Here is a 55110-nt window from a genome sequence, read left to right as displayed (position 1 = left end):
GAGACTATACTCCCTAGTTCTAGACTCTCCAGCCAGGGAAAACAACCTCTCAGCATTTACCCTGTCAAGCCCCCTCAGCATCTTTGTATGTTTCAATTAGATCACCTCTCATTCCTGTCTGATACGACTTAATTCAAACTTTAACCTTTGCTTAAGGGTATGTGAAGTAGCCCTAAATGCAATGTGTATGACATAAGAGTTGTCACTACCTGGCCACATGACTGTGGTTTGACCCTGTTTTTTTTTCCCAGTGGAATAATTGAAAGATTAAAAATCAACTATTTTGGATTCAAATTATTTAGTGATAAAAGTTTCAATTTTTTGTTGCAAACCTTGTGATTCAACTTTAATTTTGCAATTGCGATTGAAAAAATTGCTTTTTCCTGTGTTCCAATTGTGGTATCTGTGGTCAGGCACTATTTGATTTTTACACTGAAGATTAATATGTTTACTCAACGTAGAAATGTTTGATTGCTGTAAATTTCTGGATTATATACCATTTGCTTAGCAATTTTAAAAATGCCATTTAAACATTATTGTAATTTTGTTACAATTAGTTGATTTTTTAAAAAAATGCACCAGTTCAGAGGGAGACTAGTCTCTTTTAAAAATTTTTAAGTTTTAATTTTTTTTCTTCTTTACTTGAGCTCTCTATTCTGTTAATGTATTTTGTTCACCCTTGTTTTAATTTTTCTCGGCCATGCCATTGCTCCAGCTCATCAAGTCAGATGCAGAAAAGCTGCTGTCATTACTATGATGATCTGAAATACATAATGTTAAAGCCTATTTATTTTACAATGTTGATGCTCCAGTTTGCTGTGCCATGAAATGGCAAGCTGTGGTTTCAAGCTCATGAGTTCCCAAATTTGTCTGAACAGTTAGCAAGACGAGTCTGGAAGAGACAATTTGCTGCTTCACACAAGGGAAAAATTAATGAGTGAGTTATCATGGATTGCTTATTAAAAACCTCCACATAGGTTCTTATTACAGTGTACCCTCATCTTCATACTCTGATCAGACTGTGGAATCCTTGTGGATGAACAATACTACTTGAATTTCATGCTTCAACTAATGCAGTTTTCATGTTGCTGACTGCAGCATGCAAAAATACACTTGATCTGCCTCAGTAAGTTCCTCAATACATTGTTTAAGGAAAACATACATATGCTGACATTTCCTACATGCATGTTAGGTGTAAACATATCACAATTTAAAAAATTTTTGTAGTAATCAAATAATAAGCCTAGATTCACAGGTAGTCTGAATGCACAGAAACAATTCTGAAACTCTCAATGGAAACTAAACATTTATAATGCTGAAAATGATTCCATGGTGGGGGAAAACAGAAATCCCTCCTTTATTAATCTGAGAGAATTTTTTCTGCAGTAAATAACAAACTGCTAACAATATGCTATAAATCACCAGTTAGGACTTTACAATTTCCAAGATCAGACATTCATTAAAGTAACAACAAAAAAATGTTTGCTAAAACCTCTTGACACAGCTGCACAAATTAGGGGGGTGATTTTAACCCCCATGAACGGGTGGTTTGGGGACGGGTGGGAGTTGAAAATAGTTGTTTTTTTGGGTTGCAACTGCAAAATGTTTGGACTTGGCATTCCCAGTGGGAAGCCTGTACTTTTACGCACCCAAGTTAAACCCGGAAATAAAGCCGGGTTACAACCCCAAAAAACAACTATTTTCAACTCCCACCCGCCCCTTCTTGGGGTTTAAAATCACCCCCTAGGAGTCAAGCAGACCAGAAGAACATAAGAAATAGGAGCAGGATTAGGCCATGTGGCCTCTCGAGCCTGCTCCGCCATTCAATCTGATCATGGCTGATCTTCAACCTCAACCATGAGCCACTTAACTGGTAGGAATCTAACCCTATCCCCTGCCATGTGATGTGCAAATTGAACTCTCAACCTCTGGGTTACTTGTCCAGAACCACAGCAACTATATTGTGGTACCTGACATATAAAGATGTTAATTCTGGACACTGGCAGCTTTTTCTACATATTGGCCTGATTAAACTCTTTTGAGGTTTTAAAGTATATTTCTATCTATCTAGCTTTATATGGAAACATTCTCATTTGCTGTTCTATGTTAAATGGGTCACCCTAGCATTTTATCTGTAGTAAACTTCCGTCACTTATGTATATAGAGAAATAACTTGCATTTGTATAGTTCCTTATCACATCTCTCAGGCCATCCCAAAACATATGAATGCAATTCAAAAGTAATTAATTGAATATGCAGTCACTGTTTTAGGCAAATAGAGCAGCAATTTTGCCCTGGTTATTATAAACAGATGAAACATAATTGATCTCATTTGCCACCAAAGTAGTAGCAGGAGTCCACAAACAACAATGAGCCGAATAATCAATTAATCTATTTTGTGGTACTGATTAACATGATTTCCTGTAAATGCAATATGAAATATAAATTCATAGTGGTGAGGATTAGCTAGTCTGTTTTCAAGTGGACTCTATTTGCCAGACAACACATGTACTCATTGTCCTCCCAGTGTAAAATAAAATCAGTCAACACAGACCATTCAGGATAAGAGTTTCTCACTTTAATTCCAGATCAGCTAATTGTATAATGTCAGTGAGCTCACAAAATGATAAGTTAGGGTATTGTGTAATGAATATCATAATATTCAGTTTGAGACCAATCTTCTCTAAATCAATATAGTTACACATATAAAAATTGCTCTTGGTAACAATTTTGCAAATGTTTAACTTACTTTTTAAAAATGCCTACTAAGGTTGTCGGAAAATCGGTGTCTCTCATTTTTTTAAAAAAAGAGAAATCTCATTGCTTCTTGCTGGTTTTTCTGATTGATAACATGAGATCTCCATAAATTCAGGAATGGGTGGCTTATGAGCAGCTGCTTCAAACTTCCTTTGGCAGTTGACTCTGACCACAATATGTCTATTTAAACCAATTTCCCAGTGAGTGCCTAAGTAGTGATGTTAAACAAGTAGACCAGGTTGAACGCAGCTGTCTTAGCAGCTAAACTTCATAACTGTGTGTTGGGCCCCATGTTACATTGTCAATAGCATAGGAGATCAATTAGTAATATCTATTTTTCCTTTTGTCTTCATTATGTGGCCCTGGCTGATTGCATTAATTAGCAAACATATGGCTATTCTACTCCACTTCAAAAGCAATCAAATATTTGTTTATTTTTTTAAATCTTCCACTGCAGCGTGCCCATGTGCCATTTCTGGCTGAATAGAGTGAATTTATCAGCCACTTCTGTTGCTCTTATCTATTCTGCATTTTCAGTTTGTAAACTGGACAGTTCCAAGGTTTGAACCAGAGTTAATGGCCCAGGATTTGCTGTCAGAATAACGGTGAGACTAATGGCACTCACCGTTATTTATACGCAAATCGCTCAGCTACTTCAGGTGAGGGGCAGATCCGCAGTTAAACGCAAAAAGCCAGAAGTTAATGTCCAAGATGCACCGCTCAGCCGTTAGCTTTGCAAAAATGGCATCTCGCTGTCTGACCCACCATTCAAAATGCATTGAATGGCGTGAAATTCCTGGACTTGTGCAGTACATATGAACTAAACTCGCCACAAAGTTAGGGCTTGTCCATTTCAGCCTAAGTACCTTTTTTAATGGTGTGATAAGTGTTAATTACTGCCAGTCAACCTCTGGCACTGAAAATTAACTATTACAAGTGTAGAGTCTCATTCCTTCAGGTTTTAATTGTTGGGGGATTATTTAAAAAAATTTTTTTTTTCACTTTGTCTCTTTTTTCCCTCAATCCAAACTTCCTTTCCCTATCTTTATTTCTCTTTGTGTACCTGATTTGACATTGAATTCACTATTCTAACTCACACTTCCTGGTTCAGACTCTGCTGTTCGTTTAACAATCCTTCAATCTGATTGGTTAAAGAGATACACAGTTGCTTGCCCTGTTCGCACAGATCCCAGATGCCCTGTAGAATGTGCTGTGCAGTTTCCATCTTGCACTTCCTGCAACTTGCAGTGCAAACTCTAATGGAAACTAAACAGGTAAGGGCAACCCATTAACTGTTAACCAGCCTCCAGAGGTCAACAACTTTAGAAGTTTCCCTTTTAAGAGTGAAATTTTCTGAAACCTTGTGCCAACAGCAAGGCCTTGCTCCGTAGGAGAAATGCCCTAAGAATTGCCTTAAATGTGTCCTCAATATAGTTAGTGATCAGACTGAATACTAGGAAAGGAAAAGGCTAATGCTAATTAAACTATGTAGTCTTATATAAACAAAACACTCCTTACCAGGAATAGAAAACAAATCATGAAGACCAGAAGCCTGGAGATGGCCCCTTAAGAGGGACATAAAGATGTCCTGCCTTATATAGAATTGAGTGCAACTCTTGTTAGCAACGACCTGAGAAATTAAGGAGTAAATAAGTGACCTGGCATGTCTAGGTACTGGTGTTGCATGATTTGGAGGTCATCAACAGTACCAGCAGGTGAAGTGATTGACAGCAAAAAGCCTCAACTCTTCCATGTGCCACTTAAGATTGGTCAATAGAATTGAGGAGGTTCCTTTGGAAATTAAGGAGATATAAGATAGTGTTTTTGAGACTAAAATTCAGTCTTCAGTGCTGAGTCTCAGTTTTTAGTTTAGTTTTAGTTCTTTTAGTAGGCTTTGTAATATGTGTAAAAGGGTGTCTCTGTAAAATTAGAAAGCACATCTAACACAGAGGTTACAGAAATTAAGATTTTATGGCTATATCAGCTAGATACAGTCAGACACGAGTGTCACTTAGATGTACAAGCTTCCCTGAGATCAATGGAGGTGAGATTTAAGCCAGTTTGTCGAGATAGAGCTACCAGCACAGAAGATGAATTTACCCAAGAACAGAAGATCCAGGAGGAACAGAATGCACCTCTAGAGATGGAGATTTTGACATCTCAGAAGGCTAACACCAACCTCCCAGAGGAAGGCTAGACAACCAGTTCATCTACGCCAGCTCACAAGGTTGTATAAGTTCTGGGAACATTGTATAGTGATAAGCATATAAACTTTAATCTATTCAATAGACTGGCTATCTAATGCTGTTAACTTGCCAGCTATATAAGGAGACTAAACTTAAATTAATATCACCAATTTATATCAATCTCACATGCTGGTCTCAGCTGTAAATTTATAATCAAGCAGTTAATGCTGTGTTACGATGACATAACTGTATTTGTAACCTATTTTTTATCAATCGACCCTATCTACTAATTACTTGCACACTTAATGTTTAAGTGCTGCTAACTGATTGTGAGGTTAATAAACTATTGTTAGTTCATGACTTTGTTGTCTGACTACTTCTTTAATAATTGGGTGAAGTTATAACAGACGAGTGGGGGCAACCCCGCAGAAATTCACTCTCCACTATTTTATGTCATCTGCAAATTTGACCAGCGTAATATGGGATTCATATCCACGTCATTATTGTATATTAGAAACAGTAGAGGTCCAAACAATGTCCCTTGTGCGACTTCAATCAACAATCTCCTTCCCCCCCACCACCAAAGTCTCATATTACTCTGTTCCTTATTTTTAATCAGGATCTTATCAGTCCGAAGTTCCTCCCTGGGTTCCGGAGATGATTGGTTGAATTACAAATCTTTCAGGTGGAACTTTGTCAAAAGCTTTCTGAAAGTCCACATAAGCTATACCATTTGCATTGTCACTATTTACTTTTGCCCCAAAAATCCATGGCCCTTCTAATGTACTCCTGCTATAGTACATTAAAAATATATGCACTACATCTCATAATTACTTAGGACCAATAACTCAAACATATCTACAATGAAACCAAATCCAAAGGAGATTCATGATAAGTGTATTAACCCACCACATAGGAACCATAATACAGAACGGGATACTTGGAAAGCTAACTGAAAATCAGTCTGCACAGCTCAGTAAGAAATTGAGGACTCCATGGAGCTACTGAATAAAGCAGTAGAGTGAGGGTATTAAATTAGACCACTGAAGCTGAAATACCCAGGTATTAATAGAGACTGGATTTTACAGATACAACGATACTTGGCTAGATTTAATACATAGTGTTGAATGGGATTTTGGGCATCAATTTAGTTTTGGATGGCATTTACCAATTTACCATCTATTCTCATTTTACAGTTTGGCTTATTAACAGGTAGTAATTAGGTAAGAGCTAATTAATGGGCAATGCAAATTTAAATAAACCTTTTGCCAGTTTCTATGGGGTTGACTTTTATTTGTCAAAATTGGTGTTAATGGGGCGGTAACGTACTCAAAATGGGGCCAGTACACTTACTGTCCCATTAATGTCAACGCTTGTTAACGGGCTTACCGCTGGGCGGCTGAAATGCTTGCCTGTTTCAGGCAATAGGCCCCCTTTAATATGCAAATTAGGGTACATTTTAGGATGGAACTGATCAAAATGCGCGCCGTTGACTCTGACCAGTTTCACTGCGATACTGTGGAGGAGGCCCTGAAAGCGTACATTTTAAATTATTTTTGTGGGGCCAGGAGGAGCCCTCCTCCCTGCCCTATAAAAATAATGTGGGCCCCTGCCACCCCTGGCTCTGCCCAGCCCTACGATCATGACCGATTTCCACCACCGCACACCCCCACCCCCCCCAACTTGTTGTCGCCAACAGCTTCCCAATTCTACATAAATGAGGCAGCCACAGACCAAGGCCAGATTTAACGATGCCCCACTCCAGGTCCTATTGGATGGGGTGAGGAGGAGGAGGAGGGATATTTTCTATCCATCAGACAGGAGGAAGTGGCCTATCTCTGCCACCAAGAAGGCCTGGCTCGAGGTGGCAGAGGAGGTCACCAGCAGCAGCAACGTCTCTCGCACATGAATCCAGTGCAGGAGGCGTTTCAATGACCTAACTAGGTCAGCCAGAGTGAGTACACTTACTCATTCTCCTACACTCCGTCTTCCACATCACCACCTCCACCCCCCAACTCATTCTGCACTGCCAACACTACTCTATCACATCACTCCTCCCACTCACTCAAACCTCATCCTCAACTTACCTGCACTCACTCATCTCCCCATTACTCATCCCACCACTACCACTCAACACAATCCTCATACAATGTCATGGCTCTGTCTCATACTCACCCTCCGATGCATCTTTTTCACGGTCAGTCTCACCCAAACCAATGCATTCAACGGTTGGCCACGTCACCATCCCTCACTCACGCCTCTCTACTTTCTCCCTTCTCCCCTTATAGGAGAAGAGAACCCAGAATGCACGGGAGAGGGCGAAGACCGGAGGGGGACTGCAACATCAGGTTATCCTCTCTGAGATAGTGTCACGGGTAAGTGCGGGAATGTCTGCGATCGAGGGAAGGCTAGCCTCCATCGAGCTTCAAGCACAGCTCACCAATGAGTCCATTGAGGCCCTGACAATGGCCCTTCGGACTCAGGGTGAGCAACTTTCTGCTGCCTTCAACAGGCAGGCAGATACACTAGCACTGGCCTTACAAGGCTTCACACATGTCCTCCAAACTGTCGCCCATCAGGGTGGTAGGAGCGATGTGGGCCTGGCCCAGGAGAGGGATGATGACGAAAGGGGACATGGAAGTGGAGACACCACTCAAAGTGCTCCCACGTCTCACCCGTTGCCCCCCTCTCAACCAGTACCAGCAATGCTGCCTCCTCTCCAGGTAGTCAAGTCTGCCCCTGCACAGGTGCAGGTGGAGTAATCTTTGGAGGGGCCCTCACAGGCGCTGAAACCCAGAGGGAGTAGGCCCAAAGCATCTAATCGGTCAGGGCAAGAATAAAAGCAACCTGCCACTATCTCTGCTGCAGCCACAGGGGAAGCGTAAGGAAAGGTAAAGGTTTTGTGAGCACAAAGGGGATGCACAAGAGTGTTTGACGGTTTGTCATGTTTTTAAATTATATTTGATTTTTGTTATTGGCCCATTAAATATTATTATTGTCACCATGACTGCCACGTCTTGGCCATTCTTGACTGGTTTGTGCAATAAGTCCCTTTCATGAGGTTCACCATGAACACCCACACTTGATGCCACCCATTGGGTCACCCTACAGTGGGTGTATGTGCAGTTGCACGACTATTTTGTGCAGGTGCCTGTGGCGCAGCACTGTGTTGTGGAGCTCCATGTGGCGAAGGTGGACGGCGTGCCTGGCGAGGCTGGTGATGTTGCTCGTCCTCGGATGAAGTGATGAATGCAGCCATGGCGCCCCCCTATCCTGACAGTGTGAGTTTGAGGAGGTGCGCAAAGTAGGTAAATGTGTTTGCACAGCAGAGTTTAGGGTATAAATTAATAATTTTGAGTGGAGAGACAAAGGTGTTGTAGCCAAAACTTTGTCTGAAGTGACAGAGTGCCCTGCTGCAATAAATGAGGTATTCCCCCCACCTGTCAAATAATCCTTTGCATCTCCCACTGGCTGCTGGCTGAAACACGTCTGCTGCAACAGGGAGTGTTTCCCACAGCACGGGAAATACGCTGAGGATCCATGAAAATTGCACCCCTGCCAAAATCTCCACTCAATGAGGTCTCTCAAGTACCTCAACTAGGTAAGTAAGTATTTAAAGTGTCATCCCACTGGTTTTAATTGCCAGTGGGAGTCCCGCATGTGGGAGCTGCGCGCGCACCTGAACGTGTCATTGCGGAACCCGAAGCCATTTTAGGAGCCCCCCCCCGCCCCCAATGCACCTGCTCGGCCATTTGAGAATCGGCCCCCAAGAATTTCCTCATCCCTGACTTGGATTACTCCGAGTAGCCAGTTCAATGTGCTCACTCAGGCATACTGAAACTAAATCCAGGGAATACGCAGACCAATTGGGGGGCTAGGCTTGGGTACTACCCTGGACTCTAAAAGAAAATTTCTAGCAGCACTTTGAAATTGGAACCTTTAAAGTTTTGTTTTGTGCTAGTGGCACTAGCTGGCCCACTTGTTGCCTAGCACTGCACTTCCTGCCCTAGCAGGTGCCCAAGGTGCACCCAAGAGCGAAGCTCCGAAAGCTTGTGATTTCAAATAAAGCTGTTGGACTATAACCTGGTGTTGTGCGACTCCTTACATTTGTCCACCCCAGTCCATCACCGGCATCTCCACATCCCAGGTACTTTGGCAGGGTCAGGAGTAGAGGTCACCAGCGGGCACTCTCCAGCACTTATGCTAGTGGAGCATTCCTGTGAATTATCAAGATCAAGCCTGGAACAAAATTAAGACATAAAATAAATTGCAAAATTTCCAATAAAAAGAATAAACTTACCTAAACATTAGCATTTCCTGTTTAAAATGCCTGTGACATTTGCCCTCAAAAGTCCAGCTTGTAAAATGGAAGTCCATTTATTTTGCTTACTTTTGTGCCTGATGATGTGGATTCATTTTTAAAGTGTCATCATCACCAAACTTAAGCCATGATCCATCTCGCTACCTTGCTGCTTTATTGCCCGTTGCTACTTTTTGGACTTGGCAATAGATGGCGATCCTGACTATGTAAATCCTGATGATAATTTTCTCTTTCAGTTCAATTGTTGACAGATTGATACTGGTGACTCTACAGTCAATCAATATTAGCATTTTAATCTCTCCTTTGTTTGACATGAACACAAACTCAAATGAATATTAATTGAATTTAGCTTGCCAAGTGAAATGTGCATTCCTGTCTCTTACAGAAACATCTAACAGAAACCAACATTAATCCTACATGTGCACGTCATGTGTTCTTCATTAAGTGAATGTCCTCAATTTGGGATAATTTTTAAACCTGGGCCACACTAACCCATACGTGAGAAAGAATAAAGATGCAGGTTTCAGTTCATAGGAGACTTGTTCTGTTAATGAAAACTGCACTCTAGCAGTGATCATGAAAACAGGTTTGGGGAAAAAGTCAGTTAATCTGTTTTTTGTGGTATTATTTCAGGGAGGAATGTTGGCTCAGAAACCTCAATTTCTTCTTCAAATCATCAACATCCACCAGAACAGATAGATAGGACTCGGATTTAAGCACTGCACCTCAGAAAATGGAGCACACCCTCAGCTCTACACTTCTTATCAGCCTGGATTATGAGCTCAAACTCTGATTCCAAGTTCAAAACCTTCTGGCCCAGAAGCAAGAATGCTACCAATTGAGCCAAAACAACACATGCTTACCTTCTAATCATATCTTTTGGATGATTTTTAAAACTTACGTCAACACTTTTCATTGGAGAGGGAGAAAGTTTTGTAAGCATTGTTCACTTTTCTAGCTACGTTATTCATTAGCCTTTTGGATTGTTTTCATAATCTACAACAAATGCTTATGTATTCTAAAGGCCAAGATCACTTGCAGATACAGTAAAACTCTGAACAACTGTTTTACTTTTCGAAGTAAGATTGTTTGACTATTACCTCCTTTGCATACTGCCAGTGCTGCAGATTTAAATCACTGAAAATTTTATTGGGATGGTACAAGAATGCTGTAAAGCTAAATTTGCTGTTCAAAGTCCAGGAAATTTGCAAACTGAATTTATATGTGTCTGTATAACACAACATAGCTGATTCATTTGGTTCTACCTGCTCCAATCATGAGCTCCTCTGGATTGTTTTCCCTTTTTTTAACATTATTATTCACATACTGTAACACTTTAGTGGTAAGATATACTACTTGCATATTAAAAACATATTTGTTATTCTTGCACCATTTAAACAAATACCATCCTTCTTTTTCCAGATCAAAGAGGCTCCTTCTAGAAATGGTATACATTGAGATTGTTTGTATTTCATTTTTTGTCTGCTGTATATTTTTAAAAGTCTTTCACAACTTCTAGTATTGTAATAGTTAACATATTGATTCCTTGTTCTTCCTTAACCAGTTTATGAAGCAGATGCTGGGGATTTAAGAGATGACATTCCACAAATAAATTTAGGTAGGTTTAAAATTTAGAACAAAGAACACAGTCTCCATTATCTTTCAAGTTATATTTTTTCAAACTTAATAAATATCTCCTGCTAAATTAATGCAACTTGTATATTCTATTACTCGATGTGACTTTGACTGACAGGCAGGGTATTTTATGCTGCAGTACTTTTCTAATTATCTTTTTGTTAGAATCCCAAAGATTTCTGTTTCAAGGCGACATTGCAGGGACTGTAAGTATGATATACGATATGTTGATTTATAATAAACCCATTTATAACTTTAGAGGAACATTACGTTTTCATCTGTGAATTTATTATTGATTTCCTCACTTTGTTACAGCGGGAACGGAATGCTCTTAAAGATCCAACATCGAGATGGAAATTCCCTATTCCCTACATTCTGGCTGACAATCTTGGTAACTCTTTATACATAAATTTATCAATAATCAGAATGTGTTCAAATACTATTGGTTTACATCCTGATTTGAGTATCTATTGTTGAACGTGTAACATCATTATCTTCATGTTATTCATGTTTGAGCTATAATATTTCAAGTATCTTGTCATTCCTATCTTTATTCTGACTACTATAGTGATTTATTTATGATGATACTGGAATTCAAAGCTGAAGTCATGTTAAAGTAAATAAAAAATACACCATTTTATTTTAGATTCCATTAATATAATTATTCATTGTTGTGTTTTAATTTATGAACAAAAATATTTGTAGTAGAATAATTCTTTGCGCAGTAGTGGAAGGTTGTTATTAGATGTGTAAGAGCACAAATCTTGGTCTAATGGGCAATAATTTACGACTCACCCTTTGCCTGAAATTACACTATGGGATACTAGCAGACCAATACTTAATGTGTTTATTCAAACTTCCTCTCTGTTATTTTAGGGGAGGTGTTAACCCATTTATTTTAAACAGGTTAACACCTCCACTAAAATAGAGAGAGACATATCCCATAGTGTAATTTCAAAGCCTAAATTTAACAAATGGCAAACATTTTTTTAAACAAATTTTTACACATATGGCTATTTTATGCACAATTTTGCATAATTTCTTTGCACTAACTTTCCTCATCAAAAACACGGATAAGGTATTGTTTCTGTTTAGATTATAGAAAACATAAGATTTCTGAAGATTAACAGCTTGTCCTGTACGATTTACTGTATAAGAATAAATTTAATTCCAATGTGAGAATGATGTTCTGTCACCAGAATTTTTTTTGTTGCATTAAATGCAGTTATTTGTTTTAAACAATTTTACTTCATGGACTTCATGTTTTGATTCATTTTATCTTAGACTTAACAGCTGTTAGAGAGTACCACATAAAAGCTGGACTCAAACTTAGTTTCAAGAACTGACTAGCTCTTGATCCTGTATGATGTTTTAATGAGGTATTGGTATTTGGCCCAGTATTTATTCAGCTGAAGTATCATGGCTCAGAATAATTTACAAATATCCCGCCTGTTACAATCTGCCTAGTTGTACACAAAATCTCACATGCATAGTGTAGAGATTATATGGATATATTTTTCGATCAGTGCTCATTCTTCTTTGCACTTCTTAGGTAGGTTTTAATCTCTTTAAAATAAGAGTTTTATTCCTAAATTTTATCAATTTGAAAATATACCTTATTTTATAGTTTTATTCAAATGAATTGTTCAATTTTTAGTGTTTTGATTTTCAGAACTAAATGCAAAGGGCGTCATCTTGCATGCATTTGAGCAGTATCGCTTGAAATCGTGCATTGATTTCAAACCATACGAAGGAGAGAAAACATTCCTAATTTTTCAAAAATTTGACGGGTATGTACAAAATCATGCAATTGTATTAATATATGAGTAGAAATCATCGATGCTGTTCTTCTGCAAAAGATTAATGTCCTCTCACCAAATTGCTCTGTCTGTTATTTTATTTCAGATAGGAAATTTGTATGAGCGTGTGAAGTGTTTGTGCAATTATGTAAAGGTGTAAAAAATGTGGTGGACCAAAACTGCATCCTATTCTGTACTAAGTCCCCAACCACCTATCAACCCTGTTCTCACTGACCTTCACTGCTCCCCATTCCCCAACAAATTGACTTCAAATTCCTCAATCTTATTTATAAATCACCCCCACGGCCTCATTCCACCCTACCTCTGCAATGGCCTCCAACCATACTTCCCAGTTTACACCCTTCACTTTTCTGAGTCTAGACTACTGTGTGTTCCCTTCTCTCTGTTCTACCAGTGGCAGAGCCATCAACTACTATGGCTCTTCTCTCTGGAAGTCTCTTCTTAAGCCCTTTGCCTTGCTACCTTGTTTCCCACCTTCAAAAACTTGTTAAAAACCTATGTATTTCATCTCACTTTTGCGTCGCCTTCTTTAACTCTTCTCTTAATTCTTTGTTGGTGTCTGAACTGCTCCTACCCCCCCATTCTTTTGAAGTGCCTTGCTATGTTAAAAGTGGTACACAAGTGTAAATTGTTGTTGATGTTGTGTTGTTCAGAAGAGTAAGTGAGGGACTTTTAAAGGCAATGTCTACATCATAGAACTAGAGAGCTTTGGTCCAAGGGGAGAATTGGCACAAGGGGGATAAAGAAAATCTACACTAGGGTGAAAATGAAATAGGGGCACAGATTGGCTACTTATACTAGTAAGATAAGGCAGAAAGGAAGTCAACTTTATCAAGAAGCAGGAAAATAAAATCAGAAATGTAAACAAGCAAATAAATAATCAAAATCAATGAATCAATCGACAATTTTTGACAAATACGAGTGTAGTGTTAACATTCAACATATTTTTTTAAACTGTGTAGCTTATTTTATTATTGCAGGAAAATTCAGTTTTCTTTCTCTCAATTTTCAACTTGCTTCAAATCTGTAAACTTGCAAAACTGTGGGTCAGGTTTTCCCCTTGTTGCACTTGGTGTAAAGAATCACCTGGGTGCAACAGATACAGGGAAATTGAGTGGGGAGGATTGAACACCAGCCATTGAGTCCATTCAATTTTCAATCCATGCATTTAAATGAACGAAAAATCAGGCAGGCTCGGTTACATTCATAAAATCCACCCTGATTTTCCTCAATGTGCTGCATCCATGCGATCCTTTATACCAGTTCAACATAACTTCTCTGCTTTGCAATTCTATCCCTCTAGAAGTGAACCCCAGTTCTTGATTTACCTTTTTTTATGGCCTTATTAACTTGCATCGCTACTTTTAGTGCTTTGTGTATCTGTACCCCTAGATCCCTTTGCTTCTCTATTCCATTTAAACTCTTATTATTCAAGTAGTACGTGGCCTCCTTATTCTTCCTACCAAAATGCACCACCTCACACTTATCTATATTGAAATTCATTTGCCAATTACACACCCATTCTGCAAATTTATTAATGTCTTCTTGCATTTTGACGCAGTCTTCCTTTGTATTAACTGCATCCCCAATTTGTCATCTGCAAATTTTGAAATTGTACTTCCAAAAATCCAAATCGTTAATGTAAATTGTGAACAACAGTGGTCCCAGCACCGATCCCTGTGAAATGCCACTTCCCACCTTTTGCCAGTCTGACTAGCTACCCTTAACCCCGACTCTCTGTTTTCTGTTGTGTAGCCAACTTGCTATCCATTCTGATACCTGTCCCCTGACTTCACATGTTCTGACCTTAGTCATGAGTCTACAATGCTGTACCTTATCGAAGGCCTTTTGAAAATCCAAATATATTACATCAACTGCATTACTCTTGTCTACTCTTACTGTTACTTCTTCAAAGAATCCAATGAGGTTGGTCAAGCACGAATTTCCCTTCTGAAATCCGTGCCGACTCTTTATTATATTTTCTTTCTCTAGATATTTTTCTATTTTTTTTTATTCGTTCATGGGATGTGGGCATTGCTGGCGAGGCTGGCATTTATTGCCCATCCCTAATTGCCCTTGAGAAGGTGGTGATGAGCCGCCTTCTTGAACCACTGCAGTCCGTGTGGTGATGGTTCTCCCACAGTGCTGTTAGGAAGGGAGTTCCAGGATTTTAACCCAGTGACGATGAAGGAACGGCGATATATTTCCAAGTCGGGATGGTGTGTGACTTGAAGGGCAACGTGCAGGTGCTGTTGTTCCCATGTGCCTGCTGCTCGTCCTTCTAGGTGGCAGAGGTCGTGGGTTTGGGAGGTGTTGTCGAAGAAGCCTTGGCGAGTTGCTGCAGTGCATCCTGTGGATGGTACACACTGCAGCCACTGTACGCCAGTGGTGAAGGGAGTGAATGTTTAGGGTGGTGGATGGGGTGCCAATCAAGCAGGCTGCTTTATCTTGGATGGTGTCGAGCTTCTTGAGTGTTGTTGGACCTGCACTCATCCAAGCAAGTGGAGAGTATTCCATCACACGCCTGACTTGTGCCTTGTAGATGGTGGAAAGGCTTTGGGGAGTCAGGAGGTGAGTCACTCGCCGCAGAATACCCAGCCTCTGACCTGCTCTCATAGCCACAGTATTTATATGGCTGGTCCAGTTAAGTTTCTGGTCAATGGTGACCCTCAGGATGTTGATGGTGGGGGATTCGGCGATGGTAATGCCGTTGAATGTCAAGGGGAGGTGGTTAGACTCTCTCTTGTTGGAGATGGTCATTGCCAGGCACTTATTTGGCGCGAATGTTACTTGCCACTTATGAGCCCAAGCCTGGATGTTGTCCAGGTCTTGCTGCATGCGAGCTCGGACTGCTTCATTATTTGAGGGGTTGCGAATGGAACTGAACACTGTGCAATCATCAGCGAATATCCCCATTTCTGACTTTATGATGGAGGGAAGGTCATTGATGAAGCAGCTGAAGATGGTTGGGCCTAGGACACTGCCCTGAGGAACTCTTGCAGCAATGTCCTGGGGCTGAGATGATTGGCCTCCAACAACCAATACCATCTTCCCTTGAGCGAGGTATGACTCCAGCCACTGGAGAGTTTTCCCCCTGATTCCCATTGACTTCAATTTTACTAGGACTCCTTGGTGCCACACTCAGTCAAATGCTGCCTTGATATCAAGGGCAGTCACTCTCACCTCACCTCTGGAATTCAGCTCTTTTGTCCATGTTTGGACCAAGGCTGTAATGAGGACTGGAGCCGAGTGGTCCTGGCAGAACCCAAACTGAGCATCGGTGAGCAGGTTATTGGTGAGTAAGTGCTGCTTGATAGCACTGTCGACGACACCTTCCATCACTTTGCTGATGATTGAGAGTAGACTGATGGGGCGGTAATTGGCCGGATTGGATTTGTCCTGCTTTTTGTGGACAGGACATACCTGGGCAATTTTCCACATTGTCGGGTAGATGCCAGTGTTGTAGCTGTACTGGAACAGCTTGGCTAGAGGCGCAGCTAGTTCTGGAGCACAAGTCTTCAGCACTACAGCTGGGATGTTGTCGGGGGCCATAGACTTTGCTGTATCCAGTGCACTCAGCCGTTTCTTGATATCACGTGGAGTGAATCGAATTGGCTGAAGACTGGCTTCTGTGATGGTGGGGATATCGGGAGGAGGCCGAGATGGATCATCCACTCGGCACTTCTGGCTGAAGATGGTTGCAAACGCTTCAGTTTTGTCTTTTGCACTCATGTGCTGGACTCCGCCATCATTGAGGATGGGGATGTTTACAGCGCCTCCTCCTCCCGTTAGTTGTTTAATTGTCCTCCACCATTCACAACTGGACATGGCAGGACTGCAGAGCTTTGATCTGATCCGTTGATATCTTTGACTAAAGATTCCATTATCTCTCCTACTACTGACGTTAAGCTATCTGGTCTATAGTTCCCTGGACTTGTTCTATCTCCCTTTTTAAATATAGGAATAACATTAGCAGTCCGCTAGTTTTCTGGCACTATTTCCTTTCCTAATGAATTTTTATATATATGCTATCACTTTCCTAACTTCTTTTAATATTCGCCAATGCAATCCATCTGGACCAGTGGTCTTATCCTCTCTTAAGTTTAATTAGTTTATCAATTATCTCCACCCTTTCTATCTTAAATATTTCTAATCTTTTTTGATCTCTTCTTCTAATGTAATGCTCAACTTGTTAGTCTCCCTGGTAAATACTGCGGCAAAGTAACTATTCAATATTTCTGTCATTTCACTGTCATTGCCTATGAGTTTACTTTGTACATCCCTTAGTGGCTGCATCCCTATTCTAATTTTTCTTTTGATATTTATTTGTCTGTGGAGTACTTTCCTATTTCTTTTTCTATTCCTTGATAATTTAATCTCATAGTTCCTCTTTGCTTTCCTAATTGTTTTTTTTGACTTCTTTCCTAACTTCTTCATATTCCCTTTTGTCATCCTCTCCTTTATTGTCTATGTAGTTAGAATATGCCTTTTTTTAGTTTCAATTTTACCTTTATCTCTTTATTCAACCATGGTGTTTCATTATTGGCTAGTTTGTTCTTGCTTTTTAGAGGAATTTAGTTGCCCTGAACGTTGTTGATCACCGTTTTAAATATTTCCCACTGCTGTTCCATCTCTTTGTCAACATTTTTTCCAGTTTACCTTCCCTAGTTCCATTCTTATCCCCTCAAAATAGCTTTTTTCCAATCCATTACTTTGGTCTTTGTCTTACTTATGTCTTTCTCATTCATTATTTTAAACCTTATTATGTTATGATTGCTATTGCCTAGATGTTCCCCTATGCTTACTGCTCTTATCTGGTCTAGTTCATTTCCCATTACTAGATCCAGCAGTGATTCCTCTCTTGTTGGACTTCTCACATACTGGGTAAGAAAGGAGTCCTGTAACACTGTAAAAACTCCACTCCCTTTTCTCCTTTCCTGACCTCTTCTTGCCAGTTTATCTGGGGGTAGTTGAAATCTCCCATGTAGCTGGAGAGAAGAGTATAGTATGCATAGTTGATATTACAATAAAAATAAATTTGATCTCAAAGTATAGTAGTGCCATAATATATGATACATAAACTACTAAACACTGTCATTATTGGACAGGTGCTGGTCTTCTGTTGGTGACCTCCACCGTGGCCAAAATGTGTCCATTGGTGAACGATGTGACACTAAAGCTATTGTTGAGCATGAATTGCTACATGCATTAGGATTCTACCATGAGCAATCAAGGACAGACCGTGATGACTATGTTAACATTTGGTGGAATCAAATTATTCCAGGTAAGATTTCAAATGTTCATCGCTTTCAATTATAGTGATATATACTTGTTTGCTGCAGTTAATAGTGTAGCTGCACAGCCACTCAGTACAACATTTTAAAAGACACAATGGCCCAGAAGTGAGTTTGCCTCTGACTTTGGGTGTGAACCCAGCGATAGGAACCCGAACCACTGCGCTGAAACTGTTGCACAAGAGGACCAAGCGAATTGACCAAAGCGCCGAACTACAGTGACTGGTGATAGAACTGAGTTCAAATCCCACCATGGCAGTTTGAGAATTTGAATTAAGTTTAAAAAAGAAACCTGGAAATAAAAAATTGGTATCAGTAAAAGTGACCATGAAGCTATCAGATTGTCAATGGGTTCACTAATGTCCTTTAGGGAAGGAAACCTGCTGTCCTCACACAGTCTGGCCTATATGTGACTTCAGTCCCACACTAATGTGATTGATTCTTAACTGCCTTCTGAATTGGCCTAGCAAACCACTCAGTTGTATGAAACCACTAGCGGTTCAACAAGGAGGCCCACCACCACCATCTCATCTGATTCTAAACATGATGCACTAACTAAATAACTTTTGAAACCATTTATTGTTTTTTTATTCTTTTGAATATTGTTGACAGTTTCTCAATGGAAAGAAAGAACTTGCATTTATATAACATCTTTTACATTCCCAGGATGTTACAAAATGCTTTACAGCCAATTAATTAATTTTGAAGTTAGTCACAGTTGTTTTTTGGGAAACTACAGCAGTCAATTTACATACAACAAGGTCCCATAGACTGGAATGAAAATGATAACTAGTTAATCTATTTTGGTGATATTAGAGGGATAAATGTTATCTAGGATGGTGGGAGAACTCCTCTGCACTTTGAATAGTGCTATGGGATCGTTTACATCCACCCAAGCAGGCATACTGGGCCTCAGTTTAACATCTCATCTGAAAAACAGCACCTCTAACAATGTAGCAATAGCTCAGTATTGCACTGAGATGTCAGACTAGATTATGGATTCAAGGACCTGCAGTGGGACTTAAACCCTATCGCCTTCTGACTCAAAGGTGAGAGTCCACAACATCATTCACAAAATATTGCATTGTCCACAAACAACCTTCAATCTTAATTTTAGAGACTAGCCCAGCAATGTTCACCAAATATATAGAGATATTGCACTAGTTGAGGGCATATTGCAATTCTTCACAACTCAGCTGAACCTGTAGTGAGTTGTGAAAGAAGAATGGGAATGCACTGTTACTGGTGTAATATCCCAGATATAGTTTAAACAAACGTGTAACCTGCTAAAGTATATCTCAAATTTTATCAATAAATTTGAATGTAAAAATGTCTTTCACTACAGCTGACTATCAACTGTTGCACTTTTATTTAGGTATGGAGCACAACTTTGTTGTATATGACGACAATTATATTACCGACCTGAATTCTCCGTATGATTATGAATCTGTGATGCATTATGCACCATTCTCTTTCAACAAAAATAGTAGTTTTCCTACTATCACTGCAAAGATATCAGCATTTGATGAAATAATTGGACAGCGATTAGACTTCAGTGCTATCGATTTGCTGAGGCTAAATCGCATGTATAACTGCAGTAAGTTCAGCTTTTAGTCTTTACATGTAATAAAAGTAGGACTTTTCAGAGCATTTAGGACTTAAAGACTGATTAATTAAATTAATTTTCACACAAATCTTTTTCTCAGCGTCTACTCTCACACTGCTGGACCAGTGTGCATTTGAGTTCATTAATATCTGTGGCATGATTCAGAGTGAACATGAAGATGCTGATTGGGTTCAAGTGAAGAGCAGTCCTGGTAATGAGGATCATACTCTAAATGGCAAATGCAGAGGTGGGTGCACACTCTTCAACCCTTCTTACTGCTACTGCTGCTAATGACCTTATCCACCAATGGGAGAGTAGTGGTGCATTTGTGACGTTTCCAGCCTTCTCTGTCTTGCACGTAGTGCCACGCAGTGTCGAAATCTCTAAGTTGAGTTATTTTGACTACATGGTTGCAAGTGGTTCTTGGATGGCCTTGAGGTCTTTGCCAATCTAAAGGGAAACTTGATTAGGATGCAGGGCTCTCTATAAGTCGAAGTTCTCGTCTGATTGTGCAATATGTTGCAGCTTTCAGAGTCTGATGGTTTAGGAGACAGTGGGTTGTTCTGTGCAACTTCTGATCTCTGTGTTCCTGACGTAGCTGTACCAGTGGATTCGAGGTATTCGTCGGAGATATCATTAGTCAAAGGCAAACAGTCTTGATAGGTCACAAACTGTAAGAGCACATGTATCTGCTGCATAAGTCAAGACTGAGATAACAAGACAGTTGCACAATCTGAGCTTGGTTGCTAGTTGGATTCTTGACTTTCACGCATTCTGGTTAAGAGATCGCATAACACCTCTGGTGATCTCAATTCGCAGATGTATCTATCCTTCAGAGGCATCTGAGCTGTGCATGGAACTCCCAAGGTAGTTAATTTGTCAACTCTCTCTATGATTTCATTGATCACAGTGGTGGAAACTGGAGGATTTGAGACTTCAAAGTGCTGCAATTTAGTTTTCTATTAGTTGAGTCAAGACCTAATGGTTCAAACCCGTTTTTGAGGATACTCAGGGCCAGAATTAATTTCTCTAGCATTACTTACTTCACCATTTCTAAAACTCTAGTACAGGTGCCAATAAACAAGAGGAAATAGAAAGCTTAGAAAGGGTGACAGAATGAGAGGGGCATTACAAATAAGCCTAGAAATTACTGTTTCTGATATTAGCATATGGATTCTTAATGCATTTATCTACTATTTGAATGGAAATGTCAACCTGCTTATTTTACACCACCATTAAAAAAGCAAAGGAATGCTAGTCAAGCACATTGAATGTTCATAAGCAAATAACGCAAATGATAATTTTTAGGTTACAGAACTAATTCATAAAGTTCAGGTTACTGCATTGTCAAAAGCATTTCACAAATGTTGAACACTACCTGTGACAGATGATTTTTCTAATTTAAATCCCATTAGGTGCACAAAGGATTGGGAGAGATAGATAGCACTAGAGTAAGAAATAGTACAGTATTAGGTGGGATCAGACTAAGAGAGAATACGAGAAGGCCAGTGCAGGTTTAGAGTGCATGTGGGTAAATAAGGTTGGCGAGCTGCAGGTGCAAGTAGGCACATGGGAATATGATGTGGTGGCGATAACGGAGCTGGCTCCAAAAAGGGTAGGATGGGTACTAAATATTCCTGGATACAAGGTGTTCAGGAAAGATAGGGAAGGAAAAAAAGCGGGGGGTGTGGGGTGGCTGTATTGACTAAGGAGAATATTGCAGTGCTGGAGAGAGAGGATGCCCCTTGAGGGGTCAGGGACAGAATCTATTTGGTTAGAGTTAAGAAACAATAGAGGCGCCATTACACTACTGGGTGTATTCTATAGGTCATCAACTAGTGGGAAGGATATAGAGGAGCAAATTTGGAGGGAAATTACAGAGAGGTGCAAGAACTATAGAGTAGTGATAATGGGGTCTTCAACTATCCTAATATAAGGAATCTTACAACACCAGGTTATAGTCCAACAGTTTTATTTAAAAATCACAAGCTTTTGGAGGCTTTCTCCTTCGTCTCACCTGACGAAGGAGAAAGCCTCCGAAAGCTTGTGATTTTCAAATAAAACTGTTGGACTATAACCTGGTGTTGTAAGATTCCTTACATTTGTCCACCCCAGTCCATCACCGGCATCTCCACATCATATCCTAATATAGATTGGGATAGTAACAGTGTAAAGGGCAAAGAGGGGGAAGAATTCTGAAGTATGTTCAGAACTTTCTTGATTGGTATGTTTCCTGCCCAACGAGGAAGGAGGAATTGCTGGGTCTAGTTCTTGGGAATGAGGTGGATCAAGTGGAGCAAGTGTCAGTGGGAGAACATTTAGGGAACAGTGATCATAGTATCATAAGGTCTAGATTAGTTATGGAAAAGGAGAAAGAGCAATCTTGAGTAAAAATACTTAATTGGAGGAGGGCCAATTTCAATGGGTTGGGAACGTACCTGGCCCGGGTAAATTGGAATCAAAGATTGGCAGGCAAAACTGTAATCGAACAATGTGCAGCCTTTAAAGAGGAGATTGTTCGGGTACAGTCTAGGTACATTCCAATGAGGGGGAAAGGTAGGGCAACCAAAGCCAGAGCGCCCTGGATGAAGAAAGAGATAGAGAGTAAGATGAAGGAGAAAAAGGGGCATATGGCAGATGTCAAGTTGATAATACAAGTGAGAACCAGGCTGAATATAGAAAGTACAGAGGAGAAGTGAAAAAGGAAATAAGGGGGGCAAAGAGAGAGTATGAGAATAGACTGGCGGCTAACATAAAAGGGAATCCAAAAGTCTTCTATAGGCATATAAGTAATAAACGGGTAGTGAGAGCAGGAGTGGGGCCCGATTAGGGACCAAAAAGGAGATCTACTCATGGAGGCAGAGGGCCTGGCTGAAGTACTAAATGAGTAAAAGAGGAGGTAGTTGAAATACTGGATGGGCTAAAAATTGATAAAGAGGAGGTACCAGAAAGGCTGGCTGTACTTAAAGTAGATAAGTCACCCGGTCCAGGTGGGATGCATTCTGGGTTACTGAGGGAAGTAAGGGTGGAAATTGCAGAGGTGCTGGCCATAATCTTCCAGTCCTCCTTAGATAGGGGGTGATGCCAGAGCATCACTGGAGAATTGCAAATGTTACACCCTTGATCAAAAAAGGGTGTAAGGATAAAGCGGGCAACTACAGGCCAGTCAGTTTAACCTCGGTGGTGGGGAAGCTTTTAGAAACGATAATCTGGATCAAAATTAATGGCCACTTGGACAAGTGTGGATTAATAAAGAAAAACCAGCACGGATTCGTTAAAGGCAAATCGTGTTTAACTAACTTGAGTTTTTAATGAGGTAACAGAGAGGGTTGATAAGGGCAATGCAGTTGATGTTGTGTATATGGATTTCAAAAGGCATTTGATAAAGTGCCACATAATAGGCTTGTGGGCAGTGGCAGCATGGATACGAAATTGGCTAAGTGACAGGAAAAAGAGAGGAGCGATGAATGTTTGTTTTTCGGACTGGAGGAAGGTATACAGTGGTGTTCCTCAGGGGTCGGTGCTGGGACCACTGCTTTTTTTGATATATATTAATGACTTGGGCTTGGGTGTACAGAGCATAATTTCAAAATTTGCAGATGACACAAAACTTGGAAGTATAGTAAACAGTGAGGAGGATAGTGATAGACTGCAGGAGGATATAGAATGCTGGGTGGAATGGGTGGACAATGCGGTTGAAATTTAAAGCAGAGAAGTGCGAAGTGGTACATTTTGGCAGGAAGAACGAGGAGAGGTAACATAAACTAAATGGTACAATTCTAAAGGGGGTGCAGGAACAGGCAGGACAGGTTGAGAAAGTGGTTAAAGAAACATACGGGATCCTGGGCTTTATAAATAGAGGCATAGAGTACAAAAGCAAGGAAGTTATGTTGAACTTCATAAAACACTGGTTCGGCCACAACTGGAGTATTGTGTCCAATTCTGGGCACCGCACTTTAGGAAGGACGTGAAGGCCTTGGAGAGGGTGCAGAAAAGATTTACTAGAATGGTTCCAGGGTTGAAGGACTTCAGTTACATGAATAGACTGGAGAAGCTGGAGTTGTTCTCCTTAGAGCAGAAAAGGTTGAGAGGAGATTTGATAGAAGTGTTCAAAATCATGAAGGGTTTAAATAAAGTAAATAAAGAGAAACTGTTCCCATTGGTGAAAGGGTCGAGAACCAGAGGACAAAGGTTTAAGGTGATTGGCAAAGGAACCAAAGGCGACATGTGGAAAAACTTCTTTACGCAGCGAGTAGTTATGATCTGGAGCGCGCTGCCTGAAAGGGTGGTGGTAGCAGATTCAATCATGGCTTTCAAAAAGGAATTGGATAAATACTTGAAGGGAAAAAATTTGCAGAACTACGGGGAAAAAGTGAAGGAATGGGACTAACTGGATTGCTCTTACAAAGAGCTGGCATGGGCTCGATGGGCCGAATGGCCTCCTTCTGTGTTGTAACCATTGTATGATTCTATGATTAGTATGAGGTCATGACCTGAAAATGTAAAGTACTACTCTTGTGGAAACTTTCTGCAGTAAGAAATAGAATATTTGGTAAATTAGAAAAATAATGAATGACCAGAAATAATAGTTCTCATTTTTATTTCTGTGCTGTTAAAAAGGCCAAGGATCCAAAATCTAGCAAGAATTACAGACAATGATATTGACGAAAATGTTGGCTAGTTAGCTGGAGAAAAGAAATGATTCCCTAGTTCATGCATACCATCTAGGCTTCATGAGAAGTAGGAACGTGCAAAATATACTTAGTAATTTGGACCATTGTAAACCAGCTGGTACTTCAGCTATGATTGTCTCCTTGGATGTGGTTACGGCGGTGAGGTTTCCTAGTGGCAATGAATGACTCAGATCATTGTTCTTATTGTGGGTTCAAATATTTTAAAGCAAACTCGAGGCCTGTATCGTAACTAAAGGAACAGCAGGCACGGCTGTCTCATTTCACCTTTTTCTGGCTATTAAACTATAGGGGGCATACAAAGAGTTAATGTTGGAGCACAAATTTATACATTTTCAACATAAGAAAATGTTTCTTATGACTGTCCTCCAAACATATACCATCTCAGTTCTTTAATTCCTCTGCAATTCAGAAAGTTTTGTGAGAAGTTTCCTGCTTTCTAAATGATATTATAATTCAAGTTCATGTTTTGACACCTTTACGGATAAAATTATTTGTTTCCATTCTACAGACAGCTGCCTCTTAAATCCTTAACATAGAAAATGCACTAGTGCCAATAATGGGTCAATGTTTTTTCATTCATAAAAAAATGTATAAAATTGGAATCTTTAACTCCAATCTCAGAAGAGCTTTTGCTGCTGCTCTGGTATTGTACTTTCTACTTATCATATTGGCCTACATTTTAGGATCTACAGTTCACTATACTGAAATCATAAACATGTGCACAAAGATTTTTCTTTAATTTCACTATATATAATGAACAGTGGAAATCTTCTCCTTTACTCAGGTAACCCAGTCAATGTCAATTAGTTGTGGATTATGGAGCTCAGGGTAACAAAGGAAGAAAAAAAGAAAGAACTTACATTTATATAGCACCTTTCATGTTCCCAAAGTGCTTTACGGCCAATTAATTACTCTTGACGTGTGGTTGCTGTTGTTTAATTGACAATCAATTTGTGCACAGTAAGATCCCACAAATAGAAATGAAATGAATGACCAGCTAATCTGTTTTTGGCTGTGTTAATTGAGGGGTAAGAACTCCGCTGTTCTTTTTTGAATATTGCCATGGGATGGTGTAAGTTCAGCTAAGAGCTCATAAGGGGCCTTGGGTTTAATGTCTCATCTGAAAGACAGCACCTCTGACAATGCAACATTTGTTCAGTATTGCACTGAAATGTCAGCTTAGATTATGTGCTCAAGTCCTGAAGTGGGACCTGAACACAAGACCTTTTGACCTAGAGATGAGAGTGTTAACACTGAGCCATTATTGAGTTTTATTTTGAGAACTGATATAGGAACTGGGTTTAGATTTCAATTATCATTTTACTTAGCACCCCTATCAACTATTGGAAAGGTAAGATTTGAATCTTGTTAAGTTTAGTGTTGAATCAAGGTGAAAGGGATCTTCCTACCAATGGTATCATTCAGTACCTAGTTACGCTACCTAAAAATGATAAAACAACATCATTTTTCTTGGATGACATCCAATGATATCTGCTCCCCCGATATTGATGACAGGTGGAAAAATCTCTCAGTATTGTTGACTAAGCTTGATGTCCGAGTACAAATGATAAGGAACCAATATAAAGATAGAAAAATTGTTTTGTGGCGTAACAACTATTATAAAAACCCTAAAATGCTGTCATGTATTTAACTACAACTATCTAAGTACATCCAATGCGTGTTGAAATTAAAGTACTTAGCTTACTTATTAAAAGACTTTGTTCTCTGGTGATCATCCAAAACATTTGAAGAAACCTTGTACATTGTGTTAACTTGTCAGCATTTTATCTGGTTCCTTCCCCCACACACTGTGATCTCTGAACTATAAGGGTAGGGAAGAGACACCTCTTGTTTGAAAAAAAACATTTTAAAAAAAGTATATGAAGGTTTTCATGGACAGTGTTTTTTTTATCTGTCGTCCTAGGATAATGGGTATTTGGTTTTTCTCTGCTTGTTTAGTGTTACTCTCTTCTAATTAAACACAAATTGGAAATAATTTCCTTTTGATCCATTTTGCTGGTAAATCTTTGAGCTCCTTTGATAGTTTAGTGAGCACATACACTAACTGACCAGTGTGGTATGGGATGAGAGCTGGGGAAACATAGAACTAAAAGATACAAGAAGAGGAAAACTAAGAAGCTGAGAATAGACAGGGAGATCCTGAAGAGGATTGATTGCAGCATCTTTGGGCTAAAAGGAGATACAGTAGAGAGAGCTACTGCTCTAACTCCATTCCAGAATCTCTTCTGGGAATGCTTGAACCTTGCAGCAAGAAAAGCAGGGCCCAGATCCTGACTGACTGCCAGCCTTGGGCTCCAACTGCCAGCCAACCTCGGATCCCAACCTTTAGCCAATTCTGGACCTCAACAGCCAACAGCCTGGATTCCTATCGTCAGCCAGCTCCAGACTCCGTCTACCAATCAGCTTCAGACTTTTTGCCCATTAGTCATCCAATGGGCTCGATTTTAAAAGTAAAAAACGGGTGGGTTAGGGTCAAGGGGTCATTGAAAATTGCCACCATTTCAGACCCGCCTCCAACCCATCCATTTCTGATTTTCACGGAGGCGGGACGAGGGGTGGGTAGCCAACCTGCTCCCAGGAGGCATGTGGGGCCTTAAAACCTTTCAAGGAGGCTTCAGCCCTCCATTTTTAACTAATTCCCCATTTCAACCCTGGGGGGCTGGGGTTCCCGGGCCTTCTGTTTTACGCTTCGTGAAAGGAGGCGAGAAGGCCCGAGACTGTAGTTAAGTGCCTAGAAAGGCACATCTTGTGGGCTCAGAGGAGCAGGAGTGTTTCTCTGAGTGTTTTTTTACCTGCACCGAACCCCCCCCTCCCCCGATTGCGAAACCCCTGACCCCGATCATCTGACTCCGATCCTCCCACTCCGACCCCGATTCACCAACCCCGACCCCGATTCTCTGACCCCGACCCTCCGACTCTGACCCTCCGACCCCTGTCCCCGATCCTCCCACCCTGATCCCCCGACCGATCCTCCAACCCCGACCCCGATCCTCCGACCCCGATCCCCCGACCCCGATCCTCCGACCCCGATCCCCCGACCCCGATCCTCCGACCCCGATCCCCCGACCCTCCCCCTCAATGATCGCAGACCCCTACGATGACCCCCTATCCAGTCCCCCTGCCACTGACCCCCGATCACATCCCCCATGACTCGCGACCCCATGCCCACCTATGCCCACCCGTGCCCCTGTGCCCAGCTATGCCCACCTGTGCCCCCGTGGCCACAAATGCCCATTTCCCACCTGTGCACCTTGCCAACCTGTGCCCCTTGCCCACCCATGCCCCCCAATGCAAACAAAGACTTACCTGCAGACGTCCTCTCCCTGGCTGGTCTCCCGTCCGACTGACAGGCAGGTCTCAGTCGGACGGTAAACCGACAAAAAAAAATAAAAGACGTCCTTATGTCAAAATTGTAAGGACGTCCAGGAAACCCGTATTAATGGGTGCCCCCCACCACCCCCCCCCCCCCCCCCCGCCCCCTTCCCAGCTCCATTTGAAAGTTGAGCCCAAGTCTTTTGACAGCCAAGCAGCCCTGGACTTTTCAACAGCCATTTTTAAACTCTAAATTATGGACTCTTATGGGCTAGTTCCATAATGTCACATTTCCAGTGGGGATCTGCTCTTGCTTGGGAGCATTGGTGGGAAATTGTAGGGACACAACCAATGATTTTCTGTCTATTTCCCTGCAAGCGCTGATCCATACGTTGAACATGTAATTTAAAGACATCACTTTGTTTTCACTTTTGTGCAAGTTTGGGCTGGTGCTCTGGGCCTAGGTTCCCTCCCTCTCTGTCATCTATCTCCCCGTCACACTCTTCTCCCCTCTTCATCTCTTGTCCTTCCTCCCCTTCTGGTATTTGTCATTCACACTTCCACACCCCTCCAATCTTACAGCACCATGCCCTCTTGGTTTCCCATACCACCTATTGCTACTCCCTCATTGATTGCCTTTTGTGCCACGGTCCCAGCTTTGAGTCCTGATAGACAGGCCTACAACTTCCCTCTGCCCTACCCAAGGCATCGTCCCAGAGTAACAATGGCAATTGTATCATCCTACTTTCCCGGACACATGTCACCCACTTTATCTTCCAGGGGTAAACATCTTCAACCTCTTCTCTAACTCTTTTTAACCTCCCCCATCCCCTGACCCCTCCAATCCATATAGCCTCATAAAATATTTGCTCCATTGAGAAAAAAACTCCCTCTATCCATGACCTGATCCTGGATCTTACTCAAATATGGTTTACTGATAATTCATTCCCTCTAACTGAAGCAGTTTTCTCCATTTTCTTCATTTTCCTGTGTCCACTTACACTTCTAGGACCTTCTTTTCATTTGAGTACCAAACTATCCCTCTTGCCCCACCTTTCTCAAGGTTCTCACTGTTTACTTCTTTCCTAAGCCAAACAACCCCTCCCCCTGTGACTATTTTGAAAAATCTCTTCCCTATTCTCCTTACTTAGGCTTTGCATTGAACTTTATCTTTTGTGACTTCAACCTAGAGTTAAATTTTCTCTGCTCCCTCTCCTCTATCTCTTATCCCATCTCCTATTTGGTATCAGATTCCCTCATCCTCCATGAAGCAACCATTTGAGATGGCAACTCAATTCTACAGAACTGCTGGCTTTCCCAGAGAGTCATCAACCCAAATTACCATTCGCGTACCATAAAGCCCTATATTTTAAATTCCAATGTATATGGCATGTGATCACCAACACAAGTCAGTGCTTGTTTCCTGGATGCTCTCACAGTGCCTCCATTTTAAGGCAAGCATCATGCCGTTCTTATTTCAAGGGGAGTGAAGAATGGAAGGATGGTTTCAGGGAAGCCTATGCAGCCATGGCCATGACACCCACGTGCCAACAGAAGTGGAGTGTAGGTGCAATGAAGCTTCTGTTACAAACAGAATTATTGTCATCTGATATCTTGACGCAGTGCTTCACATGTCTGGCTAGGTTGGGGACAGTCTCACAGTATTCACCTCCTCAATGGTTTCTAGAATAATTGCCAACTGCTGCATGCTTCATAACTTCACCCTGGGAACAGCACTCAGTATCGAGCTCAATGACCAGGATGGAAAAGCCATGGCAGAGTAAGAAGGCCACAATGACAGCGAGGAATTAGCAGACATAACAGGAATGCAGCAAAAAAGACCAGGGCAGCAGGCACTAATTCCAGAGAGTGCTACAGCATCACCAGCTCTTAAAGGGGCAAACCACATGTGTCAAGTAGTTGCTGCCAAACCATCTTCTATATTTTTATACTCAGTTGTTTAAATACCGCCTATTAGTATCTTATGCTGGGCTTGTGCTATATTGTAACCAATGATAAATAAATACTCAGCACAATCTTGAAATTAAGTACAGGGCATTTATTTCCTTTATTATATAATGTGTGAATGTTGGCAGCTTGATTTGGTAGGGTGCTGCTTCTCGATGCTTGTGATTTGTTTTGGAATCAGATCTGTGCTGAAACTTAACCTACCCCCACCCCTGTCAATGACAGTTGCTACATCTTAATTTGTCACAATGCTGTAAAGTACTAAATCAGAATATTTTTCATTATATTCAAGAATAATTCCACACATTCTTCAGTTGCTAACAAATTATTCACGTTTTAGATGCTGGATACTTCATGTACTTTGATACTAAGAATGCAAAGACTGATCAAAGCGCCATTCTGGAATCCCGGATCCTTTACCCCAAAAAGACTGAGCAGTGCCTTCAGTTCTTCTATAAAATGACAGGAAGCCCTATGGATAAGCTTGTTGTGTGGATGAAAATGGATGACGGAACTGGAACTGTTCGAAAACTAGTTAAAGTTGAGACTTTTAAAGGTATGGGCTTTTGAGGTTTATGATGAGTCACGTTTAATGTATAGTTTAACATTAGTTTAACATGAAGCTGTTGACAGAATATATTGTTTCTTAAAGAATAAAGGATGAAAGGCTCTTTAGGTAAATGCACTGTGCGGGATAGTACCTACTCTTAATGTCCAGGAGGTCCCAGATTTGATGGCTGATCTGTGTAGATAGACGATTGCACTGGGTCTGGTGATGGGAAAGCTGCAACTGGCCTCAGTCTTCCTAGGCTAGGAAGGGATAAATTATTCAGGGCTCCTGCTCAACACTGTCCAATGAACCCTACTGTAAAATGCACAGGTATGGACATTGGTGAGGACAGGATCTGTGTTGCCCGCAGTCAAATAGCCTGTTGACATTCACTCTTTGGTGTTTTTCCAGCATTGATATCATCATCCCTGGGATATATATGATTCAAAAAATATGAGAATATCTTATATTTTTTAAGAAAATGCCAGTATCAGCAACATTTCCACTGCAGTGAAATATATATAAGTATCATGAAATGGAGAAAGAAGTTGGACAGAAGCTGTTTCAGTCCGCTTTTCCACCATTAAATCACTTCCCCCAAGTTCCCTAGCACTTTTTGGCCCTACCTGCAATCTGCCCACCGAATCCCGAGTGCCCTCATTTCAGTATATGCTGATAAGAGACAGTGGTGCTGCAGCTCCCAGTTTCCAGCTTTTACACTCACAATATAGTCAAGGTAACTTAGATTGAGAATTATAAAGTGCAACTGCTGCCAGGATCAGTTGATACAGGCAGAAGTGAGGAAATTCTGAGCCTGAGGAGTCTGGAGAGTTTGACTAGCGATTTATGCAACTTTTTTTGAATCTTTCCAATCATGTTTCTGTCCCTGCAACAGTATCAAAATGGCCCTCATCAAAGTCACAAATGACATTCTTTGTGACTGTGATCATGGTACATTATCCCTCCTTGTCTTCCTTGATTTCTTTGCAGCCTTTGGCACGGTTGACCACACTATCCTTGTCCAATGCCTCTCCTCCATTGTCCTTGCTTCATTTCACTCATACCTATCCAATCATAGCCACTGCATCTCCAGCAATGGTTTCTCTTTCTCCCCCCCTCCAACCCCCCCAACATCATGACCTCCAGACTCTCCCAAGGATCTTTCCTTGGCACCTACCTCATCCTCATCCATGTGCTGCCCCTTAGCGACATGATCTGCAAACATAGGTTAGGTTCCACATTTGCGCTGATGACACCCAGCTCTATCTGCACCACCTCTCTCGACCCCTCCGCTGCTGCTGTCTTTTCAGACTGCTTATCTGAAATGTAGTCTTGGATGAGCCGCAATTTACTTCAGTTAAACATTGGGAAGACCGAAGCCTTCGTCTTTGGCCCCCGCCACAAACTCCATATCCTTCTCACCGATTCTAACCCCTCCCCGGCTACTGTCTCAGACTGTTTGAAATCTTGACATTCCATTTGATCCCGAGCTGAACTTCCAACCAAATATCCTCTCCATCACAAAGACTGCCTACTTCCACCTCCGTAACATCGCCTGCTTCTGCCCCTATCTCAGCCCACCTGCTGCTGAAATCCTCATCCATGCCTTTGTCGCCTCTAGACTCAATTATTTTAATGCTCTCCTGGCCGACCTCCCATCCTTCACCCTCTGTAAACTTCAGTTCATCCAAAACTCTGCTGCCCGTATCCTATCCTGCACCAGGTCCAGCTCACCCATCACTCCATCCTCACTTACCTACATTGGTTCTCAGTCCCCCAATGCCTCAGATTTGAACTTCTCATCTGCATGTTTAAATCCTTTTGTGAAATAAATATAATTATAACCAAAATGATAAACCAACTGTATGGTTCAAAAAGTACTGATTGGAAATAATATTTTTTCACTTTGTCGTTCAAGAGTCATGAAGCCACCCAATTCCATATCAATTTATTATATTTCATTTCACCCACGTCCTCTATGCATACTCTACTTACTGTCACCCGAGCACAACGCAACGCCATCAACGCTCTCAAGACCAACCGCAACATCGTCATCAAACCAGCGGACAAAGGAGGAGCCATAGTCATACAGAACAGAACAGACTATTGCAAAGAAGCATACCGACAACTGGACAACCAGGAACACTACAGACGGTTACCCGCAGATCCGACCAAAGAACACACCCACCAGCTCAACAAACTGATCAAGACCTTCGATCCAGACCTTCAAAGCATCCTACGCATTCTCATCCCACGTAATCCCCGCGTGGGAGACTTCTACTGCCTCCCAAAGATACACAAAGCCAACACACCCGGACGTCCCATCGTATCAGGCAACGGAACCCTGTGTGAGAACCTCTCTGGATACATCGAGGGCATCCTGAAACCCATCGTACAGGGAACCCCCAGCTTCTGTCGTGACACTACAGACTTCCTACAAAAACTCAGTACCCACGGACCAGTTGAACCAGGAACACTTCTCACCACGATGGACGTCTCGGCACTATACACCAGTATCCCCCACGATGACGGCATCGCTGCGACAGCATCAATACTCAACACCAACAACAGCCAATCTCCGGAAGCCATCCTACAACTCATCCGCTTCATCCTGGATCACAATGTCTTCACCTTCGATAACCAGTTCTTTACCCAAACACACGGAACAGCCATGGGGACCAAATTCGCACCCCAATACGCCAACATTTTCATGCACAAGTTCGAGCAGGACTTCTTCACTGCACAAGACCTCCAACCAACACTATACACCAGATACATCGACGACATTTTCTTTCTATGGACCCACGGCAAGGAATCACTAAAGAGACTACACGATAACATCAACAAGTTCCATCCCACCATCAAGCTCACCATGGACTACTCCTCAGAATCAGTTTCTTTCTTGGACACACGAATCTCCATCAAAGACGGGCACCTCAGCACCTCACTCTACCGCAAGCCCACGGACAACCTCACGATGCTCCACTTTTCCAGCTTCCACCCTAACCACGTCAAAGAGGCCATCCCCTATGGACAGGCCCTGCGAATACACAGGGTCTGCTCAGACGAGGAGGAACGCGATGGACACCTACAGACGCTGAAAGACGCCCTAGTAAGAACGGGATATGACGCTCGACTCATCGATCGACAGTTCCGACGGGCCACAGCAAAAAATCGCATAGACCTCCTCAGGAGACTAACACGGGACGCAACCAACAGAGTACCCTTTGTCGTCCAGTACTTCCCCGGAGCGGAGAAACTACGCCATGTTCTCCGCAGCCTTCAACATGTCATCAATGAGGACAAACACCTCGCTATGGCCATCCCCACACCTCCACTACTCGCCTTTAAACAGCCACCCAACCTCAAACAGACCATCGTTCGCAGCAAACTACCTAGCTTTCAAGAGAACAGCGTCCACGACGCCACACAACCCTGCCACGGTAACCTCTGCAAGACATGCCAGATCATCGACACAGATACCACCATCACACGAGATGACACCACCCACCAGGTGCATGGTTCATACTCCTGTGACTCGGCCAACGTTGTCTACCTCATACGTTGCAGGAAAGGATGCCCCAGAGCATGGTACATTGGCGAGACCATGCAGACGCTGCGACAACGGATGAACGGACACCGCGCAACAATCGCCAAACAGGAGGGTTCCCTCCCAGTCGGGGAACACTTCAGCAGTCATGGACATTCATCCACCGACCTTCGGGTAAGCGTACTCCAAGGCGGCCTTCGAGACACACGACAACGCAAAATCGTCGAGCAGAAATTGATAGCCAAGTTCCGCACCCATGAGGACGGCCTCAACCGGGATCTTGGGTTCATGTCACGCTACACGTTACCCCACCAGCGAACAAATGTTATCTGTTTTTAATATAATGGGTCATTTGCTGGCTCTCTCTGCCTTCCGGATGTTTCTGCCTCTCTCTGTGTTTTTTTTTCTCTGTTTTTTTTCCCTGTTTGTTTTTTTGTTGAATGTGTATTCGGAGGTTCTGCAGGTAACACCTCTCTGTCTGAACACGGTGATTGCCTTGGCAACGGGCAGTTGCAGGGGCAGTCTGTAAACACCATGTATTATTGTTCAATATGTATAAATGCGTAGGCTTCAAGGAGATCTTGAAACATTTGCCTGAGGAAGGAGAAAATCTCCGAAAGCTTGTGAATTTAAAATAAAATTGCTGGACTATAACTTGGTGTTGTAAAATTGTTTACAATTGTCAACCCCAGTCCATCACCGGCATCTCCACATCATGCCTACTTACTGGAAGCTGCGAACAACATGAAAGTCCATGTTTTCAGCTTTATTATACTACAGAACTATGATAATCTGTAAATAAAACTATCAGGGGGCCTACAGAAGTCTGTTGAAATTGTGGCAAAACTGAAATACTCAATTTTTTCACCGACACTCTTTGCTTCTCTTTAGGTGATGGCACCCACTCCTGGAACATTGCCCACGTAACTTTTCACGCAAAGGCCAAGTTTCGTTATGTCTTCCAAGGTATAAGTGGTAATTCCACAAATTCTTTGGGTGGTATTTTCCTCGATGACATCGCGTTTACTGAGACCCGCTGCCCTAATGCCTTCTGGCATTTGAAGAACTTCCATTCCATTCTTCAAAACACCGGATATAACGACAGCATAGAAAGTCCACGGTTTTATAGCCCAGAAGGTTATGGCTATGGCCTCATCTTAAACCCTCACAGTTCTCGTTATATAAACTACACAGGCCTCTTTTTCCATCTGTGCAGTGGTGAGAATGATGACATCCTTGAGTGGCCAGCTGGGAACAGGCAAGCCACTGTCACAATAATGGACCAAGACCCTGATGTAAAACTTAGAATGTCATCCAGTAGAAGCTTCACTACGAATAGAAGCCACGTAATAGCAGGTGAGAAAATAACATGACATATCTCCATTACAACTTCAGCACAATACCCCTGTGTTTGAACAGTATTCTATTAGAAAGGAATTGGTTCATTGGGCCGAATGGCATCTCCTTGTTCTCATTTAATATGATGCGTGCACATAGAGGATACTGTGTGGGAAAGAGTTCAATTAATTTTGTGCTCCATGAGTGAAAGTGATCAGATAACCATGGGAGTAACTTTAGCCCCAAAGAATGGGTGGGTTCGGGGTGGGTGGGAGGTAAAAATAACAATTTATTGAAGTGGGACTGCAACCCGACTCCAACTTCTGGGTTTAACACAAGCGAGTTTGGATGCGCACGCATCTGAAACCCAGAAGTCCCGTCCCCACTTAATGACGACGGGCAGATTGTTAAAGGGGCAATGTGCCTCATTGAAATAGTTAATTTTTTGTGGATTCTAAAGCTGAAACAAATTTAAGTTCACCTGCACGGGTTTCCCATGTCTTCTTTTTTTTTTTATTCGTTCACGGGATGTGGGCGTCGCTGGCAAGGCCGGCATTTATTGCCCATCCCTAATTGCCCTTGAGAAGGTGGTGGTGAGCCGCCTTCTTGAACCGCTGCAGTCCGTGTGGTGAAGGTTCTCCCACAGTGCTGTTAGGAAGGGAGTTCCAGGATTTTGACCCAGCGACGATGAAGGAACGGCGATATATTTCCAAGTCGGGATGGTGTGTGACTTGGAGGGGAACGTGCAGGTGGTGTTGTTCCCATGCGCCTGCTGCCCTTGTCCTTCTAGGTGGTAGAGGTCGCGGGTTTGGGAGGTGCTATCGAAGAAGCCTTGGCGAGTTGCTGCAGTGCATCCTGTGGATGGTGCACACTGCAGCCACAGTGCGCCGGTGGTGAAGGGAGTGAATGTTTAGGGTGGTGGATGGGGTGCCAATCAAGCGGGCTGCTTTATCTTGGATGGTGTTGAGCTTCTTGAGTGTTGTTGGAGCTGCACTCATCCAGGCAAGTGGAGAGTATTCCATCACACTCCTGACTTGTGCCTTGTAGATGGTGGAAAGGCTTTGGGGAGTCAGGAGGTGAGTCACTCGCTGCAGAATACCCAGCCTCTGACCTGCTCTCGTAGCCACAGTATTTATATGGCTGGTCCAGTTAAGTTTCTGGTCAATGGTGACCCCCAGGATGTTGATGGTGGGGGATTCGGTGATGGTAATGCCGTTGAATGTCAAGGGGAGGTGGTTAGACTCTCTCTTGTTGGAGATGGTCATTGCCTGGCACTTATCTGGCACTTATCTGGCTGATTCTCATCTGGTGAAAGCAGGCAGGTAGGGCCTGATCCATGAGATGAGTGCCTTTATTGCACTGCTTGTGGGACAGAAGGAGCAGGAGTGCTTCCTCCAGGGCCAACAAGCTCACTTGGTGTGATCGGACTCCTGTGATCAGCCGCGCTTCCCCCCACGATGGCAGAAACCCCTGACAGTAGACCCCCAATCCCATATCCGAATCTTCATCTGACTTTGCCGATCTGATCACCTCCCTGTCCCCCATCCTTTCAAAGGCCCCCTCCCCCGATCTTCTCCAGCCCCCCCCCCCGCCGATCTTCTCCAAGGCCCCCACCCCGATCTTCTCCAAGGCTCCCTCCCCCGATCTTCTCCAAGGCCCCCTCCCCCGATCTTCTCCAAGGCCCCCACCCCGATCTTCTCCAACGCCCCCTCCCTTGATCTTCTCCAAGGCCCCCTCCCCCGATCTTCTCCAAGGCCCCCACCCCTGATCTTCTCCAACGCCCCCTCCCTTGATCTTCTCCAAGTCCCCCCCACCTCGATCTTCTCCAAGTCCCCCCCACCCCGATCTTCTCCAAGTCCCCCCCACCCCGATCTTCTCCAAGTCCCCCCCACCCCGATCTTCTCCAAGGCCCCCCCCCGATCTTCTCCAAGGCCCCCTCCCCGATCTTCTCCAAGGCCCCCTCCCCCAATCTTCTCCAAGGATCCCCATGATCTTATCTAAGGCCCCCCTGATCTTCTCCAAGTCCCCCCCACCCCAATCTTATCCAAGTCCCCCCCACCCCGATCTTCTCCAAGACCCCCTCCCCCGATCCTCTCCAAGGCCCCCTCCCCTGATCTTCTCCAACGCCCCCTCCCCTGATCTTCTCCAAGGCCCCCTCCCCTGATCTTCTCCAAGGCCCTCTCCCCCGATTTTCTCAAAGGCCCCCCCTCGATCATGTCCAAGGCCCCCTCCCCTGATCTACTCCAAGCCCCCCCCCACCCCGATCTCCTCCAAGGCCCCCTCCCCTGATCTTCTCCAAGGTCCCCTTGATCTTCTCCAGGGCCCCCCATATCTTCTTCAAGGCCCCTTCCCCTGATGTTCTCCAAGGCTCCCCCCCGATCTTCTCCAAGGCCCCCTTCCCCAATCTTCTCCAAGGACCCATCCCTGATCTTCTTCAAGCACCCCCCATCTTCTCCAAGGCCCCCTGCCCTGATCTTCTCCAAGCCCCCCCCCCCAATCTTCTCCAAGGCCCCCTCCCCTGATCTTCTCCAAGGCCCCCCTGATCTTCTCCAGGCATCCCCCCACGATCTTCTCCAAGGCCCCCCCCCTGATCTTCTCCAAGACCCTCTCCCCCGATCTTCTCCAAGGCCCCCCCCGATCTTCTCCAAAGTCCTACCTGATCTTCTCCAAGGCCCCCCACCCCGATCTTCTCCAAGGCCCCCTCCCCCGATCTTCTCCAAGGCCCCCTCCCCCAATCGTCTCCAAGGCCCCCTGCCTCGATCTTCTCCAAGTACCCCCATGATCTTCTCCAAGGCCCCCCGATCTTCTCCAAGTCCCCCCCACCCCGATCTTCTCCAAATCCCCCCCGCCCCGATCTTCTCCAAGGCCACCTCCCCCGATCTTCTCCAAGGCCCCCGCCCCGATCTTCTCCAAGGCCCCCCTCCCCCGATCTTCTCCAAGGCCCCCTCTCCTGATCTTCTCCAACGCCCCCTCCCCGATCTTCTCCAAGGCCCTCTCCCCCGATTTTCTCAAAGGCCGCCCCTCGATCATGTCCAAGGCCCCTTCCCCTGATCTACTCCAAGCCGCCCCCCACCACGATCTCCTCCAAGGCCCCCTCCCCTGATCTTCTCCAAGGTCCCCTTGATCTTCTCCAGGCATCCCCCCACGATCTTCTCCAAGGCCCCTTCCCCTGATGTTCTCCAAGGCTCCCCCCGATCTTCTCCAAGGACCCCTTGATCTTCTCCAGGGCCCCCCATATCTTCTCCAAGGCCCCTTCCCCTGATGTTCTCCAAGGCTCCCCCCGATCTTCTCCAAGGCCCCCTTCCCCAATCTTCTCCAAGGACCCATCCCTGATCTTCTTCAAGCACCCCCCCATCTTCTCCAAGGCCCCCTGCCCTGATCTTCTCCAAGCCCCCCCCCCCAATCTTCTCCAAGGCCCCCTCCCCTGATCTTCTCCAAGGCCCCCATGATCTTCTCCAGGCATCCCCCCACAATCTTCTCCAAGGCCCCCCCCCTGATCTTCTCCAAGACCCTCTCCCCCGATCTTCTCCAAGGCCCCCCCCGATCTTCTCCAAAGTCCCACCTGATCTTCTCCAAGGCCCCCCACCCCGATCTTCTCCAAGGCCCCCTCCCCCGATCTTCTCCAAGGCCCCCTCCCCCAATCGTCTCCAAGGCCCCCTCCCTCGATCTTCTCCAAGTACCCCCATGATCTTCTCCAAGGCCCCCCGATCTTCTCCAAGTCCCCCCCACCCCGATCTTCTCCAAATCCCCCCCGCCCCGATCTTCTCCAAGGCCACCTCCCCCGATCTTCTCCAAGGCCCCCGCCCCGATCTTCTCCAAGGCCCCCCTCCCCCGATCTTCTCCAAGGCCCCCTCTCCTGATCTTCTCCAACGCCCCCTCCCCGATCTTCTCCAAGGCCCTCTCCCCCGATTTTCTCAAAGGCCGCCCCTCGATCATGTCCAAGGCCCCTTCCCCTGATCTACTCCAAGCCGCCTCCCACCACGATCTCCTCCAAGGCCCCCTCCCCTGATCTTCTCCAAGGTCCCCTTGATCTTCTCCAGGCATCCCCCCACGATCTTCTCCAAGGCCCCTTCCCCTGATGTTCTCCAAGGCTCCCCCCGATCTTCTCCAAGGACCCCTTGATCTTCTCCAGGGCCCCTCATATCTTCTCCAAGGCCCCTTCCCCTGATGTTCTCCAAGGCTCCCCCCGATCTTCTCCAAGGCCCCCTTCCCCAATCTTCTCCAAGGACCCATCCCTGATCTTCTTCAAGCACCCCCCCATCTTCTCCAAGGCCCCCTGCCCTGATCTTCTCCAAGCCCCCCCCCCAATCTTCTCCAAGGCCCCCTCCCCTGATCTTCTCCAAGGCCCCCCTGATCTTCTCCAAGACCCTCTCCCCCGATCCTCTCCAAGGCCCTCCCCCGATCTTCTCCAAAGTCCCACCTGATCTTCTCCAAGGCCCCCCCACCCCGATCTTCTCCAAGGCCCCCTCCCCCGATCTTCTCCAAGGCCCCCTCCCCCGATCTTCTCCAAGTACCCCCATGATCTTCTCCAAGGCCCCCCCGATCTTCTCCAAGTCCCCCCCACCCCGATCTTCTCCAAGACTCCCCCCGCCCCGATCTTCTCCAAGGCCTCCTCCCCCGATCTTCTCCAAGGCCCCCGCCCCGATCTTCTCCAAGGCCCCCCTCCCCCGATCTTCTAAAAGGCCCCCTACCCTGATCTTCTCCAAGGCCCTCTCCCCCGATTTTCTCAAAGGCCGCCCCTCGATCATGTCCAAGGCCCCCTCCCCTGATCTACTCCAAGCCCCCCCAACCCCGATCTCCTCCAAGGCCCCCTCCCCTGATCTTCTCCAAGGTCCCCTTGATCTTCTCCAGGCATCCCCCCACGATCTTCTCCAAGGCCCCTTCCCCTGATGTTCTCCAAGGCTCCCCCCCCTGATGTTCTCCAAGGCTCCCCCCGATCTTCTCCAAGGACCCCTCCCTGATCTTCTTCAAGCCCCCCCCCCCCATCTTCTCCAAGGCCCCCTGCCCTAATCTTCTCCAAGCCCCCCCCCCCAATCTTCTCCAAGGCCCCCTCCCCTGATCTTCTCCAAGGCCCACCTGATCTTCTCCAGGCATGCCCCCACGATCTTCTCCAAGTCCCCCCCACCAATCTTCTCCAAACTCTCACCTGATCTTCTCCAAGGCCCCCCCCCCGATCATGTCCAAGGCCCCCTCCCCTGATCTACTCCAAGGACCCCCCCGATCTCCTTCGAGGCCCCCTCCCCTGATCTTCTCCAAGGCCCCCTTGATCTTCTCCAACGTACCCCAAATCTTCTCCAAGGCCCCCCCCAATCTTCTGCAAGGCCCCCTCCCCCGATCTTTTCCAAGGTCCCCCCCTCCGACCTTCTCCAAGCCCCCCCCCCCCCACTATTGTAAGCTTGTCACATTATAATTACACCCACTTCCCAATGCAGGACTGACTATACAACTTTAAAATGGGGACTGAATTATGTCTGGTCCAATTATCTTTTGCTCACTAACCTTGTTTCACCTGAAGATTACACTTGGTCTTGACTCCCCGTGTAAAGTACCACGTGAGAATGCCTAGGGCCCGATTTTAGCACCCGGTCTCGGGTGCGTTCTCGGCGGGGGGGCCTCTAAAATCCAGATTTCGAGGAGCGGGACCGGATCGCACCTCGATCCCGCCCACTTCCGGGTTCCGCGCTGACGTGCGGGGGTGCGTGCGTAGCCCCCGCTGGTGGGAATCCCACAGGCAATTAAAGCCAGCGGGGTTCCACTTGAGTGTATTTATCTAGGTATTTCAGGTCATTAAATGACCTGATTGAGCTGTTTATTTAACAGGTGTGGGATTTTACAGTGAAATGAGACTGTTTCCCATACTGGGGGAAACACTCACACTCTCAACGGACGTGTTGCAGCCAGCAGCCTGTGGCAGCTGCCAAGGTGCATTCCACAGGTGGGAGGGGAGAGCCTTCACCAACGCAGGAGGACACTCTGTAACATTGGGCAACGCCTGCCCTCCACCACCCTCCTCCAAGCAAGAAGATTCACCGGCGTGGAAGTGCAACCCCTGTGCGAGGACACACTTTTCTAGCGTGCACAACCCCGCAAACCTACACCTGCCAGACGGGTGCTGCGTTGACATCCTCGGAGGACGAATAGCATGACCAGCCTCAGCAGCCTCGCAGTCCACGCCGTCCGCCTCAGAGACGTGCATCCCCACAACACGGTGCTGCGGCACATCCACCTGCACAGCAGGATGGAGGGCAACCGCAGAGAGAGATGCGTTGCAGGAGGCACTACCCTCCGCACAGGGTCTACAGACCGAGGCTCAGCTTCATGGACCTCTCTGAGCAGCAGTGCATACGTAGGCTCAGAGTCACTCGCCAGGTAGTCGCCGACATCTGCAGCCTCCTTAATGACGAGCTGCTCCCGGATGGACCAAGCAGCATCTTCTTACCCGTCGCCGTCAAAGTCATCACTGCCCTCAACTTCTTCGCCTCCGGATCCTTCCAGGGTGCCACGGGGGACATCACCGGGGTCTGTCAGTCGTCTGCACACAAGTGCATAAGGCAGGTCACCGATGGGTTGTTCCGCAGGGCCTCGACCTACATCAACTTCGCCATGGATGTGCGCAGCCAGACGGAGAGGGCGTTGGATTCCATGCTGTGGCTGGCTTCCCACGGGTGCAGGGTGTAATCGATTGCACCCACATAGCAATACGGGCACCTCCACATGAGCCAGGGCTGTTCATCAACAGGAAAGGGTATCGCTCCATGAACGCCCAGCTCATTTGTGACCACCGCCAGAGATTCCTACACGTGTGCGCCAGATACCCTGGCAGCTGCCACGATGCCTTCGTCCTCAGGGAGTCCACCGTCCCGCCCCACTTCCACGCACCCAACGCCGGCAACGGCTGGCTCCTCGGCGACAAGGGATATCCCCTGCACACGTGGCTTATGACACCTCTGAGGAACCCCATTACCGAGCCGCAGCGTCGGTATAATGACAGCCACACTGCTACCAGGTCTACAATTGAGCAGGCTATCGGGCTGTTCAAGATGCGCTTCAGGTGCCTTGATCGTTCCGGGGGAGCACTCCAATACACGCCATTCAGAGTGGGACGAATTATAGTTGTCTGCTGTGCCCTGCATAACATGGCACTACAGAGAGGGGTGCCGCTGGAGGAGGCCCCATGCACACCCGCCACCCACATTGAGGACGACAATGAGGAGGAGGTGGAGGAGGAAGAGGAGGAGGAGGAAGAGGGAGAGGAGGAGGAACGACCCATGCGCCGAACACCGGCTCACCTGCGTGCTCGTCAGGCCAGGGAGGCACTCATATGCCAACGGTTCTCCTAACATCACACTGTGTGAGGCGTTCACATGTTATAACGTGCACAGACGAGGGTCCATACAGGCTCCCTCCACAGAAGAGTGGTGCCTGTACACCTGCACCCACTGTATTATGCCCAATGGGTGGGACGGGGTGGTCGGCGTCATGATGAGGCGCACGGAAGGGACATATTGCACAAGCCGCAGAATTATGGACAAGAGGTGGCAGCATTGGTGAGAAAAAGTGAGTTTATTTTGTGGTGACATTCAAAGAGTGGAAATTAAAAAAAAACAAATAGACAAACACCCGGGTGCAATCCCTGTGTGCTCACGGAACTTTAGGCTTTCGTTTTCGGGACCCCCTACGTGGTGCTACCCCTGTGGCTCCAGCAGAGGTGGTGGCAGGTTGCTCTTGTTCGTGCCCTGACCGGGTAGATGCTTTGGGCCGACGCCCCCTGGGTTTCGGTGCCCGTGAGGGCACCTCCACAGACTGCTCCTCCTGCACCTGTGCAAGGGCAGACTCGGCCACCTGGAGAGGATGGACTATGGCAGGCACTGGTTGAGAGGGGGGCAACGGGTGAGACGTGGGGGCGCCTTGAGTAGCGTCCACACTTCCATTTCCCCGTTCACCATCTTCCCTCTCATGGCCAAGGCCCACATCACCCCTTCCACCCTGCTGGACGGCAGTTTGGATGACGTGGGTGAGACCTTGCAAGGCCACCTCCAATGTATCTATCAACCTGTTGATGGCGGCAGAATGTTGCTCACCCTGATTCCGAACAGCCGTTGTGAGGGCCTGGATGGACTCATTGGTGAGCTGTGTGTGACGCTCGAGGGAGGCTAGCCTGTCCTCCACCGCAGACGTTCCCACACCTACCCGTGACACTATCTCAGAGATGCCTTCACGTCCCTGCGACACTATCTCGGCGATACCCTCCTGCACCTGTGCCACCATTCCCCTCATGCAGGAGTTGGACTCCTCCATCCTCCGTGCGATTGTGGAGAGTGCGCGTGGCACCTCTCCCAGTACCTCAGCAATGATCTGGTGCCCCTCGACGACTCTCCTTTTGACAGGTGGCCCCCTGGGTTCAGCATCTGGGTCCGGCTGAGCAAAGCCTGGAGAAGAGTGCTCCCACCGACGCGGACCCTCCGCGGCTGACCCTGCCACCAGGGTCTGCTCATGCTCACGTGTGCGTGGTGACTCACCATGTGCAATCCCAACTAACTGAGGGGGGGGACCCACCGAGGTGTGTGTATCTGCACTGGTGGATGCAAGACTCATGTGTGACGATGCACCCTCAGAGACGGGCATGTCCTCTGAGGAATCGCCCTCAACCGAAACGTCGATCGCAGACGGTCCTGCAAGAGAACAGAGGGAAATATCAGGCATGTGACCAAATGTTGCGGTGCGGCATATGCCATGTGATGCTAAGATCATTCGCGATCATGAGTGATGAGTGCCAGCTTTCCCTTACCGGCCGTTTCGCCAGAACCAGACTTGCCATCCGCCATCGACAGGCAATGCAGCGTGCGGCTGATCTCCAGTGCCTCGACCTTGGCGTCTGTCAGGGCCACCTCGTGTGGCGGGCCCCCTCCGGTGCGTGCCCTATCGCGTGCGTTCCTGGCCCTCTTCTCCTGTGAGGGCAAAACACAAAAACGTTATTGAGTGATGATTACAATGTGAGACGCTTCAAGCATTGGTGTGATTGGGTTGAGCGTGTGCCAGATGGATGGGAGGATGCGTGTGCCACATGGCCATCCCATTGTATGGGCATTGGGGTGTGTGGTAGTGGTCGAGTGGGGACAGGGACGGTGGGTACGTGCAGGCACTGTGAGGCTGATAGTTGGGTGGCTGTGAGGATTGGTGCGGGAGCGCAGTGCTGTCAGTGGAGATGGGGTTGTGAGGTGTTTGAGGTGATGTGGAAGACGGAGTGACGCAGAGTGCGTTAGTGTACTCACTTTCCCGGACCTGGTGAGGTCATTGAATCTCTTGCGGCACTGAATCCAAGTGCGGGTGGTGTTTCCCCTGCTTGTGACCTCAGCGGCCACCTCCTCCCATGCCCTCTTGGTGGCGCTGGCAGCGCACCTCCTTCCATCCGTGGGGAACAGCGTCTCCCTCCTCATGCGGACCCCGTCCAGCAGCACCTGGAGGGCGTGGTCCGTGAAACGGGGAGCAGCCTTACCCCTGTGCTCCTCCATCCTTCATGGAGTATAGTTTGTGGCTGGAGGGGCTTTGGTGGACTGCCCCTTTAAATAGAGCGCCACCATCGCTCAGACGTCAATGCGCATGCGCAGGCCGCCGGCACGTAGCTGAGAAGCGCGGAACCCGTAACTGCCGGCTAATTACATCAATCATCCCGTGATCGCGCGCGCAACGCACTCAATTTGGACGGCGCGTTTTCCTCGAGCCCGACTGACCACCCGCTGCCAACCTGCACCCCTGGTAAAATCGGGCCCCTAGTGTCTAAACAGCATTATTCTCTTTATTTTTCTTGTTAAGTAGTATAGTAATATTGCTTCAATTTGATAACATTCTATTTTGTAGATTTGTTAGTTTAAGATACTAATTGATGAGGCTGAAATATAAGGTACGGTGAGGAGGTGGGATGGTGATCTGCACCATTGATGCCATCATAAATGTTAGCAGTAGACCAGCTGGTTATCATTTCAGTATTTGGAGGGTTTCAGGCAAATAAGAATATGACAAAGAACAACAGTATTAGGGGAGCTATAAGAGGGATTACATTGCCGATAAAAAAGAAACTCAGCTTATCAGTGTCACTTGAGCCTTCATTTCACTCAATATAACACACGCTTGAGTGTCTCACATGGTATCTACAGAATGTTGACAGGTTCTCTGGCAGAGGGTGGTGCACTTAAAAAAAATGCTATGCCCCTGCATGAAGCCAGTCTGATCGCACAATCCCTGAAACAAGAACAGGCCTGTTTGTGCTTGTGCGTAACGTTTTTAAAAAGCAGCAACTGAACATCCAGACTCCTCGAAGCCTGTGCAAACTCGGAAAATTGTCCCATTGTTGCCTGCTTGTTGATTATCAGAATTGTCTGATAGCGACTCCCAAGTCAGCTAGTTGAACAGGTAGTCACCCTATTTGGACTTAATGGCCTTTTCCTATTCTCAAAAATTCTTATGATCATAGAGCCATATGGTACCATATGACTCTTACAAACTCTTATTGGCTGTTTGATATAGGAAACTAACATGTCTTGTATATCACCCATCGAACAGCAAACCCTCTGTAATCTGCTGAAGAAAACTGTTTGATAATTTTTTTGTCAATCAGATGGCTATATAATTTCACAGTAACAATACAAGAATATGTATTGTACCCTGTGGATGATGTTGAATTGAATAAAATATTATCCTGATGATGTGTTCTTAACTATATTTTTTCTGATAAGAAAACCCTCATTAGTTTGGTCTACAGCTTTCTCTTCAATGAGTTGTGAGGAAAAGATCACCATGCACTGCTAACAGTGCAATACCATATTTGAATCCATAAGTCACAATGCATATATTGTGTTCTCTACTATTGTATAAGCAGCAATTGCCTAAAGCTCCAACAATCCAGCATTTGTTCAATCTAATGCTTTATTTAGCCTTAAAAACATTTTGAATAGTGCAAAACCCGGGTGAATGGTTAAGATGAAGAATGTCCCACCATTAAGCTGTCTGACCAGCTCCCAGCATGTTCTATTTTTGTTTCAGATTTCCAGCATTCAGGATTTTACTTTTATCTTTAGTGTTCAAGGTAATGTGGAAACAATTTGATATGATTAAATCTGTATGAATTTAATTGCAGAGAAAAATGACACCTTCTTCTGGGACAAGCCTACGCTCACTGGAACCTATGATTCTCATTGCAACTGCTACCGAAGTCATTCCTGGGGTTGGTCAACTTTCATATCACACAAGCAGCTTCAACGCAGAAGTTTCTTAAAAAATGGCGACCTCATTATTTTCATTGAGTTTGAAGGTAAAGTCAATTTTCTTCCCTTTTGTTTTGCTTCTGGTTGCTAAATCTTCTTCACAGACTTCACGGTCTGGTTTTGAAATGCTTATTTCTGCTTGTGTCGTCTTCAGCATTAACAGTGGGTGACAACTATTTCGACATAAAGATTAGCTTCAAAAGAGTCTGGCAGAGAAATCAGATAAATGTGAAACGAATAAATGCTCACAGAGAGCCCATCCCAGGAGATCATGTGATTTTCTGTCCGTTCATTTTAATTTTAATGGACAAAGAATTATGGGCTGCACGCTTGCAGATGTGCTCCCTGCGAGTGTCGCTAGCTGTTGGGAGTATCAAAATCACCGAATCTTCCCTTTCATGTTAGTGCGAAGCCAAAACTGCTTAGCAGTGACTCAGACTGCAGAGTATGAACATAGTTTGACAAGTCCTGCTATGTCTCCCTTGTGGTTTAGCGGCAATGTCCGTAAATGGACAAGGAGCATAGTGAGTGCTATTTGTTCATTAGATGACCACTGTCAGCAAGTAATAGGGGAGGGGTTGCCAAAACTGCGAGTAAGCCTCTTTACCAAGAACCTACTGGCAGAGCTGCCATTAAACAGGATTCCAGAGATATAATTGATGATGGACATCACTCCTTGCTTTGCCATGGAAGCTTCTTAAATTCTCTTAGATGTAATTTACTGTACAGAGTCTTCTGCCTACACCAAGTTATAGTCCAACGATTTTTATCTGAAATCTCAAATAAAAATCATTGGACCATAACTTGGTGTTGTAAAATTGTTTACAATTGTCAACCCCAGTCCATCACCGGCATCTCCACATAATAAGTATCGGTTAGTAGAAGTTTTGCTACGGGTGAAATCTATGCTATTCCAAGCTGCCATTAATTAACTAACATTAGTGGGGAAAAAAGTCTAATCCGGCAGTTAGTTTATTAATCTAACTACCCTTGTAAAGTTCAGTCAATCTTAATCTATAATACTTTAAAGTGAACAACAGCATTCTGTGTGAGGTACTGAAGTCCAACCAGTGCCCATAGAACTGTATTCTAGCAAGAGTCAGCACTTTCAGGAGAGATGGAAAGGAAAAAGAGAAATAATGTCTGTTTGTAACACCTGAAGAAAAGGCGTTGCATGTAAAAAGACACACTTTTTAATTATAATATTTTGAAAAGTAGAAAACTGATAAAAACAATAAAAGGATAAAGATGAACACAAAGTTCACTTACCAAATTGTTATATGGCAGAGACAAAACAGGGGGTTGCAAATAAAAGTCTTATGAAGAGGACTTTTGTTGCAGTGTGCTATTGCGAGTAAAAGCACATTATGGCAAAGGATATAAAATGAGAGTGTAATATAGTGACTTATCAGCATATTTTCACCATAGCATACCTCACTACTGGAACGGGTTTGTTCTGAATATTCATTTCTGCTGGGTAGTGCTGCTGTCAGTAAAATAGAGAAAGATTTTTCAGTCTGGTAAATCCTGATTCTGACATTTTAAAAAGCCTAGGAATTATCAACTGCGATATTAATGTATGGACACTTAATGTACTGTTGTTATGTTCCTCTGTGTGTTGTTTTAAAGGAGGTGTTAACTCATTTAAAATAAACAGGTTAATTTTTCTAAGGTACCTCTGAGACACAAGGTTGTGGGTTCAAATCCCACTTCAGATACTTGAGCGCATAATCCAGCCTGACACCCCAATGCAGTATTGAAGGAATGCTGCACTGTCAGAGGTGCCGTCTTTAAGATGAGATGTTAAACCAAGGCCCCGTCTGCCCTCTCAGATGGATGACACTATTCAAAGAGGATTAGGGGAGTTCTCACAGTGTCCTGGTCAATATTTATCCCTCAACCAGCATTTATTTCATTGCTGTTTGTGGGACTTCGCTGTGTGCAAATTGGCTGCCGCTTTTCCCTACATTGCAACAGTGACTACACTTCAAAAGTACTTCATTGGCTTTGGGATGTTGTGAAATGTGCTATATAAATGCAAATTCTTTCTTTCTTTATTAAAATAGCAGACGGAGGAACGTTATTTACACGTAAGGTATTCATGCGCTAATATCGCAAACAGTAATTTTTAGGCTATGCAATTAAAGGTAAATGTAATAAAACAAGAAATAGAACAGTTTAGACATGTTGAGTGCTGGAAAGTTTGGCAGCTCCTTAGGTGTATTGTGTTGATGTTCTGTATGCCTTGGAATGGAGGGACACCAATTCTCACAAATGTTAAAAACTACAATGTTGGCCTTGGCCTGGTTTGGGGAAGGAAAAATTAGGTACAGTTCATGGTCCTCATTACTATCCAGAGACACTTGCTGGATAGTGTACATGTTGGTTGACAACAGGATAACGTTTGGATGTGATGCCCTCCATAGTCACACAACTGTTTGACTTTCATTGTCCAGGCTCTCTCATGAAGGAGATACTGGGGAGTGGCGAGTGCCTGTTGAACAAAAGCCCAGGATAACTCAGGAGAGCAGGGAAGAAAATAGGGAGGGGAAACTATTAACAAAATGTGCAACCTAATTACTGAATTTAACTGATTTTTTTTAAAGATCTAACTTCACTGATTAAGTCAGAAGTTCCAATTAATCCCCCAAGCTTTCATGAAAGGCATCGACGAGAAGTGGAACATACTGGATATTCACAAGAGCATCGGCTACTGAGCCCCCTCAAAGATTGGTGTGATCCTGGCTATTGCCTGAATGGTGGAGCGTGTGTTATGGTGAAAGGGAAAGCAAGTTGCAGGTAGGTGAAGTTTCCTGAACTTGTGCGGAGATATTATGAGGCAGCGAAATAGTTGTTATCTCACTCCAGTATAGTGCAACCTTTATCACAGTGTGATAAGATTGCATCTGCAATCATCTTCTTGCGTCAGTAAGCACACTAGCATCAGACCTCTGCAGCTCATAATATTCAACAGCACTTTACAGCCATTGCTCGTTGTTACTTACAAATTTTTTGACCATTCCTACAAACGCAAACAGTATCTCGTTGGAAGCCATTCTCATTAATGTTTGAACAAGCTATACCATAGGGTGATGAGACATAAGAACATAAGAACATAAGAAATAGGAGCAGGAGTAGGCCAATCGGCCCCTCGAGCCTGCTCCGCCATTCAATAAGATCATGGCTGATCTGATCCTAACCTCAAATCTAAATTCATGTCCAATTTCCTGCCCGCTCCCCGTAACCCCTAATTCCCTTTACTTCTAGGAAACTGTCTATTTCTGTTTTAAATTTATCTAATGATGTAGCTTCCACAGCTTCCTGGGGCAGCAAATTCCACAGACCTACTACCCTCTGAGTGAAGAAGTTTCTCCTCATCTCAGTTTTGAAAGAGCAGCCCCTTATTCTAAGATTATGCCCCCTAGTTCTAGTTTCACCCATCCTTGGGAACATCCTTACCGCATCCACCCAATCAAGCCCCTTCACAATCTTATATGTTTCAATAAGATCGCCTCTCATGTTGGTCATGTTGTTTTAAACAAAATGTTGTGCAAAGCCTTTTCCATAATCTAATGACAGAAACAAGAGGGTAAATCCATTGATCCTGCACTCCCAGCGAGAAGCCACATTCAAAAGAAGTGCAAATCAGAAACAGGGGTCTGAAACCAAAGTACTGATTCTCTGTCCCACATGGGTCAGTACCAGTGATTCTTCATATAGTGATTACGGATAGTTGCCGGAGGCCAGGCATTTCCTCACAGGAATGAAGGAGAAAAGATAACTACAGGACTAATAGACCCAGAGGTCCCATAGTTTTAATGGAGACCTTTTACTTGCTCACTGGGTATTGGGATAGTCCTGCCTCCAAATCACACCCTTTTGCCTTCTTTCACTGGATGTCAAGTAAAAGAGAAGAAATGATGTGGAGTGCCAGCTCTAGCCTCATTCTATAGCCAGTCAACCTAGACATGAATGGCGGACAAGTCTACTGGGGGAAGGGGTGGGGGATATGGACTATAAATGGCCGTACTGTGAGTATCACTTCCTTACACTTTCTTCTCCCTTTGCCAACAACTTGAACACATTAAGTTTCATGTTGTAGATGTGGATGTTGTTTGTGGGCAACAGACATCATGATTGAATTAAACGAAGAATAAATTCACAGGTCCCCTGCGCTCCCAGCCAGAAACCATGCTCGAAGAGAGCGTGGGACAGAGAATCAGTACTTTGGTTTCAGACCCCTATTTCTGATTTGCACTTCTTTTGAGTGTGGCTTCTCGCTGGGAGTGCAGGATCAATGGATTTACCCTCTTGTTTCTGTCATTAGATTATGGAAAAGGCTTTGCACAACATTTTGTTTAAAACAACATGACTCACCCCTTGATTGCACAAAACTACAAAAATAAAATCTGCTGTCTTCAATGGAGTGTAAAATCGATTGGGTTGTAAAATGGGCGTGCGACCCAGAGCTGCCTCATTCTACCGGGTGGGTTAAGTTAAAATTACCCTCTTTACGTCTGGCAGTTTCCTTGAGAGCACAAAACTGCAAAAAAAAAATCTGCTGTCACTAATTCCTGCCCCCAAGGACAATAACCACAGCACATACCTTACACTACAGCCCATCCACAATCATATGCAAACATACAAAAATGAGGGGCAGGAAAAGACCAGCTGGTCCATCAAGCCTGCCCCACACTCGTGATGGCTGGAGCATCATGACTAGATACTTCCCACTCCCCCCACCCCCTCGCAGCCATGTCATCTCCTGGGAGAGGCAAAAAAACAGAGTAAAACCCCAGGGCTAATAAGGGAAAAAATCCTCTGGAAAATTCCTCTCCACCTCAGGTGATAGAAACCAGTCCTGGAGATCACATGGACCAAGTGTTATCTGTAAAGCCACTTATCTTCTATATGATGCGATCTCTGCCCCAGTCAAGAACCGGTTCAGCTCCCTCTTGAAGGCATTCAAGAGAGTCAGCACCCACCACAGCAGGCAGCAATGTGTTCCAGAGGTATATATATATCATACATACATACTCTGTATTTGGTCATTGGAAGCTTACAGCTTTGGGGCAATTTTAAAACAACAGCAACAACAACTTGCATTTATACAGCACCTTTAATGTAGTAAAACATCCCAAAGCGCTTCACAGGAGCGTTATCAAACAAAATTTGACACTGAGCCACACAGGAGACATTAGTTCAAGTGACCAAAAGCTTGGTCAAAGAGGTAGGTTTTAAGGAGCGTCTTAAAGAAGGAGAAGGAGGTAGAGGGGCAGTGAGGTTTAGGGAGTGAATTCCGGAGCTTAGGGCCTAGGCAGCTGAAGGCACGGCCTCCAATGGTGGAGTGATTAAAATCAGGGATGCGCAAGAGGCCAGAATTGGAGAAGCGCAGAGATCTCTGAGGGTTGTAGGACTGGAGGAGGTTACAGTGACAGTAAGTATCAGGATTCAAACATTATCCTACTCCTGATCCACCATTATCCTGCACCTGTATAGGTTTTGGAATTGACAAAACATGCTGGGGCAGATTTTCCTATTTCATTCTTCAGTTTTCTATAAGTGTCTGGGAGGTTGCGCGTGGCAGAAAATTTGGCATGCTCCATTATGGGTGGGGGACCCTCCCCCCCCAAATTACCCCTATGCGCTGCACCCAGGTTATTACTTTGTGCAAAGGAGGAAATTTGTCTCAATAACCCTAATCATAAGGCCCACCTTTGTACTCACCGTAGTCCTTTCCTCCTTCATTATCAAGTTCAAATGGGATGCAGGGCATGAAAATTAATACGAGCAAAAATAATTTCTCACATCCTCAGAAAAACAGGTTGTTCACTTAGACTGGGATCACTGGATGGAATTGTGCTGCCCAACACTGAGATACACCATGCTAGACTTGTTTAATCGGACTTGAAATAGTCTGAACTTTGGTAATGGAGAATACTTCTTATTGTTCTATTTTAGATGCGCCTCGACTCAAACACATCTGTACTTCGGTGAACGCTGTGAGACAGCACAGATTCATGGTACTCTCTTTGGGGTAATGATTGGTGCAACTGCAGGTGTGCTAGTTCTGGCCATTGCTATTACTAGCATGATTGTAAAAACTCGAAATTGAGGCTGAATGAAGCGTCATAAAGATGTCAGATTGTTTGTTAATCTACTTTACCGATAAATTACAAACCTTTTAGACCTTTTTCTATTTTGGAAGAACTACCTGGGGAAGCATAGCTTTATGGGTGTATGATAATTCTATAAAATTTGGGCTGTGTTTGTGACTAATAACATTAAACCTTACTATTTCTTCTAATGGAAATAATTACCATATATACTCACGCATAGGATGACCACACAGAAGATGACACTTATTTTCCAGCCAGAACTACTCCCTGAAATAAAATCTATGACCCTTATATAAAATAACTCACAAGACTGTAGACCCAATTCTTTGTAGCAGATGACAGAACTTCAAATAGTTGACTAACTTAATGATGAGATCTCAAGAATCCACTCAAAAATTGTCTTTGATGGGCAAAATGATCTTTACTTGATCCAAACTTTGGTATATTTAATATTATATTCTTAATGCCTTAGATCTACTGCTATAATTGCCTTTCCAGTGCTTGTCTTGCTCCAGCTTCCAGTCTACCATTCTCCTGTCTCAGGCCATTTGTTTGCTCTTAAACTCCTGGTCCACCATTTTGTGCTCTCAGACTCCTGGTCTGCTGCTCCCTGATTGTGTTTGTGCACTTTGGTGGCAGTGCATGAAACATTCAGCATGAAACAATTTCCCAGTCTGAAGGAAGAGAAGACTCAGAGGGGAAACGATAAACCTATTTAAAATTATGAAAGGTTTGGACACATTGGATCCAAGTAAGCTTTTCTGCCCTGTACAGAATTTAAGCACAAGGGGGGAGAAATTGGCCCGCTTTGATTTCTGAACACTAAATAAGCGTTCCGGAGGGGGTAAATTTCGGGCGGCAATATCCCACACTTGATTCTAATGTCTAGGACGCCCAGCTGAAACAGGCGTTAGGCCCCGTGAATATGCTAATCAGGGGCCTAACGTCCATTTTAGGACTCCGCTGCCAAACTGAGCAGAGTAAGTGCTGCGCATCCTCTACTCAGCTTTTCCGGGCCTAACCAGCTAGGAGGAGTAGGAGTGCTCGTCCTGGCTCCACAATAGTACTGTGGGTCGCTGCCGGCCCTCCCATTCGCTTCCCCCTTCCAGGACCTACCTGTGAGTCAGCTGGCCGTCCAAGTCAGCCAATATTGTAAAGGCCCTGACCTGTATCGGGATACCCAATTGTTCCGATTATACAGAAGAGGCCTAAGGCCCTATTTTCGGTGAACCTTGGGCTGACGTCTTTGGGCTCACATTCTAGGCATTCTTTGCACCAGTTTTCCGGCGCTGGACCAATTTCTTCCCACAATGGGCCATATTTACAAATTAAGGACAACAAAAGGAAATGCAGAGGGAGCTTTTTTTTACTAATAGGGCAGTAAATATGTGGTACAGACTACTGGCAAGGGTGGTAGAATGAGAAACCTTAATGAGTTTCAAGAAGGAACTAGACAGGTTCTTGTCAACAAATGGGATTCTGGGTTATTAGAAATGCACCAAGGGAATACTGTGGATAGGTGGGCAAGATGGACCAAAGGTCTTCTGCCTGAAACTGTTAGGATGTTACGAATCTCTGGGTAGGTGGAACATCAGTCACTATGACTCCGTAGAGAACGGGATATTTGTTTTTAATGCGCGTTGACAGTTCCACATGCTGCTACCACTGTGTACAGTCACCATCAGGTTTGCGAACCTGGATCAGCAGATAGAGTTTTGGAGAGAGACGAACAGAGAAGTGGGAGTTAGAGAAAAAAAAGTGAAAGAGAAGCACTGGAGAGTCCATAACAGAAGGACGGAACAGGGCCAGTGTGTTTGCCCCAAGTCACCTGTAATTCCATCCATTGCAATGACTCATGACTCCACCCACCCGACCTTCAACCCTGAAAACATTGAACAAAGTTTATCAGCTTATATGCGCGTATGTACAGTATATCATGTTTTTTGTTGCAGAGGCCTGCGCAGAATGAATTGAAGTTTAAACACTTGATCTTAAAATATGTAAATCATGCTGTACTTTAAAACATGTCGAAATAAATACATGCTCGAACAGACTTGAGATCGAGCTCTTTTTGTTTTAATGCATAATCAATGGGTAAATGCATCATTCGGTGTTGTACTAGGCCATACAAGCCAGGGAGATCCCAGGCTCTATTTGTGGTCTTTGCTGAGTTAGTTGATTTCATCTGGGGTGGCTGTACGGGGTGCTAAAATTGCCCTCAGTGCCTTTGAGCTAGGAAGGGGGGAAAAAACACATGACAGTGTTTCCGGTTCCGGGCACCAAAAATACGCGGGGCTTGTAGGTGCAGAGATGTGGCTGCCTCCGCTGAACCTACCACAGTTAGTGGGGTCAAGGCCAGGTCCCAAAATGTATCTGCCTTTGGCAGGTTAATGATGCATCTGGTGCGTTCTGCACCCTCTTCCGCCCGCCGCCAAAGAGGCTGGAATGTTTTGATGAAGAGTTTCCTGGTGGGCCCCCTACAGCGGGACCAAGGATGCAGTACCAGATGAAGCGGCTGGGCAGTTAAGGTGACAGAAGCACACCATTGTGGAATAATTGGCACCCTGGTAGGTAGAGACCAAAGCCTATACCAGAAGCTAAGTAGGGCCTGGAATGGATGGAGAGAAAGGCTTGATGACTATTTGGCTGTGGATCAGAGTGTGATTCTGTTTTGTTTT

General features: G+C 44.7%; 1 protein-coding gene across 1 annotated transcript; it reads left to right on the top strand.

Annotated features, from left to right (window-relative positions):
• Positions 1–10485: 10485 nt before the first annotated feature.
• Positions 10486–54485, top strand: LOC137321726 (meprin A subunit alpha-like). Its single transcript, XM_067984307.1, has 14 exons — positions 10486–10606; positions 10687–10711; positions 10829–10882; positions 11065–11105; positions 11215–11290; positions 12572–12689; positions 17828–18003; positions 19389–19610; positions 19720–19866; positions 29955–30170; positions 34606–35070; positions 46187–46360; positions 48920–49112; positions 52275–54485. The coding sequence occupies exons 1-14, from the start codon at positions 10541–10543 to the stop codon at positions 52426–52428; spliced, it is 2127 nt and encodes a 708-aa protein (XP_067840408.1). The 5' UTR covers positions 10486–10540; the 3' UTR covers positions 52429–54485.
• The last annotated feature ends 625 nt before the right edge of the window (positions 54486–55110 follow it).

The sequence above is a fragment of the Heptranchias perlo genome, chromosome 5 (assembly GCF_035084215.1).
Source record: "Heptranchias perlo isolate sHepPer1 chromosome 5, sHepPer1.hap1, whole genome shotgun sequence".
NCBI classification, from domain to species: domain Eukaryota; kingdom Metazoa; phylum Chordata; class Chondrichthyes; order Hexanchiformes; family Hexanchidae; genus Heptranchias; species Heptranchias perlo.
Note: the sequence above shows the minus strand (reverse complement) of the source record. Positions and strands in the feature narration are given on the sequence as shown.

Excerpts from the sequence above, each read along its gene's own strand:
- LOC137321726 (XM_067984307.1), top strand. The coding sequence starts at position 10,541 with ATGAGCTCCTCTGGATTGTTTTCCCTTTTTTTAACATTATTATTCACA. Across the intron at positions 11,291-12,571 it reads CATTCTGGCTGACAATCTTG|AACTAAATGCAAAGGGCGTC; the intron begins GTAACTCTTTAT and ends TTTGATTTTCAG. Across the intron at positions 35,071-46,186 it reads TAGAAGCCACGTAATAGCAG|AGAAAAATGACACCTTCTTC; the intron begins GTGAGAAAATAA and ends ATTTAATTGCAG.